At 41.7% G+C, this 71,560-nt stretch overlaps 5 protein-coding genes and 2 pseudogenes across 5 annotated transcripts in view; 3 read left to right on the forward strand and 4 right to left on the reverse strand.

Moving 5' to 3' along the window:
• Positions 1-2,067: 2,067 nt before the first annotated feature.
• LOC118094847 (olfactory receptor 2AP1-like) lies at positions 2,068-11,574 on the reverse strand. The gene is made up of 2 exons (XM_035135551.2): positions 11,307-11,574; positions 2,068-3,122 (listed from the first exon to the last, which is right to left on the reverse strand). The coding sequence occupies exons 1-2, from the start codon at positions 11,442-11,444 to the stop codon at positions 2,154-2,156; spliced, it is 1,107 nt and encodes a 368-aa protein (XP_034991442.2). The 5' UTR covers positions 11,445-11,574; the 3' UTR covers positions 2,068-2,153.
• On the reverse strand, positions 7,385-8,432 carry LOC132591122 (olfactory receptor 11L1-like). The gene has a single exon (XM_060282200.1). The coding sequence runs from the start codon at positions 8,243-8,245 to the stop codon at positions 7,424-7,426; it is 822 nt and encodes a 273-aa protein (XP_060138183.1). The 5' UTR covers positions 8,246-8,432; the 3' UTR covers positions 7,385-7,423.
• Positions 11,575-15,633: 4,059 nt separating the features above from the next.
• Positions 15,634-17,136, forward strand: LOC118095184 (olfactory receptor 1361-like; annotated as a pseudogene).
• A 7,393-nt stretch (positions 17,137-24,529) lies between these two features.
• On the forward strand, positions 24,530-25,468 carry LOC118094378 (olfactory receptor 10A7-like). The gene has a single exon (XM_035134712.2). The coding sequence runs from the start codon at positions 24,530-24,532 to the stop codon at positions 25,466-25,468; it is 939 nt and encodes a 312-aa protein (XP_034990603.2).
• An 18,105-nt stretch (positions 25,469-43,573) lies between these two features.
• On the reverse strand, positions 43,574-49,350 carry LOC118094645 (olfactory receptor 5AP2-like). Its single transcript, XM_035135199.2, has 2 exons — positions 49,297-49,350; positions 43,574-44,530 (listed from the first exon to the last, which is right to left on the reverse strand). Exons 1-2 carry the CDS (start codon positions 49,348-49,350, stop codon positions 43,574-43,576), a joined length of 1,011 nt encoding a protein of 336 aa, XP_034991090.2.
• Positions 49,351-53,753: 4,403 nt separating this feature from the next.
• LOC118094646 (epididymal sperm-binding protein 1-like) lies at positions 53,754-58,583 on the reverse strand (annotated as a pseudogene).
• Positions 58,584-60,648: 2,065 nt separating this feature from the next.
• The window catches only part of LOC118094149 (cytosolic phospholipase A2 gamma), a 15,082-nt gene continuing 4,170 nt past the window's right edge, over positions 60,649-71,560 (forward strand). Inside the window, exons 1-9 of the mRNA XM_035134200.2 lie at positions 60,649-60,844; positions 61,702-61,818; positions 62,913-63,055; positions 64,248-64,446; positions 65,010-65,118; positions 66,602-66,742; positions 68,377-68,430; positions 69,264-69,329; positions 71,556-71,560. The exon at positions 71,556-71,560 is cut by the window's right edge and continues 124 nt beyond it. Coding sequence (XP_034990091.2) covers positions 60,821-60,844; positions 61,702-61,818; positions 62,913-63,055; positions 64,248-64,446; positions 65,010-65,118; positions 66,602-66,742; positions 68,377-68,430; positions 69,264-69,329; positions 71,556-71,560 — 858 coding nt within the window. The 5' untranslated portion in view covers positions 60,649-60,820. The remainder of the gene's footprint in view (positions 60,845-61,701; positions 61,819-62,912; positions 63,056-64,247; positions 64,447-65,009; positions 65,119-66,601; positions 66,743-68,376; positions 68,431-69,263; positions 69,330-71,555) is intronic.

The following is a 71,560-nucleotide window of genomic DNA, read 5'->3' on the forward strand; positions in this document are numbered from 1 at the left end:
TAGTGGGACGCCAGTCAAAGCAGTTTGAGGGACTGCTACTTAAGCGCTGCACATGGCAGACTGCCCCAGAACTGCAGCACATGTTGCCTGCAATTAGAGGACAAACAAGCTTGCATTCATTAGACATTTCATCTTTGCCTTTCAGAGTCATACTTTTGTTGAAATGTTATGTTGTGAACCACCCTGAGATCTATGGGTATAGGGCAGTATACAAATTTAATTAATTAAAAGTGGGAAACCTATTAACATAATTTTCTCTAGGTGAGATGGAGCCCAGCAGTATTTCTTGTGCTGAGGACTATAAATTGGGACAAGCAACAGCTTTAAATGGAAGGGAGGAGGATTAGATCACTATGCCTATTACAGCATTCAATACATGGCAACATATTCCAAAGAGACAAGTTTCAGAGAAAGGTGTGAAGTGCAGATGGAGGACCACCTAGACCTACACAATCAAGTAACTTGGCTAGCCCAAATTGCAATTCAGCTTTCACCCTCCCTTTCAGATTAAATCCCATCCATTCAGTGTATAATGTATAGTGAATGTTCTTGAACCATGTGAAATTTATTGCTTCTACCTGAGAATACTCAGGAAATATTGGAGGAAATCCTGCAAAATCAAACTCTGCATGTCAAATCTCTCTGTCTTCTTGTAAAAAGCAAACACTACTCTGGCTTTCCATAGAAATGTGCCAATATGTGTTGATTAAAATACACACACACAAACAGACATGAGCACAGACGTGCCAGATATAATTTTAATCTTAGTAATGTTTTTTTTTTAAAAAAAATGTTCTCCCTCACCTATGTTTTTAGCTGTTATTATTTTATCTGTAAGCCACCTTGAGTCTTTGTCAGGGGAAAAGGCAGGATATAAATAAATATACTAAAAATATTATTAATATATTGATATAATCAAAATCCCCAATGACTTTAAGGGGACTTATTCCCAGGAAAGTGTGCACAGGATTGGATCCTTCCAGAACAATCCTATGCATGTGTATGCCAGGAGGTCTTACAAATGAGTAGAGAAGTTATTTCCATTGAATTCAGCGGAGATTACTCTGAGGTAAGTTGGCACAAGATTGCAGTCATGATAACAGAGAACATAACCACATAGTGGGGATGAATAAGGGTTGAATGAGAGATTGAAATGGCACACAGATATGGCCTTTTAGGCTGGCATTTGAAATTTTTCATATTGGTTTAGTTCAGTGGTAGGGTATGAATGACCCATTAGATGTTGTTGGACTAAAACCCTTCCAATTCGAGACCATATTGGTCAACAATATCTAGAGAGCCACTGTCCTTTAGCATTGATAGAGATGGAGGCCAATTCAGTAGGTAACTTAGCTGCCAAGTATCCCGTTTTTCATGGGAAACCCCCAGATTTTAATCCATTTCCCACTGTTCTCCCGAATAGAGAAAAATCCCGGAAATCCCCCGAATGTCCTACCTGCCAGGTAGCCTCCAATTTGGGTGCCGCTAGGGCACAGGAAATCGGGCAGAGCGGCACTGGAAGTCGCTTCTACGCATGCCCGGCAGCCATCTTGGTGACGGCTGCATGGCGGCGGCCGTCACCAAGATGGCCGCCGCCATGCGGCCACCACCAAGATGGCTGCTGGGCATGCGTAGAAGTGACTTCCGGTGCTGCTCTGCCCGATTTCCGGTGCCCACACATGGGTAGAGCGGCCCCGGAAGTTGCTTCTACGCAACTTCTGGTGCCGCGCCGCTGCTGATCCCGCATTTTTCAGCAGGCGACTTGGCAGGCATGGTAGGTTAATGCAAGTAATTTGGTGTTGTTCTATTAACAGCCATGGCAAATACACATTCTACAATTTAAAAAACCATGGTTGATTTCATATCTTCACGAGCTACCGTACAATTATTCCATAATAATTTTGATTATGGATCAACAGGTCCATGAAAATACCCATCAGATCCACCTGCTGAAAAGTGTGCCACAACAACTGCAGAAGTGGAAAAAAATATATGCTGAAGAACTGAATTGTAATATGCACATTAATGTGAGGAGCTCAGAGGTATTTGCAAATGTGAGATCCTCACATCCCCATTAATGGCAAATCCTTTCTCAACCCTTCAACTATGTGTATTTCTGCATACTTCACCAGCTCCGGCACAGCATTGCAAAGCTACAAAACTCTGCTGCTGAATTTTCTGACAGATCTGAACAGAGCTTGCTTCACCTCCCTATTTCTCAAGCTGTATACGAGGGGGTTCAGCATGGGAATCAGGATGGTGTAGAACAGAGAAAACATTTTGTGTAGTTTCTTCAGTGTTTCTGTTTCAGGGACTATATAGACAAGGAATATTGACCCATAGAAAAGTGACACAACAATCAGATGAGAAGAGCAGGTGGAGAAGGCCTTTTGCTGCGCTACCTTGGATTTCATTTGCAAGACAGTGGAAATAATGCAGCTGTAGGAAGCCAATGTTAGTAGAAAAGGGGGTAATGTCACAATCAGCCCTAGTATAAAAACTGCAGTTCTTACTATGTGGGTATTGCTACAAGACAGGTTTGCCACAGGATACACATCACAAAAGAAATCATCAATTTCATTGGGCCCACAGAATGTGAGCTCTACCATGAGAGATGTTATGATAGTGTTGGTTAACAGGCCACTTATCCAAGAAGTGAATGCTAACTGGAGGCAAAGTCTACCATTCATGATGGTTGAGTAGTGCAGAGGTTTGCATATTGCCAAATACCGGTCATAGGACATCATGGCCAGAAGATAACATTCCGTAGCTGCCAAGAAACCAAAGAAATAGTATTGTGTGATGCACCCTTTAATGGATATGGACCTATCCCCAGTAAGGAAACTGACCAGCATCCTGGGGAGGATGGTTGAAATGTAGCAGGTCTCCAAGAAGGACAGGTTCATGATGAAGAAGTACATGGGGGTTTGAAGGTGCTGGTCAACCACAACCAGAAAAACAATTAGGAGGTTTGCAACAAGAGACAAAGCATAGATGGCAAAAAACAATGCAAAGAGGAAGAATCGCAGTTCAAGGAGATTACCAAAACCCAGAAGGATGAATGTTGTAGTGCTTGACATATTTTTCTTTATTTCTTTTTGATGATCAATTTCAACATCATCCTGAAATAAAATTTGACAAGTTTTAGTGAGTTTGGACACCAACCCCTCCCGTTTCACCATCCACTGATGTTTGGATCTAAAGTTGGCAGGATACAGGCATCCAATATGGTTTACACAGGCTGTATTATTTAAAAATAATGGTCATGGAGTATCATATGTTTTAAAAGCTCTGTCATGACCCTACTTCTTTTACTTTGAAGTACTTCTCGCACAGAAATGGTTAGAGTTAGGGCCAGTAAGAAGGGCTGATTTGTAGAGGTGAGGCATTTGGAGAGAAGGATAGTGCTTAACAACAGTGGTGGAGCTTCATGCTCTGGCCCCAGGGGCAGGGACGGGGCTGGTGCCCATTTTGGGAGCGGGGCGCGCCTCCTGGAGGGATGGGGCATGCGTTCCAGGGGTGGGGCGCGCCTCCCGGAGGGACGGAGTGCACAATCCGGGGTGGAGCGTGCCTCCTGAAGGGGCAGGGCACGCGTTTCATGGCCGTGGCGCACGTTCCAGGGGGCGCGCCTCCCGGAGGGCTGTAGCGTACATTCCGGGGTGTGGCACGCCTCCCGGAGGGGCGTGACACGCGTTCTGGGGTGGGGGCGAACATTTTGGAGATGGGGCGGGCACCTGCGATGGCACCCCTTGGAGCCTGCCGCTCGGGGCGGCCCGCCCCTACTGCCCCTATCTTCCTACACTCCTGCTTAATCATTTCCTACCTGTGGCTTTCCCCTGTTTCCTCCCTGAAACTAGGCAATATTCCCAAAGCTGGGATTCCAGACCTATGTTGCTACCCTTCCCACTAGGGATAGTGGTGTAATGAGAAAGTAAGACTGTACAATCCTGATAAGGGGTTGTATCTCCTTCAAAAGTATGAGGGTGTGTGTGTACTGTTTTGGTGCTTCCAGATAATACAAAATATTTTCCCTGGAAGTAGACAATGGGAAATCACCAGCTTGTAAAGCAGGCATGGCCAAACTTGGCCCTCCAGATGTTCTGGGACTACAACTCCCATCACCCCTAGCTAACAGGACCAGTGGTCAGGGATGATGGGAGTTGTAGTCCCAAAACATCTGGAGGGCCAATTTTGGTCATGCCTGTTGCAAAGATTGCCTTGCGGATCACCTAGTCCACCACCACACCTTCAATCAGGGAAAGATCTGCAATGCAGATGTTACAAAGTGTGTGTCCGAACTCACATGTGTTCCCAGCACTCATATGTTTTCCAACATACACTCCAAAGAGGTTTAGGATCTTCTGTTGAAGTTAAAATATGCTTTTGCTGTGAATATGTGTTTCTACCCTTAACTGTATACCCCAAGATGTTCATGCACCAGAGGAATGAAGAAAGGTTGGTTTATTGCATGAAATGAAAGGGACAGTTTCATTAGTTTACCCTGGCCAGTTGGTAGTTGAAAGGACATGACCCTAGTGAGAAATGACTAACTTGCTACCTATGTTTCCTGAATCACAAGTTTACCTTAGAATAAGGGAGTGTTTTCTCTGTGGAACACCATACTTTCCTACAGGATGTTGTAATCAAACTTTGCTGGTAACAGTGTGCTGATATTCACAGTAAGTATTAGGACACACACTGTTACACAGGATGCAAGCACAGCATTGACAACAGATGTATGCCCAGTCTGTGCTTAAAAAATACAGGATAGAGCAGGATTTCCCATGGCAGTCTGTTTGTTTTTAAATTTTCCAATCAATCAATCAATCAATCAATAATAGGCTTTGCATACTGCTTGATTGTAAGACAACCTCTTAGCAGTTTACAAAAGCATGAAATAAAACATTAAGATTATCTGTAAAACAGCTAAAAGCAGGTATTTAAAAACAGTGTAAAGATGACTGAAATCATCAATAGCTAAAAAAGAAGACACCTTTTTTTGCTACATATCTGAGGAGGCTTGGCTAAACAAAGAAATTTTAGGCAGGCATTGAAAAGAGTATAGCACAGATACCTGTCAGATATAAGTAGGTTGTGCATTCCAAAGTATAGCCGCTGCTCTATATTTTTTTACAATATTGATTTCTTACAAGTATGGAACACATGTTCTTTAGCACCTTCAACAGTGCACATTCCACAAAGCTAAATATTGAAGTTGGTACATATGTTCCACTATGAAACAGCTCTTATTTCACAGTTTCTTCTCATGTTTAGCTGAAATCTTCTTCCCTGTAATTTCTATTACTTCTGGTCCTACATTTTGGAACAACGGAGAACAATTCTGCTCCCTTGTCTCTGTGTTATACCTTTAAACGTTTGAAGAGAGCTATCACATCTTCCCTGCTTTTCTTTTTCTTTTTCAGGCAGCGTTCAACCACATGTGCACTACAGGATTTCTAGTCAATCACTTGGAGTGAGTGTTAAACATACAGTAGCCAGGCAATAGCCAACCTCTTCTTTTTTGGCTGGAATTGGAGAATGAAAGAAAATGGGCCTGGTGTGATGCAGCCATTGGGGGGGGGGAAACTCTGGTAAACAGTGAAGTCCCACTGCTGTCATCTCTATTAATACTACTATTGCATTAATACAATCACTATTGTATTAACATTTACATTCTTTTCATTATTTTAACTCTGAGCACCTAGTCCTGGAGTTGTTTTCTGTGAAATTCAAAGTGTTGCCTCCAATATTCCAAAGAGTTTAAAATTAATTGCTTCAGTAAAATATCTCATTTCATATGCTTGCCAACTCTGTGGCTTTCTTAATAAACTTTAGGACTCAGCAACACTATTGTATAATATACATTATATTTTGTAAAATAATAAAGGGAGAAAGAAAGAAAGAAAGAAAGGGGAAGGTACATTGAGTAAATGTCAATCTGAACAAAAATGAGAACAAACAGATATATGGAGCACATTTTTCACTTCCCATCAGACAGCTCCACAGTTCCAAATACAGCACATAGGGATGAAAAGCTAATGCATAAACATTTACCTCAAAAATGATTATATTTCTAGGTGGAATTTCTGATGTGTTAGATTCAGGTTCCATTGCTAGAAGACAAGTCTCTGTTTTGCTGCTTCTCTAGCCTAACAATCTTTGCTTCAGGTGGATGTTATGGAGTCTTGCTTCCTTACAGTATCAGAATATCAGTGTGCTCTTCTACAAGCTCCTAATTTGCCTTGCTTCTATTTATTAGAAAAGTATCAGCAGATGTACTTATTCAAATATGGTTAAATAATCAAGCACATTTTTCTCTGCAGATGGATACTTGCAGTTACTGGGGGGATGGCACTGATCAATTTTTTTCTATGCTTGGCTCTATGTATCAGTAATTCTGGGAGTTATGCCAAACATCTAAAACTATTAGCATGGTAAGGCTCACATAATAGGATATCAACGCTAGTCCAACCAAATGAACTAGAAAAACGTTCTCAGATGGGGAAAGTTACAGGTTCACTTATGCCAGGGGGAATTCATTTTATTGATTACATGTTACTCTTGCAAAGCCTGGTCTTGATGTTACCAAACAGATTTGTTTTCTTTATTTTTATTTTATTTTTATTTTTTGCAAATATAACAACATGAATAGAAGTAAAAAATAAAGATAGCAGGATCTGACATTGACAATAAGCATATTAACCAATCCTAATATAAACATATAGATTAACATACACAATCCATGTGTCCAAAAAGGTATCTAAACAAGACTGACAGTTAGAAGCTTTGTGCTCAATCATAAAAGGGGCAATGAGGTCTTCAGATCACTGAAGATGGTGGATGTTTGTCCTTCCAACCTTGAAATATAGGTGTCTGATCCAGCATAAGAGTTTCCAGAATCTGCTTCTGCTGTCCATTTGCATCCTCTCCCCAGTGACGCAGGTGGCACTGTGGTCTAAACTACTGAGCCTCTTGGGCTTGCCAATCATAAAGCTGGCAGTTTGAATCTGTGCAATGGGTTAACTCCCATTGCTTTGTCCCAGTCATTTGTTGTCGATAGCAATCATGGTGCAATACAAAGTTCACATTTCTAAAAATTATGGGTCCATGTCACAACAGGCTACAATTGTTTCACAATTACAAAATCTTTCTGTATGCTTCACCAGATCCATGAAGACATCCATCAGATTCATCTACTTGGAATAATGCCACAACAACTGGAGAAGTGGGGGAAACTGGTAAACAGCTAAACCACAATTGACACATTAGACTTGAACGGTTTGAATCAGGAAATCTTAATGATGAATTTGGCACATATAGTTTCCTCAGGCATCATCAAACATCCTTGATAATGTCAAATTCTTTCTCAGGACTTCCCCCACGTTTCTGTATCCTTCAACTTCTTTATCAAGTCATTTTGGAGCTATGAAACTCTATTGCTGAATTTTCTGACAGATTTAAGCAGAGCTTCCTTCATCTCTCTGTTTCTCAAACCGTATATGAGGGGGTTTAGCATGGGAGTCAGGATGGTGTAGAACAGAGAGAGGGTTTTGCGTAGTCTTTTCAGTGTTTCTGTTTCAGGTACTATATAGGCAAGGAATAATGATCCATAGAAGAGTGTCACCACAATTAGATGAGAAGAGCAAGTGGTGAAGGTCTTCCACTGGGCAGCTTTACACTTAATTTGTAAGACAGTGAAAATAATAAAGGCATAGGATGCCAAAGTTAGTAGGAAAGGGGGACCTGTTCCTATCACTCCTAAAATAAATGTTGCAAGTTTTACGAGATAAGCATTGTTACAGGAGAGATTTGCCACTGGATATACATCACAAAAGAAATGATCAATTTCATTGGGCCCACAGAATGTGAGCTTTAGCATAAGTAAAGTGACAATAGTGTTGGTCAACAAGCCACACATCCAAGAAGTGATCACCAGTCGGATGCAGAAGCTACCATTCATGATGGATGTGTAGTGCAGAGGTTTGCATATTGACAAATACCGATCATAGGACATCATTGCCAGAAGATAGCATTCTGTGGCTGCCAAGAAACCAAAGAGATAGTATTGTGTGATACATCCCGTAATGGATATGGACCTATCCCCAGTAAGGAAACTGGCCAGCATCCTGGGGAGGATGGTTGAAATGTAGCAAGTCTCCAAGAAGGACAGGTTCATGATGAAGAAATACATGGGAGTTTGAAGATGCTGGTCAACCACAACCAGAAAAATAATCAGGAAGTTCATGACTAGAGATAAAGCATAGACTGCAAGCAACAATATGAACAGGAGAATTCGCAGTTCAAGTAGATTGCCAAATCCCAGAAGGATGAATGCTGAAGGACTTGATTGATTTCCTCCCACTGCTGTTTGCTGGTGATGACTGACAACATCATTCTAAAACACAATTTAAAAAAATTAGCAAACTAATGTTGCCACATTTGTATTTGTATTTAAAGAGATATCTGCATCTCCACAATGGCTTTGGGAAGGGAAGATCTGTGGTGGAGAAGCAGCTGGAAAGAAGGGTGCTGGACCTTTTCCTACCCGCTCCTTTCTCATGTTTCCTCCCCCAACCCAATCATGATCACAGCTTCTTGGATTTGAAACCCATGCTATTTCTCTTCCCAATAGTGACAGAAATGGAATCATGAGAATAAGATTGGGGAATCCCATACATATTATATGTATGGGATATTGCTTTGTATGTCCCCCCAATAAAGAAATCTAACACAACAGAGAATCTCAGAACTGTAGAGTTGGGAGTTACCTTAAAGTCCACACCCCTAACTAGTATGGAATAATGGATTTTGTTTATTTTTTGCAAAGGGTGTTTAAGGAGATAACAGAAATCACTGGGTTAAAGCTGACCAAAAGTCCAGAGGTAGCATTATTATCAATTTACGATGGGGTGGAACGTTCACAAGCTATGAAGGACTTCCTCACAAATTTATTGACAGCTGCATGAATTATTATAGTCAGAAAGTGGAAGGAGCAAACTGAATATAAAATGGAAGAATGGTATAAAGAAGTGTGGGATATACGGTAGGTATTAATGATGAATTAACATGTACCATTAAGGTAAGACAGGGAATATGCAGGAGAAATGGTTTTAAGGAGATATGGAGGGTGTTTGAATAATTTGTACTGTTAAAACGGAAAGGGGTCAAGCCATTGCAAGAGGTGTTGAAATTTTGGGAGGTTGGATAGTTACAATGGAATGGTCTCGGTGGTGGGGTGCACATTTTTATTCTTATTTATTTATCATTATTATTTTACTACTACTACTACTAATAATAATAATTCTACACCCCTAACAGTACAGAATACTGGACTAACTTCTGTGATATAACTATGCAGATGTTTGAAGACACCCATCACATCTCTATTTCCAAACATGGCCTTTGTGTGGTGTGCTGATTCTATTATTGGTGTTCAATGCAATTCTTCCTAATATGATTTCTACAGCTGCAGTCTGAAATGGAATTAAATGGGTTAGAGGACACACATTTGTAGCCCTAGTCCAGTGCAATGCTTCAGCTATATGGAAGCCCATATGCAGGGCACTGGTATAGGTTAAACACTCCAAGAACCTGATCACATGAAAGAAACTTGCTGACCATAGAAAGGGGGGCTGTTCTAAAGCACATCATAGCAATAAATCTGATGTAGACAATGTGTTGTCCACCAGAGGTTTGGGGCTACAATTCTTATCAGCCCCATTTAGATATGGAGGAGAAAATTGATTTTAACGAGAAACTACCTAATTCAATTTTTTAAAAACACACACACACACAACAAAAACACAACTGTCCTTCAAAGTTCACACTTCTCCATATTTTGCAATATGGTTCTCATGTTCTCATACCAAGTAATACAGTATATTAAAAGGAAAGTGTCATGGTAATGCAAAAATGAGCATCTTTGTTAAAACTGCATTCATTCCTCACCCCCCCCACCTCCGAAAGATATGTTTCTAGAAAAATATTAAAGAAATGTCATGATAAAAAATCACAAATTGCTATGGAAATGTTGAGAACTAAATTTAAGAGTATAAAAATGAAAAACCAAGAGAAACTGAAATGGAAAGACTCATGTATCCCTCACCCCTGTACATATGGCCAAGGGTCAGGGATAATGAGAGTTGTGGTCCACAATATCTGGAGAGCCCCACATGATCTATTCCTACGCTACAGGAAAATATGAAGGATGAAAGGACCTGAAAGTGAGATTGCTGGATACAGTTGAAGGAGATAGAGAGGGTGTGTGTGTGTGTTTAGTGGTGACTGGACATTTGCTTCCTCCCCTTCCTCACTACAGAGAGCAAAAATATTCCAATTTAAAAAATGATCCACACAATCTCATCCTTCTATGGAGTTTTATGGTTAATTATCCAGGATATTTCATGTGAAGTGATTAATAAATGAAATGGGAGGGGAGAGAGAAAAGTAGCTGAACCAATACCTTGATTGTTGTAAAAATTATCAATATTTTTATTACACTAGCTTAGGAAACATTCTCCAATCCCAAAGTAAACTACATCTAGATTTTGATTTTTCTTCCAGAACAGTCTCACGGAATCAAACAAGGTAGCTCCAGATCCTTATTACCTATATTAAGTGAACAGAATTCTGGGTAAAAATCAGCAGCTTGGAAACTTCATTGATTGTGAGATTCCAAATGAAGATGAAGAATGTAACTGTCAAAACTACAAACTCAGTTGAGCCAGAACTGCAGTACATTCAAAATATTCAAATGTCATGAAATATTATTTAAACTATGAGTACCTAGCATTGGATTGAGAAATCCAACATGTTATCCCCGGTCGTCTGAAGAGTCTAAAATTGATCTGTCCAGTAAAAGATGGCTTTTCATACATTGTATGCATGTTTTCCTAATAAACCTTGTGACTGACCTATAAAGAGGAAGGCAACTTAAATAAATGCAATTGATCTGAACCAGTGCGTTTTTCCAGGGGGTACTCAAAACTATGCTGTACTGGCACCTCTTTTTGTTGTTGATAAGTGTGACACTTACAGTAACAATTTCATGGTGAGTACCAGCACCTATTTTTCTAGAAAAAATAACATTCAATTTTTGAACAATCTAAACAGAAATCAGATCAGACTTACTAAACCCACCTTTCACAGTTCACCATGAAATTGATAAGAGTTGCCATGAGTTTGAAATGGTATCTGTACACACCTGATAGAAGTATGGTGCCTATATAAACCATATTAAATTCTCATGAAATAAAAAACCCTGTTCCAAGGATAGCACATGGGGATGAGAAACACTGCATATTTACCTCCAAAATTATTGTGTTTCTAGATGTGTTCAGCTCAGTTTCCATTCTTAGGATGCACAACTCTTCTGATTCCTTATTGTGCTCCCAAGTTTTGTTCCAGGTGGATGTTGTGGAGTCTTGTTCCAATCTTGCTCCCATCCACTAACAAAATATCAATGTGCACTTATTAAAGTTCAAATGTTCAAGAAGTCTGACTTTCATTTAGTAGCAAAATATCAGTAGGTACACTTATTAAAACACAGTTAAATAATCAAATACAAGTGCTTCAGTCACTAGATGTTTGCAATGAGTGGGAGAAATCACTAAGCAGTTTCTGCCTGTGTTTGGCTACCTATATTTGTTATTCTGGGAGTTATGCCAAGAGTCTTAAACCATTAGCATTAGCTGTTAAACTATTACCTCACATAATGGGATGTCAATATTGCAGACAAAGAGGGGGGAAGTTCTCAAACAGGGAAAGTTAGATGCTCACTCATGTCAAGAGGAATTTTCCGTCCTCTTTCAAGGCCATGTCTATTTAATTAATGGCACCAAACCGATATTAACATACACACACACTGTCTCAACAGGATGAAGTAGAATAGCCAAGCTACATTGAGACTTTAATTTTCAAGTGTAGGAGTATAAATGAATGAATGAAATAAAGTTGGATCATGGTGTCCTTGTGGATTTTCTGAAAAAATATATCATACTTGAGAGCTGGATCCACTGCCATATTTAGAGTAATCCCATTGGAATCAATGGAACTTATTTACTGATCTTATAATCTTTACACTAAGGATTGTGCCCAAACTGCTCTATTGAGAGCAAACTCTAACAGGCATAAGGCATGAGAAAAGACTGGATTTCTTAACATTATAACTCCCATTGGTTTTAATGGGTCTATTCTAATCATGACTATTGCAGTCTCTGCATTCTGAATTAAGTGAACTTTTAAGGACAGTTCCAATTGAAGCATGTTAAATTAATCTAAACTGGAAGGTACCAAATTAACGAACAACAGTAGTATAGAAGCTGTCAGGGTATGAGTAACCAGCTCCCTTTCCCCCAGCAGTATACACAGCAAGCAGATGAAGTAGCATTGATAAAAGTTACTCCAGGATAGAGCTATCATTGTGTAATCCTATGCCTTTTAAAGAGGAATTGTGATCTTATCAAGGGTACATACTGAGTAGCACAGGAACCAGCTCCTGAGTGCCGAGGTCCCTTCACCTCCCCCTAAAATATTTGATGGGGCCAGGCCCCCCAAAATAAATGGGCATTGCCATTCAAATAGTGTGTGTGTGTGCTGCATCATGTCATCGATTATGTGGGGCAGGGCTTACCTGGACCCCGCCCCCACATTTTATTCAAGTTGGCACCCCTGCTGAGTAGTCCCCCCACCAATCACCACCTGTCTCTTCTCTGGACTGAGCCTCAGTTTATTCACCTTTCCCCAGAGCAAATGAAAGCATCGGTATAATGTCATCGGTAGACAGTTGGAGCAGAACTGGATAAATAATAATATCCTGTACATATGTGATGACATTCTGAGCTGTCTCAGACAGGGCCGGCTCTAGGTAGCCCCCCCAGTGGTGCGGTGTGGCAGGGCGCCGGGCCGGTAAGCTGGGCGCCGCGCAGCAAAGCCGCACGGAAACCATGCTGCGCCCTGCGAGGGCGGGGGCGCCGGAGTGACCTCCGCCCCTCAGCACCAGGGCACATGACCTGCTCGAAACTGCCCTGGTCTCAGAGCACTCCTACGGTAGGTGAGCTTTCATCACCTTGAGAGTACTATGAGAAAGTTCATAAATACTTAGTTGATTTCAAATCAAGTCATGAGGGCGTTGTCCATCACTAAAACAAACAAACAAACAAACAAAATAACCGGATTCTCATTTTGTGAAATCATAAATGTGGCATTGCCAATATACTTTTTAAAAATAAACATCACAGCGAAAAGCCTGCTATTTTTCCATTATTGTTTATAAAATCAATCCGGGCATAAACTATGGGAAGCTGCTGCTGTCAAGCAGGATGTTTGAACACTAGAGGGCAGCTGAAGGCAATCTATTTATGTACAGTGGTCCCTCGACTTATGAACTTAATCCGTTTCGAATGCACACTGGTAGGTTGAAAAGTTCAGAAGTCGAAATGCGGCTTCCCATAGGGGAAAAAAAATATTTGGGAAAATCCGTAAGTCGAAAAAACCTGCATTTAAAGCCGCCAACGGTTTCCGTTCGGATGTAGAAAAATTCGTAAGCGTGCGGCCATTTGTCCCATTCGTAAGTCGAAACCTACGGATGTCGAGGAATTCGTAAGTCGAGGGACCACTGTATATAAATCAATTGTCTTAAAACAGGTATCTTGTTACGATTTCGTTTATAAAATCATACGCCCCACACCAGTGGTGGAGCATGTACCTGTGCCACCCAGGGTGGCCGTGCTCCCAAGGGGGGCAGAGTATGCTCCCAAGGGGCACGAGGCATGGAGGGTGCCCTCCCAGGCGCAAGATAGCCACTTGGGTGCACAGAGCGGTGCTCACGCCCTGCAGCCGGGGGTGGAGCAAGGCACCCACAGGGGCGGAGTGAGCTGCCGATGGCAGACATTTGGCGCACCGCCCGCCCGCCTGAGACTCCCAAGCCTCCCCCAAGCTGTCAAAACAAAGGGGGAAGGGGGGGAATGCTGCCAGCAAAACAGTGCAGCTCCCCCTTTACCCCAACGACTCAGGATAGGTTTGGGAGTCACAGAAGGGTGGCGCGCCAAATGTCACCCCCTCAGTGAAGACACCCGGGGCGGTCCATCCCCACCACACCCCCTTCATCCGTCCCTGCCCCACACAACTGAACTTGAAACCAGAAGGCTGTAAAATTCCAGTCCTATGTTTCATCCAGACAGGAAAGCAATCCCATAAAGCAATAATTAATACAAGAATCCCCTTAGGGTTTAGGAAGTCAGTTGCAAGATAAATGGTCCCCCCCCCCTCCCCAGGTAGCCAATCTGCAGCAAAGTCCCCCAGGATTACTTATTTTAAGGGAGAAGGATGTAAACCCATTAGGGTTATAAACATTATCACTAACAGTTCTGTGTAAATGTGGCAGTTCCAGCTTGCTCAGGGCCTATTGCGTTTCCTTAATGTTTTTTACTACAGGTTTTGAATCCTGGAATATCATTGCGCATCAAAGAAATTGGTTGAAGGGAAGTGCTAATCCCATATGATGCTATTCTTTTGTTGGTGAGGTACCATATTTCAAGAGCTTTTCTAAACGATAGTTTGTTTTTACCAGTGTTAGGATAGGTCAATAAATTTTTTTCTCCGTTTCTCTTCTTTCCAGTTGTATGTGAAGTTCTGTTAATTCAAATGCATGGTCCAAACTACCTTTGTGGATGTTTCTGGAAAGGCCATGTCAAGTTAAATAATTAATTTCCACATTTATTTTACTAATCCTTCAGCTGGACTAATCAACCCTGATATAACCCATTATATCAATGTAAGTTCAAGGACGAAATACATACAGAGGATCCTGCCACGAGACAGCTGCCTCTGGTGGCAGATGCTGTTGGGGGGGCCCTCCCCCCCCGAGTTCCCTTAGTTTAACGTTACCAGATTTTTTTCAATGAATCCGGGGACACTTTGCAACTTCAATGGATTTTGTATGGGGACTGATTTGTAAATCTGGGGACTCTCCCCGGGAAACGGGGACATCTGTTAACCTTACCTTAGTTAGCCTCCTGTCTTCTGGTACCGTGGAGGATGCCCCACCAGGAGTGCTGAAATAAGATTCTAGGGAATGGCTGTATTTCGGTTCACATATCATTCTGGAATGTGTAAGGTAGGTAGAATCACCTTTAAATGCTATCTGAATTGAATTGGTCTCCCATCTCTACACTTAGTCAGGAAGACAAATGGGGAGAAATGGCAACCGCCTTCCCAAATTCACCCAGTTCATCAAAACATTTCTATGTCAAACTCCCCTTTTCATTCACTACTCCAACTGGAAAAAGAAAGCTCAGCTCATTTTGGGACAAAGATACTCATGTTGTGTTTTCGCTTAGCATTGCAGCACTCACATTGCCTTAGGCTGAAATCCTGCACACACTTGCTTGGGAAAGTACTTTGTTCCAGTGATAACAGTGGAGTGAACGTCTGACTAAGCGTGCTTGGAATTTATTAACTGATTGGTTTTAGAAAAACTATACTCCACCCTTCCAAAGCATTTACATTGCCTGGGGTGGGTCGGGTGGGTGGGGGGTTTACACCACTTAAAAGCAACAGCAGTAAAAATAGAAGCAGACTCTGCACTGCAAATTTTAAAATGAGTGTTACTCAGATAAGAAACCATTAATAATAAAAATGCACGTGTTCATGCATGTTGCAAAGGGATAGCTTACAGTGGCCGGGTCTCATCTTCTCAGGACTATGCAGAGCTGGTGCATGAAGTTAGGACAGGAAAAGACCACAGTTGTTTTCTGAGCATCCAGATGCTTAATCACAAGGTGCCATAGTGATAGCAAGAAGCACCACCCTCATTCTGAATTGGCTTTGTGATGATGCTACGTAGTGGTACTGCGGGACCGGTTTTAATAGGTAGGACTGCAATATGAGGATTGTAATCATACTGGAAGCTGCAACAGAGATGGTAAGCAAAATCTGTCCCACATACTATAATCCACTAAACTTTGTTTGAGCTACTCCTATTGCAAAACAGCTTCCCAGTGCTGCTGATATTGGGGGGGGGGGGCTTTTAAAACTTGATGGATGTCTTTATATCAAAATGCATCTTCTTCTGGTTTTATTTTCTAGGGTTGATGTGACCTGCAGTTGATTAAATCAATGTGGAACACAGAGAAGGAAAACCAGACAGTTATCATCACAGAATTCATCCTCTCGGGATTTGGGAATCTCCCTGATCTCCAGCCCCATCTTTTTGTACTGTTCCTAGTGATTTACATTATGACAATAACTGGGAATCTCCTTATCCTTTTGCTAGTTGTTTCTGATCGACACCTCCACACCCCCATGTACTTCTTCCTGGCCAATTTGTCTTGCCTGGAGACCTGCTATAGCTCTATTATCTTGCCCAAAATGTTGGCCAATTTGATAAGTGGCAAGAAGTCCATTTCTTTTAGTGGATGTCTGTCCCAATTTTATTTGTTTGGTTCTTGTGTAGGTATAGAGACATATCTCCTGGCAGCGATGTCCTATGACCGCTACCTGGCGATATGTAAACCTTTACACTACACTTCTATCATGCATGTGTTCAGCTCAACGTTGGTGCATGGGTCGACTCCTTGCTGGCTAATTGTGTAATATTATATCTGATGGCCCAGTTATCCTTCTGTGGCCCAAATGTCATGGATCATTACTTTTGTGACTTCACCCCGCTTGAAAAACTCTCCTGCAGTGATACAAGCATGATTGAACTTGTCACCTTTCTTTCAACCTTCATTTTCACCATCACCCCATTTCTACTGACCCTCACATCCTATGTTTGCATCATCACCACCATCCTAAAGATACCATCCACCACTGGACGGCAAAAGGCCTTTTCGACTTGCTCCTCTCATCTGATTGTTGTCTGCATTTTTTATGGCACAATAATAATTGTCTACATGCTGCCAGATACACCTACTCTGAGAGACCTCAATAAAGTCTTCTCCGTCTTCTATACGGTCTTGACACCTCTCGTCAATCCTTTAATCTACAGTTTAAGAAATAAAGAAGTACATAGAGCCCTAAGAAGAGTTTGCAGTAAGGTGACGCATTTTGCAAGGATGCCGAAAAATGTACTGTCCTAACTGATTTCAATAAATGAATCCCTGTTTTGCCTAACAGTTTCTACAGTGTGTGATGCACTTTATTGTACACAATACATTTCCTTCAAGAAAATACAGTAGGGATGGGGCACCAATGGTCTTCCAGAAGTTGCTGAAGTCCATCACAAATCCAGTGGCGGATCTTGGGATCTAAATTTTCAGCAGCTCCCTGTGTGATGCCAAAATTCGGCGCCCCTTTTGCCGCTCACGCAGTGCCCCTGAGGCTCTACACCCAAATCCTTCTCTAGCACATCAGCTCCACCTGAATGGCATGGAGTTGGAGTCCAACAGCCTCTGGAAGGATACAATTTTCCCATGAAAGGAGTTGTGGAGCTTACAAGCAGTAGTACTTTCTGAATCAATATTGTGGAAGTATAAGGTATTGTACTAGAAGCAGTTGGAAAAGTTTGTTGATATGTTGAGATGTTTGTATCCCAGGTTTCTGTTCCACAACATGGGATCCACTGGCTAAAAAGCAAAGTTTTGAAAATGTAACTCTGGAATATAAATGATTTTAAACAGGCGGAGAATCTCAGGCCCTAGTGCCAAAATGTAGCTGTTCTTGTTTTCAGTCTGCAAACAATATGCAATTGATTACTTCCCTTCCAATTCACATTGTTGCTTTCGCATTGAAAATAAATATTTTGGAATAACATAATGATTATGTACTCCGCCGCAGCAAGAAAGATAACGTCTCAATGAACTCCTGAAATAAAGTAATTACTCAAATAAATAAATTGCTGAAATCTCAGTTGCAACCCTTTTCAGTTGTTTTCATTTACAATTGAACCCTGTGGATGTTTACGGAGATGTAAGTCATGTTTTGTTCAATGAGCCTTATTCATATGGGTGTTCGCCACAAATTGCAGCCATGAAGTGCAATCCTAAATACGTCTATTCAAAAATTAAATCCTATGAGGCTTTCTCTCTGGTAAAAGGGATTAGGAGTACAATGTTAGTCAGGATTAACTAGGCTAAACCAGGAGTCTTCTCTTTTATTTGCTGTGTTGTTTTAATGGAATTGTTTTTCTGCACTGTAATAAGGGATGTTCAGATTCTAATGCTTGGGTAAGTGGCTTTTATATTTTGTAAACTGCTTGGAAGTCTATTTTGACATTAAGCAGTATACAAATTAATTCATATTCAAGCACAACCCTGTGAATTGAGTATCTAAGAAGTTATCACCATAGAATTCACTCTATTTAGATACACAAAGAATGATGAAGTCCTTTGAGTATGATATTCTGGCACAAATAAGTTTACATTCTCATATTTTGCTGCTGAATAAACAGCAAGGCTACTTGATCATTTGTACATTAAATAAGTGAGTACAGTAATATTTTGCTACCAAATGAGCACCAGACACCAGAGTCACCACTGGAATGAAATGTTTGGACCTGAACAGGGATAGAGAAGAGAAGCTTCCATCCTACATATGGAAACTGAATGGAACGTACCTAGGAATATACAGTGGTGCCTCGGGTTAAGAACTGGAGGTCCATTCTTAACCTGAAACTGTTCTTAACCTGAGGTACCACTTTAGCTAATGGGGCCTCCTCCTCCTGCTGCTGCTGCTGCTGCTGCCACCGCCACACAATTTCTGTTCTCATCCTGAAGTTCTTAACCCAAGGTATTATTTCTGGGTTAGCGGAGTCTGTAACCTGAAGCATCTGTAAACTGAAGTGTCTGTAACCTGACGTACCACTGTAACAGTTTCAGAAGTAAATATTTATCAATCATGCTATTAATCTTTTGTCTCCATGTACTATATCTGTGACATGGTATTTCATTCTTACAAAGGTTTTAAATGGTTTATATGCACTGATAGTGGCTGATAAGAAGGGAGGGAAAGTTGGGTTTTGTAAATCTGACTAATCTGATCCCACGCTTCCTCTTTCTGTAGGCCAGTCTCATGTTTTGTGAGAGAAAAGGTAGGTTGTTAGCTTGCAGGCACAAAAGAAATTAAATGACATATTTTATCACTGGGCATTTTTTTAAAGGATCTTTGACATTGCAGGGTCAACCTTTTTTGGATTTCACAGAATATATTCAAGGAAAATAGGTGCTATTATTTATTTAAGTTAGTGCATTTACAGCCCATCTTAATTTCATTGTGGGCTCCTTGACATTCCATATCCAGGCACTCACCTAAGCTAGTAGTAGCTAGTAGTAGAAAACTAACTGCCAATCAAGGACCACATCTTCATAAAACACCTCTTTGCAAGCGGAAAACTAGGATAGTAAAGAGATAATTTATTTTCATATATAACCTGGGCGAAGTATACAGGGAGATAAAGATTGGTTTTGTCATTAACTGGGTTGCTTGAGGCATTAAGTTTTCACATAGTCATTAAAGTGCATCAATAAAAAACATATTTTGAAAAAAAAAATTAGTACATTTTCAAAACATATTTCAATACCTCTTTTGTGGTGATTTTTAAAAATAATAATAAAGAACTTTACTAATTAATTTGAAAATGGAACAGAAGTGTGGAAAAGCACACACACACACACACACACACAACGTGTAAAATGTGCCATAAACAGAAAGATTGGGTCATCCCTTGCCATTGAATAACATTCCTTTGGGCTGGGATTCAGTCTTTTCAAAATGATACTCAAACTGCCACTGCCACTGGTAATGTAACAAGGCAAAGAATAAAACAAGCAGAAACCTGCAGTGCAGTCATAAATTCATTTACTCAGAAATAAGTCCTATTGAATTCGGTGAGGCTTACTCCTCAGGTAAGAGGAATTAAGATTGCAGCCTTAGTCAGGATCAACTAGCCTAAACTGCTCTTTAATTGCTATGTTGTTTAAATGAAATTGTTCTATTGTGCATTATAATAAGCAATGCTTATATTTTAATGTTTGTGCAGTAAATGAATTAATTGATATGCAAGCACAACCTTGTGGAATGTATATTTAAACAGTGCCTCCTGTAGAGTTCAGTGAAACTTACAGCTAGGCAAGTACACTATGTGCAGGGTTCCAGACATTGTCTTGACCAAATTCCTCATGTGCATAAATAACTCTATTTGATGAGTCTAAGCATGATAAAGTCTGGATCTAGCCCTCTGAGACTGATATCTTGACACAAAATATTTTTCTGAAAATCATACCACACCTGGAATACTAGGCCCAGTTCTGGAAACAACAATTTAAGAAGGATATTGACAAGCTGGAACATGCGCAGAGGAGGGCAACCAAGATGATCAGGGGTCTGGAAACCAAGCCTTGTGAGGAATGGTTGAGGGAGCTGGGTATGTTTAGCACAGAGAAGAGGAGACTGAGAGCGGATATGCTAGTCATCTTCAACTTTCTAAAGGGCTATCACATGGAAGATGGAGCAAGCTTGTTTTCTCCTGCCCTGGAGGGTAGAACTTGAACCAATGCCTTCAAATTGCAAGAAAGAATAATTTGACTAAACATCAGGAAGAACTTTCCGACAGTAAGAGCCATTAGATAGTGGAAGAGACTCCCCCGGGAGGTTGTGGAGTCTTGTTCCTCAGAGGGTGGATGGTTATCTAGTTGAGATTCCTGCATTGCAGGGTGTTGTACTAGATGACCACTGGGGTCTAAGTCTACAATATGTCCAAACCCCATCTCCTTTATTTTAATATCTCTATACTTAATAAATAAAACTTCAGTAGAAGTAAGGCGGCATTTCTTGTTGAGGACAGGCTGTGAGTACCTTCATAGCACTGAAGAGATAGTATTAATTAAGAGCCTTGACTTTGGAAGAGTCTAACGACTTCCCCAAGGCATGAGTGAGCATATAGCTTTCAGGGTTTGGGAACTTTTCTCCAGCATGTTTGTCTGTAATGTTACTGATGCCCCATTATGTGAGCCTAACTATGGTAATAGTTTATGATGCTTCACATTACTCCTATAATTTGTAATATAGAAAGCCAAATCCTGCCAAACTGCTTATCACTTGCCCCTAGACATAGTGAAATATTAATTTGTAGAAATGGTATGTCCTTGATGATTTAGTCATGTTGAAGTAAGGTTACCTGCTGATATTTTGCTGCTGAATAAAAGCATGGCAACTTGATCATTTATACTTTAAATACAGTAAGTGAGCAGACTAACAGTTAGCTAACTGGAAACAAGTTTCCAGAGCCAACATTGGAATGACATGATTGGAACTGAACAGGGGTAGGGAATAGAAACTTGCATCCTATTTATGGAGCCCGAATGGAATACGTCAGATTTTCCACCTGTAAGTATTCTCATTTTAGAGGTAAATGTTTATTAATCCCTCCTATTAGTGTTTTGTCTCCATGTACTACATATAGACATGGTTTTCTGTTTTTATGAGGGTTTTAAATGGTTCGTACACCAATTAAGAATACCACTTTCTTGGTAAACTGGATGATAGGAATTGGAAATTGGGCTTTGTAAATCTAACCTATCTGATATTGGTCTTCCTCCTTCCATAGGTCACTCTCAAGCTTTATGAGGAAACTGGTAATTTTTTATGATATGCATACCAAAAAGAAAAAGAGAGGGAGAAATACCATATTTTTTTCACTGAGCCAAATTATTTTAGGATATTTGGGATCCTAGGATTAACTTTTTGGAGTTCACAGAATACATTCAGGAAGACGAAATTATATTATTCATTGAATGTACTATATCTTTATCCTATCCCCCCCAACACTGGTGTACAAGTGGTTCCCCGATGTCCCTCATTCAGACATCTAGCCTGATTTAACTTTAGCATGCCCTCATATCATGCCTTGAGTCAATAATAAAGCTCCTGCCAATTTATTAATATTTTGATTTCTTACAAGTACTATAGAACTGAGAAAACTGTCAGAGGTTTCAGAAAACAGTAATGTCAAGGAGCCAGCTTAAATCAAAACATTTTGGCTCAACTGGGTTTGTACCTCCCAATATTGAACTTTTTAAAAACAAGTTCCTCTGAGAACTCACATGCTATTAAGGTACCAAGCATTACTAAGTTCAGCTGCCTATTTTCATAAACAGCACCCTTCACATAATATGGTGGAAAGTTGCACTGTTTGTCTGAAGTTCTACTCTTTGATTTATTGAGATAATTCTGGAAGGGAAATAAATGTTTACATGAAGCTCTGTCCCCCATTGGAGAATGTGCCCATTAGCGTGTGTGGGAGAGAAAATTGAACAAAAAATCATTTTCACAGTTTCACAACTATCTGGGTGTGTATGTGTGCATGTACGCACATTTTATAATCAGGAACAAGTGCCTGGTGCCATTGAACACTTTTTACTAGGTATGGACTAGAAGCCCTGGTGTGTGAAGCTCAATAAGGTGGTCAAATGCTGAGGTGGTAGGTTCAAGGATGCTACTTAAGACTTCAGTTGGGGGAATTACATTTTTGAATACTTAAAAAAATATTGCAAACAAAAGAAGCAGTACAAGTATTGAAGGACTTGGCTATAATAGTCTTTGTTAATGCAGTAGAGTCGTAAGCATGTAGAAGAGAACTAAATGCTAGTCAGGGACCACTTCATTAAAAAAATGAATTGAAAGTAGAAAACTAGAATAGTATTGAGCTTTTTTTCATTGGTACAAGCTGCAATTTTTTTTACAAAACTAGGAACACCCGCTCTGCCAGCTCAGGATTCTAGCACCATATTCTAGCACCACAGGTCTGGGACCACATCTTGGAGGGTGGGGTAAGCAGCACTAGAAACCAAGAAATCAGAAAGGGTTAATCACTCTTCCTCTCTCCTTCTGCTTCTGTTCTGCAAATCACCCCTCTCCAATTCTCCTTTCAGGGGAGCAGTAGCACTCAATGTTTCTGAAAAAAAAAAGCAAACAAAATTGTTACTTCTGCCCTTAGTTAACTAGCCAGATCCTTGGCTGGAGTTTTTATAGGTGCTGTGTGCTGCCATGTGTAAGGAGCTTGTGTTTAAAAACAAACATGGAAGAGTTTTGAATTTGTGGTCTTCACTGTTCTCAAGGTTCCCCTTGATTTCGTATCTATGCATTATTTGCAAATTTCAATCTGTTTGTGAATTGCTCTGTGCCTCCTACACTTTGATCTGTGTTTAAGCTTTTAATCTGCTTTGTATAATAAGATGCTCTGCCTTCCCCATTCACTGCAATGGGGAATCTGAAAAACCAGCTCTAACTCTCTCTCCCCCCCCCCCGCCTTTCAGTCAACCTGAATGAATGTTAAAGGTGCAGAAGTCCCACCCAAATGAATTTAAATTTCCCAAACTGCAGGCAAATATGTCCAAGAGCTTCTTCCTGTGGAGTAAAAAGGAATAATCTTCCTCCGTATTTCCTTATTGGATGTGCATGTTGGGGGGTGGTTGTCCTATGTTCTTACTTTTCTTAAGTTGGTTAAGAGTGGCCAAGTGTTATGTATACTTGGTTCTTACATTTTTTAAATTCCACAGCTTCGTAATGGCCTCTTCAGTGCTTGTTTGTGCCCTTCAACAGAGTTTTCAAGCCTGAGATTATAACATGAGACTATCTAGAATTCTCCCTGTGGAGTTCTGAAGCGGACGTGGGTGTTTTTGTTAAATCAGAGCAGTGTAGGATACACACACACACACACACACACACACACAACTTAAATGAAGTTTTCAACTTATCAAACAAACCCTCAACTACTGTGAGGAAAGAAAAATATAATAAAATCCAGAGCTCCTTAGTGATTGAAAGACAACCGTTGGGATGGTCTCATTTGTTGCAGTGCCCAGGGGTCTAAAGAAACACAGAGAGCTAGGAAAAGCTAGAGCTCTGTAGAACTGAAAAGTACAGCAACAATAGAACAACCGGAGGATCTGATCCAACACAAGATTTATTAACAGCACAGTGCAGGAGCACCAGCTTTAGGGGGCTCTGGATGCCTGAGCATCCACAAAAAGCACCCACACCACAGGGCCCCATGCGACTTCTGAGGTCTCAAAGTCAGGTTCTGAGGTCGGGGTAGGGTGGAGTGTGTGCATGCATACTGGGAACACATAACCTGGGTCAGCTCCCCTGTCACACTGTGAACTGCATGGGGTTAAAGACCCCTGCATCACCCTGATCTGCCTCATTATTCAGACCCTACAGAAATCCAGGTCATAACCCTAATTTAAGTATATGAGCCTCTGCCTTATATGAGGTCAGCCACAGTCAGTCTATCTAGCTTAGTATCCTGTATACGGACTGCCTGTGGCTTTGCATGGATCCAGGCAAGGTTCTCTCCCAGTTCTATCTGGAGATGAAAACCAAAATGTTCTGCTACTGAGGTATGGCTCTTATTCCCAAAAATGTTCAATTATTAAGTAGTATAGAATGCAGAGGTCCAGGGTGGATGTCCCATGTGACTTCCAAAATCAATCAGAGGAAAATAATAATAATAATGAGATGGATTTCCAAGCTCAGTAATGTTTTTAAAATTGTATTTCAGAATGATGCTGAGATTCAACACCAAACAGAAATGAAGAAAAACCTGTCAAGCCCTGCAACATTCACCCTTCTGGGATTTGGCAATCTCCTTGCATTGCGAATACTCCTCTTTGTATTGTTTTTTGCCATCTATGCTTTGTCTCTTGTTGGGAACCTCCTAATTGTTTTACTGGTTGCAGTTGGCCAGCATCTTCATACTCCCATGTATTTCTTCCTCATGAACTTATCAGGGTTGGAGACCTGCTACATTTCAACCATCCTGCCCAGGATGCTGGTCAGTTTCCTTACTGGGGATAGGTCCATATCCATTAAAGGGTGCATCACACAATACTATTTCTTTGGTTTCTTTGTAGCCACAGAATGCTATCTTTTGGCCATGATGTCTTTTGATCGGTATTTGGCTATACGCAAACCTCTGCACTACACATCCATTATGAATGGTAAACTCTGCCTCCAGTTAGCATTCACTTCTTGGATGTGTGGCCTGATGACCAACACTATCATAACTTCTTTTTTAGTACAACTAACTTTCTGTGGACCCAATGAAATCGATGATTTCTTTTGTGATGTATATCCATTAGCAAACCTTTCATGCAGCAATACCTACCTAGTAAAACTTGCAACTTCTATTCTCGGGTATATGGGAATAGGTTTCCCTTTTCTACTGACTTTGGCTTCCTATGTTCGCATTATTTTCAACGTCTTGCGAATCAAATCCAAAGCTTCTCAGCAGAAGGCCTTCACCACTTGTTCTTCCCATCTGATTGTTGTGACACTTTTCTATGGTTCATTATTCTTAGTCTATGTAGTCCCTGAAACAGAAACCTCAAAGGAACTTCATAAAATGTTCTCTTTCTTCTACACCGTCTTGACTCCCATATTGAACCCCCTCATATACAGCTTGAGAAACAGAGAAGTGAAGGAAGCTCTCTTCAAATCTGTCAGAAAATTCAGAAATAGGGTTTCATAGTTTCATGGTTTCTTCATGGAGCTGGTAAAATATGCAAAAACATAAAGTGCTGTAATTAAGTTTTGAGAATGATTTTGTCATCAACTGCTTGTTGCATTCAATCTTCTTATATTCCTCAATGAAAAAAACTTTATCTAAACTTCTCAGGCTAATGTTCTTATTTGCATTAAGTATTCAATAGGTGTTGTACAGCTCTTGTTGTTGTGATGCAGTTCTCAGCTATTAGAAGTACATGAATGAAAGCAGATATTCAGGAAACAATACATTTCAAAGATATATTTAAATTCCTTTTGTGTGATGATTTTTTTTAAAAAAGAAATGTTTTTCAAAGCAATGTGAAAATGGAATGGAAGTATGGATGGAAAAACATGCAAAAGTGTAAAACTTCCCATTAACAGGCTTGCCTATCTCTCATCACTGAGAAATGATTAACACTCTTTTGGCCTGGGATTCATTTTCTATAGGATGATACTCAAAGAGCCAATGGCACTGATAACGTCAACGATAACGTTAACAAGAGGGTGAGCTTTCAAGAGGGGTGAGCTTTCAAGATGGCGACGGAGACAGCAGCCTGGTCAGACTCTCCTGCTTTCAATTAAGCTTTTAAGTAGTTTTTAGCCACTTCATTATTTTAAACTCACAGTTTTAACGTTTTACTGGCTGTTTTACTACCTCATCGCTTCTCCTTGGTTTTAGTTTATTGTTTTAGTTTATTGTTTTATTGTTTTACTGCTCAATCTGTCCTACTGCAACAACGGATGCCTGATGAAGCCTGTTGCTGTGAATGACTTGCTGTTTTCTCTACTGGCTAAAAACTTGGATTAATACATTGCTGTGGAGACTTGGTTCTGGCTTGGATAAGGTACGCTTAGTCCCCCCAAAGAACTAAATTGCCGGGCTGTGGGGGTGAAGGTGAAGACGCCGACTTTCATACGAACAGGCAGTGAAACATATCCTCACTGCAAGTGCTGGTAGCCTCGAAGGAAATATTTATTACCTGAGTTTATCCCCCCTCTTCTTGATAATCTGAATTATGGGATATGGGAAACGTCTTAGAGATTCCGAGGAGACAGTTCCCTCTTCCTTCCCAAGATCAAAGCAAACAAGGGTTGAATCATGTCACTTTAAAGAAGGGAGTAATCTACTGGAATGTTCCTACACGGTAGAAACTCAGAACCGCTTCAACCCCCTGATTGATCACACGCCAGTACTTAAAGACGAAGAGCAATTTATGCCACAAATAACAAGCGATGTGGCCAACAGCAAAAGTGTAGTCTCTCTTCAGAAGGAGGAATTGGTCGTTGACGCAGCCAATCATATGACATTTGAACAGTTACATTTAATAATTAAAACCTTGCACTGTATATTCAAAAGAATAGATGATCTTTCCTCCCAGCTGCACAGTCTTCAACAAAAGCTAGTTACTACTACACTATCGTCAGCCGGCGTTAAGTCCCTTGAAGAGAGAAAGGCGACGAGGAGTTTGTCCTTAAATAACAAATGTACTGACAAATCTAAATACAACCTTAACCTTCAATTAGGTCATCAATCCTTGATTCTAAAACCAAGGCAAGTGAGCCTAACTATACAAAATGGGGACCCAAGATGGAGAACTCTGGGCGGTGCTAAGGAACTCCTGAAGGTGCTTTTAAATATTGAGGCAGCACAAATTGACCTTTGTGCAGTCCTCCCCCTTGCCCATCACCACAAATCCCAGAGAGTCCTGCTTGCGTTTCAATCTACAAGAATTCCCTCTATCATATTACGAAGGAAAGCATTTTTGTCTCGCTGTGGGATAACACCAACGAGAGCCTTCATAGACCCTACGCCTAAACCCCTATTGTTGGAGGCAATAACCAAAGAGGTCTCAAAATCTGCTAATCCTGATCCACTAGTGGATGACAGAGTAGGTGTTCTACCTCAGGAGAAGAGTTATGTGGCCTCCACTCCTCTGAAAAAGAACAATGACCATCTGGTAAGTGGCCTGACACCTTCAGAAGAGATCGAACTCATTGCCTCCTTTGCAGATTTACCAGCGGTGGAACAAAAAGAAATTATTAATAGGCTGGAATCGCTTAAACTCCAACTTATTAGGAAGCTCAGCACAAGAACACCCACATATAGCGAACATGACATCCTAGAAGAATCAGATCATATGGAACTCGAAATATCAAATGCTAAATGTATGTCGGTAATGGAGGATAAGATACAACCCCAAGTAGTAACTACTGGCCCTTCCGTCCAAGCAGAACAACCCGCCGTGCTCTTAATAGATTTACAAGACTCACCCTCGAAAAATATTCCTGAAGAAAGCACTCATGACATATCACAACAGGTAAAATCCCCTTCTACACATTCATCGATGCCCGACCTGGAACCTTCTTATAGCACTGACCAAACAAGAGAAGAGGTGCCTTTGCTAACTTTCCCAAACAGCTCACTCTCCCAGCCTCATCCCTCATTGCGGAGTATTATGGATTCAACAGCAAGACCAGAGACGGAACTGATCGAAGACCCAACAGGCCACATAAATCAAGTAGTCCAAAAGACCAGTAGCAGGCCACAGAGAGACCAAACGTCTGACGAGATAGCTGGATCGCATTTGGTGGCCCACCAAACCTCTCTGGAAAAGGGGACCTCCCCTGCCCAAGGTCCTACTCCTAGAGGTATGAGTGGCCAAGTTCAACAGTCAGATAACTTTGCAAATCCTCCCATTCAGCTTTTGCAAGGGATTTTTCATCAGAGGAAAATAACTGATTTTTTTAGTGGCTCCCCTCTTCCAGTATTAAAGTTGAACCAACCTTCTGAATGACAGTTACTCAGAAGAGAGAGGAATCCCCAGCCTACAATATTAAGTTGGAACATTGCTGGATGGAAAAGTAAAATATTAGATCCAGAATTCCAAAAATATATTAATTCCTTTCTTATCATATTATTACAAGAAACCTGGGTGGAGGAGGAAATTGAGATAAATGGCTTTGAGTCTATATGTCTGCCTGCTAGCCCGTCAGCGAGTGGTGGCCGCCCTAAAGGTGGCCTTACAATTGGTATCTCTCTTAAACTTCGGGCTAAACTTTCACTAGTGCATGCATTACCGCCTTATGCTATTACCGGACTGATCTCTGGTGAAAACTTCTCCTTATTGGTTACAAATGTATATTTCCCCCCGGGAGGGTTAGCAGCTGATCTGACTTCTAGATGGGAATCCCTAGAGGATTTTTTACTTTCCTGCTATCTTAAGTTTCCAAATGTCCCTTCCCTTATTGGAGGCGATTTTAACGCTCGGATAGCTTCAAATCGGGAGGCTCTTATAAAGTCTAAATGGTGGGTCGACCCCGGCACTCAAACATACGATCCAGTATATATCCCCACTAGAATATCAAAGGATGTAAAAGTCAATAAGGCGGGAGTGATGCTTTATCAGATGACTTTACGCCTAAATTTAATTATATTAAATGGTAGATGTCCTCCAGATATTCCAGGAGAATTTACCCATCTAGGGTTAAAATCAAACAGTGTCCTTGACTATGTATTGGTCTCCCAGGATCTATTTTTGAATGTCACCTCTTTTAAAATTGACAATGCTCAATTTAGTGACCATCTTCCCCTGTCAACCAAGTTATGTGTTGACTGGCAGTTGCTCGACCGTTCCCACCCAATCCCGGTGATTGAGGAGTCGACTACTAAAATAAAGGGGATTAAATGGTCCCCTGCCCTTGCCCATAGATATAGGGATTTTATCCGAGAAAAGTTTCCTGGCGACCAGCCAGACGTAGGAATAGCCCCGCATGATCCAATTAAGTGTATGAGGTTTTTTTCTTGCCTGATAGTAGTTTTAACTCGCTTTTTTACTTCTCCAGCCTATGGAGTTAAAAACCATTATTTTAAATTTGGCGCCCCTTGGTTCAACTCCTCTTGCAAACAAGCCAGACTCCATCTACACACGATATATAATGACTATAAACTCTCCGGTGCTCCTGCCTTACCTCCATCTTATCCCCTGGCTAAAAAAGCATACAAACAGGCCCAGAAATCGGCCAAAAGGGAATGGCAACTAAATCGTTGGCAGACTATAATTACTGCCTCAAAATCTCATAACTCCCGGAAATTTTGGTCTTTAATAAAGGGAAGAACGAGGAATTATCCCCTAACGGTGATCCCGGCCCCTACGTGGGAGCAGTTCCTGAGAAAATATTTCTCAGTGGCAGAAGCTCCGACCACTCACTGGAGACCTTCCTCTAATCCCCTTCCTGTCTGGCCCAACACCGACCCTGCTGAAATCTTAGAATTGATAGCTGAGCTGAAAACTGGTAAGGCGCCCGGGTCGGATTTGGTCCCTGTTGAGGCTATAAAGCTACACTCTGCATGGTGGGCAGGGATTTTAGCTAAAACCTTCGACGCCATAAATGCCACGGGCTCAATACCAGAAACATGGAAGGAGGCCATTATAATTCCTATCTATAAAAAAGGCCCCCCCGGTGACCCAGGGAACTACCGGAATATTAGTCTGCTATCATCCATTGGGAAAATATATGCCCGTTTTTTGCTCGCAAGGTTGATGAAGTGGTCAGTTGAGGCTGACCTGATTAAGCACGAGCAAGCTGGATTTAGATTAAACCGTTCCACAACAGATCAGGCAATTATTCTTCATCACTTAGCCCGGAAATACTCGTCACCTCGACGGGGCCAACTTTGCGCAGCTTTCATAGATTTGAAAGCTGCGTTTGATAGTATCCCAAGGAAATTACTATGGGATAAACTTGCCCGTTGGGGTATAGATAGAAGACTTCTGTGGCTTATCTCCCAACTTCATGCCGGGTCTGTGGCCAGGGTGAGATTAACCCCTGCTGGCGACCTAACAAACCCAGTGCCAGTAAATAAGGGAGTACGCCAGGGCTGTATCTTAGCGCCACTTCTTTTTAACTTATTTATCAGTGATATGAGGAACCCATTAGCCGACTCACAAAAATTTATCCATGCCCCTCGAATAGCTGATTATCGTTGTCCATTACTTCTCTATGCAGATGATGCGGTGCTACTCTCTTACTCCAGAGTGGGTTTAAGGAGGGCACTAAAGATTTTTGCAACTTATTGCTCTCTTAATCATCTGTCTATCAACCACACCAAGTCCAAAGTACTGATATTTTCAAGGAGTCGTAAACTTTATTCATGGAAACTGGAGGGTACGAAAATCGAACAAGTACATAAATTTAAATATTTAGGAATTTATTTTCAGTATAATTTAGGGTGGAAAGCGCATGTTGAATACCTTCAAAACAAGACAAAAGCCCTATCGCACTCCCTCCTCCGTTTTTTCTTTTCTGAGGGGGCCCTATTCATCCCTGCGGCCTTGAAAGTGTATAGCATTAAAGTGTTGGCTACAATGGCCTATGCTGCCCTTTTATGGGCTGCTTTTGCAAATCTCTCACCTTTAGAGTCGCTTCAAAGCCAATTCTTACGTCGACTCTTAAAATTACCAACATGCGTAAGTAATGCTGCTATTCGTTTAGAAATGAAGATCCCTTCAGTTGAGTTAGTCTTATGGAGGCGAGTTTTGATTTACTGGATATCCCTATGGCATAAACTCCCGAACCACTATCTTATTCAATGCATGTGGCGGGATGACTTCACAAATTTGTGGACCGGAAAAATCCATGCCAAATTGTTGTCCTATGAGATCTCTCCCTCTGAATTGCTCAAACTGGATTTAAATGCAGCAAAAAGGTGTATAAACCAAAGGTTGGATGATGCGGAGCTATACCAAAATTGTCTAGCTGGCGGGGGAGTCTGCTCACCGTTAAATATCGGCATAACCCCTATTTACCGTACTCCATCCTACTTAACAACGCTTACGGCCGCGTCTCATCGATATGCCTTCCTTAAAGCTAGGTTCAATGTTTTTCCAACTAATGTGCTGAGACATAGATTTACTAAGGGCCAAGTCTCTTCAATGTGTGCTTGCGAAATGAAATCAACTGAATCTTTACACCATGTTATGTTTATCTGCCCTATGTACAGTTCGGCTCGTGCTAGTATATTAAACTCCATAATCCAGCCTATGGCTGATAATCCAGTTGACCTTCAGCTAGCCTGGGTTCTTCAAGATGTGGACCCTTATATCACTCTACAGGTTGCTAAATTCCTAACAGCCGTCCTCTCGTACAAGAGACGGAATGGAATGTTAGCTGATTATTGATAGTTATAAGAATTTTTTTTTTTAATGACATCAGATATTGATTTTAGTTAGGCGCCTAAATTTTTAATCTTAATCTTAAACCTTCAAGATATGTTTTTTGAATTGTTAATATTTGTCCTCGTGAGCTGTGAATTGTGTTATATTATCTGTGGTTTGTATGAGTCTGTGGTTTTTATTTGATTTGTTTTGTTGTGTTGTGTTTTATGATGGGCGTACAGCCGAATAAACATATTTGATTTGAACGTTAACAAGAAGAAGAACAAGCAAGCAGAAACCTGCAAGGATTTTTTTTTTAAAAAAATGATCTGTGTCACCTAACAAGAATGTTCTTTTCAGGGCTCCATTAAGTTTGGGAGTTGCATTAGCACTGGCTAAAGTGAGCTGAGGAAAAGAAAAAAGGACATTCCACAAGGACACAAAGTCCTGCCATGCCAGCCCCACCCTCAAACAATACTCTGCCTTCCCTTCCATACAGTGGGAACAGCAGCAGGAACTTTTTTTACACATAGACATATAAATCAAGTCTGCACCTTCCACCCTAGGAGCCCAAGTCGCCATTTCCAAAACGATTAAAAAAGAAACAAACACATTTTAACATATTTGTGTCCTTTTTATTATTATTATTATCAAGAACCATATTTGTATTGTCAGCTATGGAGACTAGTGAGACCAGGGAGATAATTTAGTTGGAATGTGCTATTTAGATCAGTCTGCTTTGAAATCCGTTGAGGGTCAATTTTGCAGGATTCCTTTGTAATCTTTGCCTTCCTCAATAGTGATATTGCAGTGGAAGGACAGTGTCTCACACACTGTGGCACAGCTGCCAACTCCTACGCCCCAAGGTCCCTTTGGCCCTCACAATAAAATATTTGAGGGGTCCCCTCCCCCACCCTAATGGCCTCGGTCCAGTATACCTGAAGGAGCGTCTCCACCCCCATCGTTCTGCCCGGACACTGAGGTCCAGTACCGAGGGCTTTCTGGTGGTTCCCTCATTGCGAGAAGCCAAGTTGCAGGGAACCAGGCAGAGGGCCTTCTCGGTGGTGGCGCCCGCCCTGTGGAACACCCTCCCATCAGATGTCAAAGAGAAAAACAGCTACCAGATTTTTAGAAGACATCTGAAGGCAGCCCTGTTTAGGGAGGCTTTTCATGTTTAATAGATTATTTTATTTCATTTTTCTGTTGGAAGCCACCCAGAGTGGCTGGGGAAACCCAGCCAGATATAAATAATAACAATAAATTATTATTATTATTATTATTATTATTATTATTATTATTATTATTATTTTGATAGGCATTAGGGATACGGGTGGAGCTGTGGTCTAAACCACTGAGCCTCTTGGGCTTGCCGATTAGAAGGTTGGCGGTTCGAATTCTCACGACGGGGTGAGCTCCTGTTGCTCTGTCCCAGCTCCTGCCTACCTAGCAGTTTGAAAAGCATGTCAGTGCAAGTAGATAAATAGGTACCGCTACGGCGGGAAGCTAAATGGTGTTTCGGTGTGCTCTGATTTCCTTCACGGTGTTCCGTTGCACCATAAGCAGTTTAGTCATGCTGGCCACATGACCTGGAAAGCTGTCTGTGGACAAACACCGGCTTCCTCGGCCTGAAAGCGAGATGAGCGCCACAACCCCAGAGTCGCCTTTGGCTGGACTTAACTGTCCAGGGGACCTTTGCCTTTTTTTACCTTTGCTAGGCAGTGCCATTCACACGGTGTGTGTGCCCTGCATATTGTGATCGATTATGGAGGGTGGGGCTTATCTGGGCCCACCTCAGTATTTTGTTCCAGTTGGCACCCCTGCACAGTGGCCAACCAGATGTACCTGGGAAACTACAAGCAGGACATGAGGGAAAGAGCCCTCTCCTGCAGTTCATCCCCAGAAATTAATCGTAATTGTGCTGCAATCTGATTGGGCCCAATCTGGGACTTTGAAGAGGCTCTGACCTGGGCTGATCTGGGAATGACCTGGCCAAGATCCAGGCTCTTAATTGATTTGGGGGCTAATCCTAATCTTTAATTAGGGTTTAAAACCTATTTAACATGTTCTATCAAGAGTGGGGTATGGGAAGGAGGAGACACAGCAACCCCCCTGCCCCAAATGCAGACCCTCCAAGTGTCCCTATTTTCCAGGGACAGTCCGTGATTTAGAGAAGGCATCCCAGTTTCTTATTTGATCCTGGAATGTCCTGTTTTTTCCTTAGGACGTCTCTATTTTCATCAGAGAAATGTTGGAGGGTATGGAGTTATGTAACCCCTGAGCCACCTGAAATGTTGAATGTTTTATTATGTCTTTATATATGTTGGAAGCCACCCAGAGTGGCTGGGGCAACCCAGTCAAATGAGTAGGGTATAAATATATAAACATCGCCATCATAATCATGATGGAATAGGACATCCCTATTTTCATCAGAGAAATATTGGAGGGTATGTGAATGGCATATTTAATCAGTGTTTCAAAACTGCTGCAAATACAGAACAAACATTATGTGGGACTTGTAAAAATACCAGATCTGCAGACCTACAGATTGTTGCTCAAGTGAGATCTTATGTGAAGATTCTGAAAGATAGGTGGGGCTGTCTTCATTCTTCCCATTGCCAGCTCATAATTTTGAATCCGATCCCAGTCCTGATGAATTCCTATTATCTCTTCTTTCCAAAGTTTGAAGTTACCTGAAGTTACCTTACGTTTATTATTTATTTATTTATTTATTTCTGTTTGAATGTAGAAGACACCTCAAAGTGGTTTCCAAAGGCGGTTTAAGTTAGTCCTAAATTAGATATTTCATCGTCTATTAACAAGGCTATAGGAGATGTCTTGAAGATCAGCACCTAGCTAATCTTCTACACTTTAAAGCAAACTCTTTTGAAAAGCCATGATAAAACACAATATTAAAAGCAGCTTAAAACATCCAACAATCACAGAAATAAGGTGGGTCCCAAAAATATTCAACTCAAGTATCAAAAGCCAGGCTACACAGGTGTATGCATATATCTATGTGGTTATATATTTTGCTTCTAGGCACCCACAATAAATTTTATATGTTCATATCAACATTAAGCTCCTCCATGGGGTATTTTATTTATCTGCAGCTGTTTGATCTTACTATTCGGCATCCCCCATCTGGTAGTAAAGACCTCGTGCGGTGCAGAATTATTTCATTTTTAATTCAGCTCCCCCCCCTTCATAATTACATCCGTGTGCATGGGGATATACTGGGCATGCAATAAAGGGGGATGATATACCTAGGAAGGATGTTACTTTTTTTTTGTATTCCACAACAGCAGCAAGAATTCTACTTGCAAAGAACTGGAAGAATGAAGAAATACCAACAGTGGACGAATAGCAGAAGTTGATAGAATATATGGAACTGTCTGAGCTGACCGGGAGACTCCGGGATCGAAGTGAAGCAGAAGTGGAAGAAGATTGGAAGAAATTTAAAATTTATTTAAAGAATAAGCATATAATAGACTAGAATTATTGGAAGTGAGGGAGATAAAATAGAGGTTGTAGATAATACAATGTTGTGAAATAAGTATTGTTAGACGTAAATGATAATTAAGAAGTAAGATTTGGATACAATATAAAAGGATAAGATGTAAGAGATAGAGAAATAAGATTATATTAAAGTAATAATTAGAAATTATATAAGATTTAGAGTTTACTACGGATGATATGTAAAAAATCGCAGAAGGAGGAGGAATGAGGAAGTCAATAGATTGATAATAAGGATCATAAATTAGAATTTTTGTTTCTTGCATTTTTTATATTTTTTCTTGCATTGTTGTGTTTTCTGTTTTTTTGTAATCTCATTTTGTGTTTTGTACTTTTGTATGTTTTGCTGTTTGAGAAAAGCCTTAATAAATATATTATAAAAAAGAATATATACTGGGCATACAGTCCATTGTGTTGTGGGGAGGGTTATGATCAGAGAGAAAAAATCCCTCTTCCCACTCTGGCTGGAACATCTAAGAAAAAGATTCCATTGTTGCTAGTGTCTAGCAACGTGGGAAAGTAATTTTTGTTTCCACTGTACCAGGAAGGGAACAGATACTTGAAGTGAGTGAATTTTCCTATTTGAGAACTTTGTTTCTATAATATCATTGATCTCTGATTGTGTTGACAATACTATAACGATACAAAATGTTTAAGATGTGTGTGATACCTTTCACAATTCTTAGCATTTTCCTTTCAGTTAATGCACTGGTCAAGCCTCACACTATGGCATTTGGGTACAAATAATGTGCTGGAAGGTTGGCTCATAACTGTGTGTGTGTGGGGGGGGGATCCATCCTTTGGGGAAATTATTCTCACTCACTAAAAATAAGAAACCTTCCTCGCCACCCTCACCCACATTATGTGTTTTTAATAATTCAAAATCAGTCACAATTGATTTGCTTGACAATAGAAAGCTAACCAAACAAACAGTTAAGCTAAAAACAACAACTGGCGAAGGGGGAGTGAGGCAGGGAGGGGTAGATACATTGAGTTCCAAACTACGGAGTCACACTTTACATCATTTTGAAAAGTTTGTTCTTATCAAGGGACTGAACCTGGAAGATTGCCATCAATATCACGGATCCAGCACTTCTTTAATATGTGATATTTTGAATCTTAAAAGAACAAGATAGGCATCGGATTTGGCGCGACTTTGCAGAGCCCTAGCTCCCCAGACCATAAGCACTAAAAGATTCCAAGTGGAACAGATTTCTGAAATAGAATGCCACCTAACCCACATAATTTTTGCTGTTGTTCTTGCTCTCTCTTTCTCAGACCTGGTCAGTATTATAAGTATCTCAAAACCCCAACAACTGCCAGCTGAGATTGCAACAGGGTCCTTGAGGTTAAAGGTTCCCTTCTTTCCCACTCCTCCTCTTCTACCAACAGTGAAAATGTGGGTTTCCTTAGTTCTGCATAGAAAGGCAAACACATGCAGGACTGCTTAGTTCCCCCCCCCCAAGTCATTGTGAATATCCATCTGTAGAAAGAGTTTCCACCAGAGCACTTATTGTTTAGCTAAATGTACATAGTGATATTTTGCTGCCGAATTGACGCTATCCTCCTTGATCAGTTTTAGTTTAAAGAAGTAGGCATGGTGATGTTTTGCTATTGAATGTAAGCAAAACCGTTTAATCAATCGTACTTTGGATCTTTTGCTACTGAATGGAAGCAAGATGAGACAAGATGCCATAATCTAAAACAGGTGGAGAATATAGAGAAGGCACTGAAGAAACTCTTATTTTACAGATGGAACCCAGATGGAACACATCAGAGATTCCACCTGGAAATATAATCATTTTAGAGGTAAATATTCATGTTATCTATCATAGTAGCTTTTCATCCCCATCAGCTATATTTGGGGCAGGGTATTTCATTTTTATTTCATGTGAGTTTTAAATGTTTCATAAGTACACAAACCAACTCTGCTGCTTTCTTGGTAAACCTTGTCACTGGCTGATTGGAAGTGAAAGGTCTGCCCTGCAAATATGATCTGATCTGTTTCCAGACAGATAAGACCTATGATGTTCACAGGATCTGTCCTGTCTTCATTTGAAACATCAGTTTAATGGTTTATGAGGAAGGTATAGATTTGGCAAGAATGCATACAATACACGTACTGACATGTTTTCCTGGGCCGATTAATTTTACAATGTTCAGAATTCTGGGAGCAAGTTTTTGGATTTTGCAAGCTGTTTAGAGAGAAAATGTATTATTTATTACATTTTACATCCCACCTTTCTTCCACCGTGTAACCCAAGGCAGAAGGGCTCCCATCCAGGCACTGATCAGACATAGATCTGCTTAGCTTCACCATCTACTCTCAGACCATGTCCTGGGACAAGAATAAATGTATCAGTCTTTTGGATTTCTCAGAAGTACAGCAGAACTGAGAAATCTCAGAGGGGTTTCAGAAATCAAGGAGCCACTTTAACTCCAAATATTCTGGATTATAATATTTATATATATATAACTAGGATTAAAACGCCAAACATTTAACTTGTTTGAGGCCATCTGAAAACTTGCAGTGTCTGCCAAACATTGATTAAGCACAGCTGCTTATATTAATCCATAGTTTAATTTATATAACAAGGAGGAAACAGTGTTCTGTAGAACTCAGGCAATACTCACGCCATGCATTTAAATCACTCTTATGCTCCTTAAATGGTCATGACTTCCCTATGAATCCTGGGAACTGTAGTTTGTTAAATGTGCTGAGTTTTTAGGAGATGCCACCCTCCTCACAGAGCTACAATTTCAGAGTGGTTTAAAAGTTAATCCCTCTTCCCACAGAATTCCTGGAATTGTAGTTCTGTGAGGGGAATATGGATCTCCTAGCAACTCACAGCACACATAACAAACTACAGTTCCCAGGATTCTTAGGGGGGGGTCCTCAGTATAATACTGCTTTAAATGAATTGTGTAGATGTGGCCTCAGTGATATCATTCTGGAGGAAAAGGCAACATTTGAAGCTTACTCCCTTAACTGGAAAATATGTCTATTAGCTGATGCAAAAGGACCAATTTACACAACAAACTGGATATGTCTCTGTTAAGTTCAGAGAATGTGAATGAATGTGTTGCATAGCCCACTATAATCTGGTATATTTTTTGTTTTTAATTAAAAAAATGCACGAATAGCCTCCCTCTCTAGAGTCAGCAGGCATGATTTATGTGCCCAAGGTATTTTTAGTTTACAAACATAGCAACTATAAAAGTGGGTTATAACCTCAAAACTGCATAGAGAAAAAGAAATTTCATTTGATAATTATCAAAGGATTGAGAATTTTATTGTAATTCTTATGGGTGGGATGCTTTTTTCTTTTTACCTGCTTATCTGTTTTTGAGGTAGCCAAGAGGTGTCTGAGAATGTCCTTTATTTCATTTTATAAATCACCTATTGTATCTCTTGGCCTGCATTTTGCAAACTTCCAGGGTGGCTGCAATTACAGGAAATCTTACCCACGAGTATCCTAGGGTTTTGAGGAAGTGCCATCTGGTAAGGCTGAAGACATGCAATAAGTGACTGTAGAATGGAAGGAGACATTCACTCGCACACAGTGGTGGCTGCTGCCAATTGAGACTGGTAGGGCAGAAAGCAGAGAGTAGGGGCAGACAGAGCCAGCAACAGAGAGAGCCAGCTAATTCTAGTTTTGTTCCCATTCACCTTCCTGCTGTTATAAAGACAACACTACACAGACTAAGTAGGATGTAAGTTAGGAGGAGTGTCGCTGAACACTGCCTAGGGCAGACTAAGGTTCTTCAGGCAATGACCCTTTAGCTCTAATAAACCAGCCTCCACTGATCATGCACCCAGCGCCTACCTTGTAAGTAAATGTGAACTGTTAAAATGAAATACAGAAGAATTTCTCAAGCACCTGGAGAAAAAAGCAGGAAATCAAACATACCACCTCTTTTGACTTGGCAAAGACTATCTAGGAATTTGGGGGCAGGATTCAGCACAGCACGATTTCTAAAATGAGAATGTTTCATCATCTATTGAAATGATGGGGAGGAGATTCAGGATAGGAAGAAAAAAGCACTTAGTCGTACAACATACATTTAATGTAAGGAGTTCAGCGTCTTGAGTTAATATGGTGATGGCCATTAGATGAAATGGCTTTAAAATGGAATTAGACAAATTCATGGAGAATTTTCTTTTTATCAGTGACTACTAGTCATGACAGTTAGGAGAATGTGTGAAGCAATGTATATCACGAATTTTAGTTGCTGCCTGGGAATCCTAAGTGGAAAAAGTGCTGTTGTGCTCATGTGCTACTTACGGAATTCTCCTAGGTATCTGGCTGGACCCTGTGAAAATAGGATGCTGAACTAGATGGGCCTTTGGCCTGATCCAGCAAGGCTCTTCATATGTTCTTGTCTTCATGGTTTCAAGAGGTAGTAGGTCACTGACAGTCAGCTGCTGGAGAGCAACAACAGGAGATGACTATTGCCCCTATGACTTGCTTAACAGCTTCCCAATGGTTGACAGCTGGTGAATCTTGGGTACTGGGCTAAGGATGCAGCCCTATGCTTACTTGCCTGGAAATAAGCCCAGTTGAATACAGTGAGACTGACCTCACAGCAGATATGTTTGGGTTGGGATTGTTCATCAACCTTAGGTCTTATGAAGCAGGGCTCTTATTATGTCCTTATGCTATATCATCATCATCAAAAACATCATCATCCTTTTCCTGATCCAAACGTATCCTGCATTATCTACTTCTTGTTGCTTCCATTCATCACTGTATTTTATTTGTTGCAAATTCTCAGACTGGGGAAAGGACTGAGACATTGGTGAAATGTATACAGCACTGCACATTACTAATGCTAAATAAAAGCGTAGTAGTAGCAGAAAAAATAAAAGTGATGATAGTGGGAGGCTTCTTGCCTCTCCCCATTACAAAATGCTTTGTACAGAGGGAACTAGCATATTTATGAGCAGGCTTCCTATCATGGTGTTATACAACCACGTGTAAAGCAGGGTTGAGTTTTAAAAACAAGAACAAACAAACAAATGTGGCAGAGCATTCAAAACATACAAAACTCAACTTGCATTACTAAGTGGAACAGTGCTGATAGGACCATATTGGGTGGCTGGCTTTGTGACTGTCAACGGGAGGGAAAGAAAAAGTCACTAGCATCCTAAGCTAACACTAATCAAATTGCATTTCAGAATGACGTTGATATTCATCTGCAAACAGCATTGGGAGGAAATCAGTCAAGCCCTACAACATTCGTCCTTCTGGGATTTGGCAATCTCCTTGGGTTGCGAATTCTCCTCTCCCTTTTATTCCTTGCAATCTATGCTTTGTCTCTTGTTGGAAATCTCCTAATTGTTTTACTCGTTGCAGTTGACCAGCATCTTCATACTCCCATGTATTTCTTCCTCATGAACTTGTCCTGCTTGGAGACTTGCTACATTTCAACCATTGTACCCAGGATGTTGGCTAGTTTCTTTAATGGGGATAGGTCCATATCCATTAAGGGGTGCATCACACAATACTATTTCTTTGGTTTCTGTGCAGCCACAGAATGCTATCTTTTGGCCATGATGTCTTATGATCGGTATTTGGCAATATGCAAACCTCTGCACTACTCAGCCATTATGAATGGTAGACTCTGCCTCCAGTTAGCATTCACGTCTTGGATGTGTGGCCTAGTGACCAATACTATAATTACTTCTTTTATGTTAGAGCTCACATTCTGTGGACCCAATGAAATTGATCATTTCTTTTGTGACATATATCCAGTGGCAAACCTCTCATGCAGCAATACCCACCAAGTAAAACTTGTAACATTTATTCTAGGGCTTATGGGAACAGGTCCCCCTTTTCTACTAACTATAGCCTCCTACATCTGCATACTTCTCACTGTCCTGCGAATTAAATCCAAAGCTGGTCAGCAGAAAGCCTTTACCACCTGCTCTTCCCATCTGATTGTTGTGACACTTTTCTATGGGTCAATATTCCTTGTCTATATAGTTCCTGAATCAGTAACACCGAGTGAACTACACAAAACCTTCTCCCTTTTCTACACCGTCCTGACACCCACCATTAACCCGCTGATATATAGTTTGAGAAACAGAGAAGTGAAAGAAGCACTGTTCAAAACTGTCAGAAGATTCAGCAACAGGGTTTCATAGGTTCACAAAGAATAACAGACCTTCCCAATGTCCCTATTTTCCAGGGACTGTCCCAATTTACAGAAGCCACTCTGGTTTCTGATTTGATCCTGGAATATCCTGCTTTCCTTTAGGGTGGCCCTGTTTTCATCAGAGAAATGTTGGAGGGTATGGAGTTATGCCAAGGAGATAAGTAAATATACAACATTTAGAAGACATCTGAAGGCAGCCCTTTATAGGAAAGTTATTAAATGTTTAATTGTGTGTGTGTGTGTGTGTGTGTGTGTGTGTGTGATTTTTGCAGCTGCTGTTAAAGTTGCAAAACAGTGAACCATGGGACAGAGCAATGGAGAATTTGTGGAACAACAATGGAATATTAGCTATACCCAAGGCATGATGGAAAACCGCAACAACCAGGAAAAGATAGACATAATATTTTACAAGGACAGGAAGAAACATCACGGACAGAAAGATTGTCACACACAGGAAGAACAAGGATACAGTTTGAGTGCCTCACTTGTAGATTTATATATTATTTAATGTGTCAATAAGAATGGAAGTTGTTAATATTGTAGTTGTTGTTATATAAGGAATCGTTATTTTGACTGCAGTGTAATTGAAATTAATAAGATTCTGGAATGCAGAAATAAAATAAATAATCAAACCATCAATTCTAGCATGTTGGGGGGAGGCACCTGAATGATATAATTTGGTATTTGAATGGTTGGTATTAGTAATTGCATTATAATTTGGCATTGTTATAATGAGGCTATAATTGGAATTTCATTGAAAACCAATAAACATTATTACCCCCCCCCCAATTTTTGTGTTTCTGCATTTTTCCAGTGTGGTGTAGTGGTTAAGAGCGGTGAACTCGTAATCAGGGGAACCGGATTCACGTCCCCACTCCTCCACATGCAGCTGCTGGGTGACCTTGCTGGGTGACCTCACTCACCTCACAGGGTGTTTGTTGTGGGGGATGAAGGGAAAGGAGATTGTTAGCTGCTTTGAGACTCCTTAAGGGGAGTGAAAGGCGAGATATCAAGTCCAAACTCCCCCTCCTCCTCCTCCTCCTCCTCCTCCTCCTCCTCCTCCTCCTCCTCCTCCTCCTCCTCCTCTTCTTCTTCTTCTTCTTCTTCTTCTTCTTCTTCTTCTTCTTCTTCTTCTTCTTCTTCTTCTTCTCTTACATACCCTCCAACATTCCTCCGATGAAAACAGTGGGATATCAAATCCAAACTCCTCCTCCTCCTCCTCTTCCCTTAAGTATGCTAATGCATCCCCCTTGTGTGTGAAAGTTGCCATTTTGACTAAGCAAAGTCCCACATTTTAAGAATGTGTTTGCTGTTAGAAGAAGAACCACTTACCTTCCAGGGAAGTGGTGAATGAGGCCTAGCCCCCCCCCCAACATTATTTCCTGTCATAAGAAGGGTGAGGGCCACACCACCAATACACCAATGGTACACAGCACATACACCCTCCACTGCCCTGAGAGAAATCCTTAATCACAAACCTATTTTATTCTTTTGTAGATTTACAACAAGGATAGCACACAACAATAAATAATTTTTTAGAAAAAGGCAATGGAATTCCATTGTAATTCTTCAACTTCTCTAGCTGTGGGACAAGCACTCACAAGAAGTATTTTTAAAAAAATTGTTTTAGTAAATTATACCATTACTTCCAACAGCTTCCATGGTGACGTATTGTACAAAGAGGGGTGTGTGGGAATGCAATGCATGCAGGTGGTCCCAGGTTCAACCCCAAGCATCTCCAGGTAAGCTTGGTAGTGTCTGAAACCCTGGAGAGTCATTGCCACTCAGTGTAGGAAATACTGAGTTAAACAGACCAGTAGTTTGACTCGGTATATGGCAGCTTCCTATGTAATACTGTCATGCTGTGCAAAAATTTTGCTGCGGCTCCTTACTTCCCTGTTAGAGGAAACAGATATAATTAGCCACCCAGTATAGGCTAAGGCAGGGGTCAGCAACCTTTTTCAGCCGGTCCACCGTCCCTCAGCCCATGTGGTGGCCACGACTATTTTTTTTTTGGGGGGGGGGAATAAACGAATTCCTATGCCCCACAAATAACCCAGAGATGCATTTTTAAATAAAAGCACACATTCTACTCATGTAAAAACACCAGGCAGGCCCCACAAAGAACCCAAAGATGCATTTTAAAGAAAAGGACACATTCTACTCAGGTAAAAACACAATTCCCGGACCGTCCGTGGGCCAGATTGAGAAGGCGATTGGGCCGCATCTGACCCACGGGCCTTATGTTGCCTACCCCTGGGTTAAGGTAACTGAGCCAAATTGATAGCTTTCCTGACAGTTCTGTATAGGGCCTCCTTGACATCTCTATTTCTCAGGCTGTATATGAGGGGATTGACCATGGGGGTTAAGACAGTATAAAAGAGAGAGAAGTATTGATGAAGTTCCTTCAGTATGTCAGTTGTGGGAGCCATGTAGACGCTGATGAGAGACCCAAAGAAAAGGGTCACTACAATGAGATGGGAGGAACAAGTGGAGAAGGCTTTTTGCCTCGTGACTTTGGATGGGATCTGGAGGATATTGATGATGATAAGCATGTATGAGATCAAGGTAAGTAAAAATGGGGGTATGGTATCCATGGATGCCAGGATGAGAGTTGCAAGTTCCACCACATGGGTGTCACTACAGGAAAGCTTCAGCACTGGGGCCAGATCACAAAAGAAATGGTCAATTTCATTTGGGCCACAGAATGACAGCTGCAACTCTAGAGAGGTTATGATGGTGTTACTTAGAAAACCACTTATCCAGGAGCCACAAATAAGCCATAGGCAGAACCTGCCATTCATGAGAGAGGTGTAGCGCAGTGGCTTGCAGATGGCTAAATATCGATCGTACGACATCACAGCCAGGAGATAGCATTCAGTAGATGCTAAGGAACCAAAGAAATAGTATTGTGCAATGCAGCCATTAGCAGAAATGGATCTCTCTCCTGTTAGAAGACTGAAAAGCATCCGGGGAAGAATGGTTGATGTGTAACAGATCTCCAAGCAAGACAGGTTCCCTAGGAAGAAGTACATGGGAGTGTGGAGGTGAAGATCAGCCAGAACTAGCACAACAAGGAGGAGATTCCCAGCCATGGTAATAAAGTAGATTGCTAGGAATGCCAGGAAGAGAAGAGGCTGCAGTTCTGGGTAATGATCAACCAATCCAAGAAGAATGAAGTTGGTAATGGTAGTTTGATTTGTTCTGTTTTGCAGTTGCTGCAGGGAAAGAAAGGAAGTTATGAAACAAAGAGCAGATTTATAACTATTCATTGATTCATATGATTCGTATATCCTGCTTTTCTGCTCAAAGCAGCTTACAAATAAAAAGTAAATATGACAGCACCAATAATCCAAGAATTAAAACACAAAATAATGAAATGGAAAACAGCAGCAAAAGTAAAAGAGCAGCACTAACAATAGAATAATAGAGGACCTACTTCATGTCAAGCTAGAAGTTGCAGGTGGCTCCACACCCTTTTCAACAGAAATCTGGCACTCATCATCCCTGACCACTGACAATTTTGGAAGGTGCCCAAGGACTTGTAGTCCCCTACATCTGAAGGGTAGGTATTATGTTAGCTATATTTTCAATATAATGTGTATTTACTGCTTCCATGGCCTTAATCTACTATGTCCATAGTGAATCTGTAAATACTATAATTTTCTCTGAAATGCAAGGATTTTTTTATTTTTTATTTGCTGAGAATTATCTGTATATACTGTAGATATATAAAAGCCCTGGTAACAGGATATTAGAGACATCACAAACAGGTGGTGGTCATCATCACATTCATTCCTTCTGAGAGCTTAAAGAAGCATCTGATTGTCCAATCTTGGAAATAAAGTGATGGTTGAGATGGTCTGCTCTAGCAAGGCAATTCTTATTCATATGAACTAAAGGTTCTGCTTCATATGGGAATTCCATTATGCCCCACCCCCTCAGGGTGTGTGTGTCAAACTATTAGCTATTGAATAATAGAATCATAGAGTTAGAAGAGACCACAAGGGCCATCCAGTCCAACCCGCTGCCAAGCAGGAAACATCATCAAAGCATTCTTGACTTATGGCTGTCAAGCCTCTGCTTAAAGACCTCCAAAGAAGGAGACTCCACCACACTTCTTGGCAGCAAATTCCACTGTCGAACAGCTCTTACTGTCAGGAAGTTCTTCCTAATGGTTAGGTGGAATCTTCTTTCTTGTAGTTTGAATCCATTGCTCTGTGTCCGCTTCTCTGGAGCAGCAGAAAACAATCTTTCTCCCTCCTCTATATGGCATCCTTTTATATATTTGAACATGGCTATCATATCACCCCTTAACCTTCTTTTTCCAGGCTAAATATACCCAGCTCCCTAAGCCGTTCCTCATAAGGCATTGTTTCCAAGCCTTTGACCATTTTGGTTGCCCTCTTCTGGACACGTTCCAGCTTGTCAGTATCCTTCTTGAACTGTGGTGCCCAGAACTGGACACAGTACTCCAGGTGAGGTCTGACCAGAGCAGAATACAGTGGTACTATTACTTCCCTTGATCTAGATGCTATACTCCTATTGATGCAGCCCAGAATCGCATTGGCTTTTTTAGCTGCTGCATGTCAAGTTTGTGGTCTACCAGGACTCCTAGATCCTTTTCACATGTACTGCTCTCAAGCCAGGTGTCTCCCATCCTGTATTTGTGCCTTTCAAATTTTTTTTTTTTGCCCAACTGTTGTACTTTACGTTTCTCCTTGTTAAAATTCATCTTGTTTGCTTTGGCCCAGTTGTCTAATCTTTTAAGGTCATTCTGAAGTGTGATTCTGTCCTCTGAGGTATTAGCCACCCCTCCCAATTTGGTGTCATCTGCAAACTTGATCAGGATGCCCTCAAGCCCATCATCCAAGTCATTGATGAAGATGTTGAATAAGACTGGGCCCAAGACAGAACCCTGTGGCACCCCACTAGTCACTTCTCTCCAGGATGAAGAGGAGCCATTGATGAGCATCCTTTGGGTTCGGTCAGTCAGCCAGTTACAAATCCACTGAATGGTAGCATTGTCTAGCCCTTGCTGAAATCAAGATAGGCTATATCCACAGCATTCCCTTCATCTACCAGGCTTGTAATTCTGTCAAAAAATTAGATCAGATTAGTCTGACATGACTTATTTTTCAGAAACCCATGCTGACTTTTAGTGATCACAGCGTTCCTTTCTAGGTGCTCACAGACCGTTTGCTTAATGATCTGCTCTAGAATATTTCCTGGTATTGATGTCAGGCTGACTGGGCGGTAATTGTTTGGGTCCTCCCTTTCCCCCTTTTTCAAAATAGGGACAACATTTGCCCTCCTCCAGTCTGCTGGGACTTCGCCTGTTCTCCAGGAATTCTCAAAGATTATTGCCAGCGGTTCTGAAATCACCTCTGCCAGTTCTTTTAATACTCTTGGATGTAGTTCATCTGGCCCTGGAGTCTTGAATACATCTAAATTAGCCAAGTATTCTTGTATTACCTCCTTACTTATTCTGGGCTATGTTTCCCCTGCTGAATCATCTGCTCCATATTCTTCAGGTTGGGCATTGTTTTCTTTTTTGGAGAAGACTAAGGCAAAGAAGGCATTGAGAAGTTCTGCCCTTTCTCTGTCCCCTGTTCGCATTTCACCATCTTCTCCCCTAAGTGACCCCACTGTTTCCTTTTTCTTCCTTTTGCTACGGACACACCCATAAAAGCCTTTTTTGTTGCTTTTAACCTCTCTAGCAAGCTTGAGTTCATTCTGTGCTTTAGCTTTTCTGACTTTGTCTCTACACGTGCTGGCTATTTGTTTGAATTCCTCTCTGGTGATTTCCCCCTTTCACCACTATTGGTATTCCTTGTGTTAAAAAAATGTAAAGGGACCCCTGACCGACTCTGGGGTTGCGCGCTCATCTCGCGTTATTGGCCGAGGCAGCCAGCGTACAGCTTTCCAGGTCATGTGGCCAGCATGACAAAGCCACTTCTGGCAAACCAGAGCAGCACACAGAAACGCCGTTTACCTTCCCACAGTAGTGGTCCCTATTTATCTACTTGCACTTTGACGTGCTTTTGAACTGCTAGGTTGGCAGGAGCTGGGACCGAGCAACGGGAGCTCACCCCGTCGCAGGGATTTGAAACGCCGACCTTCTGATCAGCAAGCCCTAGGCTCTGTGGTTTAACCCACAGCGCCACCTGGGTCCCATATTCCTTGTGTTAGTTCCACTTAATTTCTCACTGGAAATGAAAACTCTGTAGAATTTACTATGTTGGAGATTAACTATTGGATTTTTTGAGGCAACCATTAGCAATAAGGTCTATTTTGTTCCTATGGGCTCTTCTTGAGATCCACACTGCTAGAGAATGGGGATGCAGCCCTGTGCACACAGGTTGCTTAGAGTCCCATGAAATCAATGAGATTAAAGCAGATTACTGTCCAGAACTTTTGCTTGAGAATCAAGAGAGGTCAACATCAAAGGCAGAAGTGGTGCAACATCACATTCTTTGCAACTGAGCTAGTGTCCAGAGCTGACTGAGATTAGCATGCTTGCATTGCTATGTCAGGAACAACCATTACTGCAGACCTTCCAAGTTTAGAAATTACTACAGAGGATTTACAATGTAACACACTTGGAAGGGACATGAGGAAGTCACATCCACTAGAATTGATATAAATTGAAGTTTTGGAATTTTGTTTTTCTTTTTTTGTCTTTTTGTCTTTTGTATTTTTTGTATTTTGTACTTTGTCTATTCTTTTTGTCTTTGTTTGTTACAAAATAATAAATATATTTGAAAAAAAGACCTTCCAAGTGTCCCTATTTTCCAGGAACATCCCTGTTTAGAGAAGTTGTCCTGGTTTCTGATTTGATCCCGGAATGTCCCCTTTTCCTTAGGAGATCCCTATTTTCATTGGATAAATTTTGGAGGGTATGGAGTTATCCAACCCCCAAGCCATCTGAAGGTAATCCTGTATAGGGAAGCTTTTTTAATGTTTAATGTTTTATTACGGTTTTATATATGTTGTAATCTGCCCAGAGTGATGGGGAAAACCAATATGTTGTCTGGGGTATAAATAGTAAAATTATCATTATGGAACGGGATGTCCCTATTTCCATTGGATAAATATTGAAGGTTATGTTATTGCAAGTCATTACAAAGAACTGGGTAAGGATATCATGGCAACAATAACTTTAATTCCTATTGATATGAATGGGTGTACTCTTAACATGGATATATCTGGATACCATCAACCTATTTCAATTGCATGCAAGCAATTTGTATGCAGAATTCCATCCTCCTTCTCTAGCACAGTGGCTTGCAGGTACAGTACATATGAATAGGTTAAAAACCATATTGCAAATGATTACATAGCAGATTTTGAAGGCCACTATTGTTTTCTAGATAAATGGTTTGCAGGTTAGAAATGTGTTCTGAAATAAACCATGATCAGTCCCAGATTTGAACAAGCTCTTTCATGAAGTCCAACTATCTATCAACACAGTATTACATAGAATATCAAAGAGAGGGTGACTGCCCATACAAATGTGGCTTCTTTCTCCATTGCAGTATATACCGGTAACTTTGATAGCAAGTAGTGGGCATTTTCTTTCTTTTTAAGAAATTTTTGGTACAAATTATTTGTGGCAAGGGTAGCCCCTTATAGTGCCCTCCAGATGTTGTGGGCTACAAATCCCACCATCCTGACCCATGACCAAACTGGCTGGGGCTGATCGGCGTTATGGTCCATAATATATTGAGGGCATCACAATGGATGTTACTTGTTTATGGGCTGCCAATTAGACACCCAAAAGCACAGTTGCTGCTGTTTAAACAATTTGATTATATGCTTTGGTACAGGACTCAGATGGTCACTGTCAAAACAAAAGGTGCCATTAGGTACAAGTACAAGTCCTTTGGTGTGATGGTTGCACTCTCTCAAATATATAGAAAAGGGAATCTCACTCTCCACAGGTTGGGGGAGGAGGAAGAACTATTGCACAAAATTGCTTTACCTCAAAGTTGATTCCATCTGGGGGGTGATTGCTGTGTGTACTTTCTTCACCCATTTCTGGGTTTGGAGATCACCATGTACAATCCTTTATACACTCCAGCTAATCTTCAAAAGAGCAGTATGTTGACTATACTGGACCTTGGGAATCTTAGCTGAGTAATAGCGTATAACAACATCTCCCAAATATTTCGTTCTCTCTCTCTCCCTCCTATTCTCCTTCTCTGAAATCTTCACACCTGCATTTAAAAGCTAAGCAATGCCGTCAGCTACTTGAAAGCAGAAAGTATTGTGTAGGCAAGATTTTCTTTTAAGTGCAGCACTTTTGGGGTTAAGCCTCTTAAAGAAGTAATGAGAGAGAGAAATGGCATTCCTTCAAGGAGGAAAAAAACACACCATAGGGATGGTGTCCTTAGAGGGCAATTGCCTCTCACACAGGTGTGAAGGTTTAATGTGTTTGCAATTGTCTGTACAAATGGAAAAAAGCTAATCACCCACTCTTACAATCTTATCAGAATCCAGCTGTAACCTATGGTGGCTTTTCTATAAGATCTTTCATTTTTATTGAAAAAGAATTTTAGTTTACCTATTTTGGATAGTACTTTGCTTTATGACATGCTTTCTCTTCTCACCATGGAAAACCACCCAGCAGTCTTGCAGGTGAAAAGCAGTGCAGCTGGGTTGGGCTGGGGAGGGATCCTTCCAAGCTCATTGGTATTTAGTGCAGGCAGGTAAGGGACTTGGAGCATGGTCAGCAGTGCACCCTGAGGCAGACTGGGTGAAGGACACTTCACTAATCCCTTCCTATTGTTGGCCAGCTTGGGAGGCTGGTTGATTTGGTGCGCTAGGGACCTGGCATGCACCACCTGCAGAACAACAGGGGTGGCTGGCACTAGTCAGTTCACACACCCACAGCTCACTTTATGCCTACCCTTCAAGTCTTCCGAATTTCCAGGGACATCATGGAATCACAAAAGCCATCCCAGCTTCTAATTTGATCCTGGAATATCCCTATTTTCCCTTGGGAGGAAGATGAACCGGTGCTTGTCCTGAGTGATGGAGATGAAGGCAGTGCCAGCTACAGGAGAGCATCCCGTTGCTCCTCCATGGCCATGGCCGCTGGCTCCTCCCTCGGGCAGCTCATAGCAGCTGCTGGAGAGCAGGCAAGGAGGAGGAGAGGTTGCCGCTGATGAGGCCCAGACCCGTACAACGCTCGGGCTCTTAGGGGCAGGTAGAAGGTAGGGCTGCCCTGGGTATGAAGAAAGGGGGAGTGGAATCTTGATTTTTTAAAAAAAAAATGCTTTGTGGGTCAGCATCTAATCTTGCCTCTTTCTAAAATTTATTTATTATTGCTGTGTGTTTTCCTTGTTGTAAATCTACAAAAGAATAAAATAAAATTGGGATTGAGGAGTGTTCTCAGGACAGTAGAGGGTGTATGCGCTGTGTCCCATTGGTGTATTAGTGGTGGCGCTCGCCCTTCTTCTGATAGGAAATGATGTGGGGTGAAATAAATGGGTGGTTGAGGAGGGTCAGTTGGCAGGGAGAAATGTTTTCATTGGAGGAATGTTGGAGGGTATGTAAGAGAAGAAGAAGAAGAAGAAGAAGAAGGAGGAGGAGGAGAAGGAGAAGGAGAAGGAGAAGGAGAAGGAGTAGTAGTTTGGACTTGATATCTCGCCTTTCACTCCCCTTAAGGAGTCTCAAAGCGACTAACAATCTCCTTTCCCTTCCTCTCCCACAACAAACACTCTGTGAGGTGGGTGGGGCTGAGAGACTTCAGAGAAGTGTGACTAGCCCAAGGTCACCCAGCAGCTGCATGTGGAGGAGCGGAGACGCGAACCCAGTTCACCAGATTACGAGTCCACCACTCTTAACCACTACACCATGCTGCCTCCCTGGAATCACAAAAGCCATCCCAGCTTCTGATTTGATCCCGGAATATTCCTATTTTCCCTGGGGAGGAAGATGAACTGGTGCAAGCTTTACCTACTTGATCATAGAAATGATAATTACTGTCACTATAATCTCATACTTGTAGGCCCATGCGCAGTGAGCCCCCAGGAAGCCAGGAAGGGGTGGTGAAACATAAGAATAATCTGACACAACAAGGTTCTGGAATTGAAAATGACCACAACTATATTGATTACAGATGTTAGTATGCATTGGCTTAAGCACTGGGTATATATACTGGGTCAGTCTCCTGCTGGATGACTAACGCTGAACAGGGTCATGCCTGGGTTTAGGGTCACCTCAAGATGCAGCTTAACCCTCCATATGCAGAGCCCACTTACCTCAAAGGCAATGCCAATATGTAGGGTGGATGGGAGGGAGAGATGACCAGCTGCTGATCACGCTGCTGGCTCCCAGTGCAGCCGGCTTAAATACCCCAGTGGCAGACCAGAGTGAAGCCTGTGTTTCTCTGGTCTTCCACTGAAACCCTGTCCCACACCCAAACCACTATTGGCCAATTTAAATTTAAAACATGGCAAACTATCCTGTCACCCCACCCCCACTCCCTGTGGCCGGCTGAAGCCGAAACAAACAGGCATGTGTGACGTATGAAGGTGCCATGTTCCTACCTCGTATCTGTGGGGCCAGGTTAGGCCCCATTCACCACTTCCTTGGAAGGTATGTGGTTCTTCTTCGAACAGCAAACACATTCTTAAAAGTGTGTGACTTTGCTTAGTCGAAATGGCAACTTTCACACACAAGAGAGAGGTATAAGGAGACTTAAGGGAGATTGCAGAAACACAAAAATGTTGAGGAAAAACCAGTACAGGACGTAAGAAATCACCCAAACAGTCCAATGAGGAACGTCAAAATTTATTGAGCTGGATGAAAAAACTGAGGGTGGGAGGGAATGAATTCGGGTATTCTGATAGAAGTTGTGGGTGACTAGCTAAAATCATGAACAGGGGCACCCCACAGTGTTTGTTTTTTGCAGGTCTCACTTGTTCCTTGTAATACCCATGACATGTCCATTAGGATGCTTACATATATTCTTAAAAAGATCCAAGATGTGGACGTGAGGTCTTGAGTGTGTGGAAACTTTGAAATAATGAATCGCGTTTCCAATGGTGTTTTTGACTTACAAATTTTTCGACCTATGAAGGTACCTTCGGAACGGATTAAGTTCGTAAGTCGAGGCACCACTGTATGGAGAGGTTTCAAGAGAGAGACAAGGGAAAGGGAAAAATTTCCCCTCTCCCAAACAAACATAAAAACATAATAAAACATTAAACATTTAATAACTTCCCTATACAGGGCTGTGTTTAGATGTCTTCCAAATGCTGTATATTTACTTATATCCTTGGCACAGGGGCTGCATAACTCCATACCCTCCAACATTTCTCTGATGAAAACAGGGACATCCTAAAGGATAGCAGGATATTCCAGGATCAAATCAGAAACCAGAGTGGCTTCTGTAAATTGGGAGTGTCCCTAGAAAATAGGGACATTGGGAAGGTCTGCTATTCTTTGTGAACCTATGAAACCCTGTTGCTGAATCTTCTGACAGTTTTGAACAGTGCTTCCTTCACTTCTCTGTTTCCCAAACTGTGTATCAGCAGGTTAAGGGTGGGTGTCAGGACGGTGTAGAAAAGGGAGAAGGTTTTGTGTAGTTCACTCAGTGTTACTGATTCAGGAACTATATAGACAAGGAATATTGACCCATAGAAAAGTGTCACAACAATCAGATGGAAAGAGCAGGTGGCAAAGGCTTTCTGCTGAGCAGTTTTGGATTTAATTCGCAGGACAGTGAGAAGTATGCAGATGTAGGAGGTTATAGTTAGTAGAAAAGGGGGACCTGTTCCCATAAGCCCTAGAATAAATGTTACAAGTTTTACTTAGTGGGTATTGCTGCATGATAAGTTTGCCACTGGATATATGTCACAAAAGAAATGATCAATTTTATTGGGTCCACAGAATGTGAGCTCCAACATAAAAGAAGTAATTATAGTATTGGTCACTAGGTGTCAGGGGACCACCAGGGGTCAGCAGGGAGCCCAGCGGGTCAGTGGAAGGGCTCCGAGACGCTGCTGCTTCAGAGCATCACCCGGAAGGTGGTGCTGAGGCTCTCATAGTGGAAGAGAGCCCAGGGGATGCTGACAGATCACAGGAGCAGTGGGGAAGTTTGAAAGTGTCGGACCTGAGTGCTGTAGAGTGAGAAGTGTCAGAAACTAGAGGACCTGCCCAACATTTTAGCAGTTCGGGGGGGGGGGGGGAGGCAACGTCCCTGTCCCTTCACCCCAGGAGCACAGGGGGGACAAACGTTGGGAGCAAAAGCTGAAACTGAGGGCTCCCAGGTTCCTTTGTTGGCCCCAATCTAGACATGCACCACTTCCAGATTCTGATTCAGACTAGACAGTCATAGACTTTTTAGCTCTGTCATGTATATAATAAAACTCTGTAAAAACAAGCTATGGAGTTTGAAGCCTCTTACTTGTGAGAAGCCAACAAGCGCCCTTACACTAGGCCACACATCCAAGACGTGAATGCTAACTGGAGGCAGAGTCTACCATTCATAATGGTTGAGTAGTGCAGAGGTTTGCATATTGCCAAATACCGATCATAAGACATCATGGCCAAAAGATAGCATTCTGTGGCTGCACAGAAACCAAAGAAATAGTATTGTGTGATGTACCCCTTAATGGATATGGACCTATCCCCATTAAAGAAACTAGCCAACATCCTGGGTACAATGGTTGAAATGTAGCAAGTCTCCAAGCAGGACAAGTTTATGAGGAAGAAATACATGGGAGTATGAAGATGCTGGTCAACTGCAACGAGTAAAACAATTAGGAGGTTTCCAACAAGAGACAAAGCATAGTTTGCAAGGAATAAAAGGGAGAGGAGAATTCGCAACCCAGGGAGATTGCCAAATCCCAGAAGGATGAATGTTGTAGGGCTTGACTGATTTCCTCCCAATGCTGTTTGCAGATGAATATCAACGTCATTCTGAAATGCAATTTGATTAGTGTTAGCTTAGGATGCTAGTGACTTTTTCTTTCTCCTCCCGTTGACAGTCACAAAGCCAGCCACCCAATATGGTCCTATCAGCACTGTTCCACTTAGTAATACAAGTTGAATTTTGTATGTTTTGAATGCTTTGCCACATTTGTTTGTTTGATTTTATTTTTTAGAACACCCACCCCCCCACTTTACATGTAATGGTATAACCTTTCTCATAGATATGTTCGTTTCCTCTATACAAAGCATTTTTATTTATTTTTACATAGTGTTGGAAATTCACAACACATGAAGACACTTGAAAGCAACTCATTAGTTTAGAAATGTTCGTTAAATTTATAAATTGTATTTCTTTTATAAGAATTTTTAAAAGCAATTGCAGTTGAAATACTAAAAGACTATTGACCTTCTTGTATTTCTACTGCAATTTAAAGCCCTATTCAACAGAGGCACGTAGGTGTGCAGAATTGCAGCTGGAGCTTCCTACCCTAGTCCAGATTCTGCTTTTACATTTGAGAATCCCACGTTCCTCATACAGAAAGCTAAGATTTGGAAATATTATAGGATTTACTTCGTCTCCCAAGGTTCAGAGGAAAGGTAGATGCCATTGAAGACATTATAAAGATGTGATTTAGCAAATAGTAGCTATGGGGGAGAGGCAAGAAGCTTCCCACTCCCATCACTTTTATTATTGCTAATACTACACATTTATTTAGCATTAGTAATGTGCAGTGCTATATACATTTCACCCATGTCTCAGTCCTTCCCCCAGTCTGACAATCTGCGACAAATGTATTTCTATGAAACCATCTGGCATTCTGAACACTAGGGCCAGAAAATAAGAGATATTTTTCATCCATCATACTAAATCAGCCTGTCCCATCCTCTTGTTCTTCTGATCCATATGAGTTCCAAACACCAGGGAATAACCTACCGAAAAGTGTGGCTAACTTCCCCTCCTCTCTGTTTTTCCCATACCTGAAGGATCACAGTATGTCCATTTTGGGTCTTCATCATAGTTGCTGGTCAGAGAGCACCAGAGTTTTCCATCGGATTCCCCATCTGTTGTGCAAGATGTATAGGATTTTCCTTTGTAGATGAAAGGAAACACACATGGCCCTGTAGGTTTTGTACTCAGTCCTGGATGGAAAAGATGAAATCAGGGTAGGTCAGAAAAGATGGGAATCCTGTAATAATAATTCTCGTTCAGAGAAACTAAATACTCTGCTGTCTCCTCCCTTGTAATTCAAAGCGGGTCAGAACAGAGACCAAGATCTATCGATAAATTTGTAGGCTATTTGCAGTAGATCTGCAGATGTCTCAGATTTCAATTGCTTAATACCTGTAATACCAATTTCAATTTTTTTTAAAGAACTAAACCCCCATGGCTAAATTGAGGTTACAGCCTCACAGTATTCTCACCTGTAAAATAGTGGTCAGTTTTAGAGTTTTGTGTAATTGGAAGGTAGTGCAACTCCAAAGAAGTGATTCCTACTATTGGTTATGAGCATGAATGACGTTATTTAATGCACTATGTAGAGATGGAGCTGTCATATACAGAGATGGACCATTGATTCACTGAGCCCAACATTGCCTATTCCAGCATAGTTGTGGCTCTCCATGGATCTTTTCAAACCCTGCTCCCTAAAGGAAAAATTAGCTGCAAAAGAGACAGGCTGAAATTGGCACACGAGGCATTTAACCTATGTGCTCTACCACATGTGCTATGCTCTCTCTACCTTTCTGCACAATGTAAGGTTCCATTCCAGTTTCTGTTTACAACTTCTCAACAACCTACATGGTCATTCTGCTTGGTCTACTAACTACTTGCTTGGTGAACACAATAAAAATCTGTAAGAATTCCTACTTGTATCAGCGCAATAGCTCCACTTCTGGAGCTTATCATAGCTCCCCGTAGTGGCACACCAGAAGCTCCCACGTGGATCATCCTCATTGGTGCAGGGTTAAAATGTGCGGTCCTTGTAAGCAAAGGGGAATACACAGGGCTGGCCATTGGAGTTCCCTCCGTATTCTGGAGATGTGGAGAACACAAAAGTAAATGGATCGACATTAATAAATATTGGTAGATTCATAGACATATGGTTGGAAAATTCCGTTAAAAGCAGAAAATGAGGCATGATTGCCCCTGTTTGCATTTTCATCCTTGGTTCAGAACACAAATACAGCTAACATCATCGGTATCAATCTGGCAAATGAAATCGGTCATTGCTCAAAACCTTCTTTTTTGAAAAACCCACAAGTGATATCAAATTAAATTAATGGCTTTACATATTTAAATTCTTTTTAAAAAGTGCATCATGTAAGCATATGTAACAAAAGATATCGTAGGAAAAGACAATAAGAATATTTTTTCTATGTAGGCTTTTATTTAGACTGAGGAATTCATATATAAACTTGCAAATAAATGAATGAAGGAAGGAAGGAAGGAAGGAAGGAAGGAAGGGAGAGTAAACTTAATTGTTTCCCAATTACTGAAATATAACAATCGTATGCCCCCCTAAATGTACTTTCACAAAATCTCTAACAAACAGGAGGGACAGTGTTGGTATGGGCATCTTATTTGCAAATACAATAAAGTCATGCTAATTTGCAAACAATCAGTCTCTTGAAGTATGTCCTTTAGCTGCTTGCAAATTGTGGAGAATTATTTCGAAAAAGGAGTAACTTTCTCTTTATTATTACTTCAATGTTTCCTTTACATTGAAAGGAATATTGCGGAAAGCATTACACCCTCAAATTATATTCAATTTCTAACTCACCTTAATTACGTTAGATTCAAGACAGTGAGGAAAATGATGTAGCGTTTGATAGAAACTGAACTGCAGCAGAATGGAAACAGCTGTTAATTGTGGCAGACACAGGACAAAATGGAATTCATTGCCTTCTTGCACACCTGGCTGTTGCCCAGGAAGCAGTTCACAAGGAAATTCTTGCACCAGATAGGTAAAGGTAAAGGACCCCTGTACAGTTAAGTCTGGTCAAAGGCTACTATGGGGTTGCGGTGCTCATCTAGTTTTAAGGCTGAGGGAGCCATCATTTGTCCACAGAAAGCTTTCTGGGTCATGGGGCCTATATGACTAAATTGCTTCTGGCACAACGGAACACCGTGACATATTCTAGAGCGGGTGCAAATGCCATTTATCTTCCTGCCGGAGCGGTACCTATTTATCTACTTGCACTGGTGTGCTTTCAAACTGCTAGGTTGACAGGAGCTGGGACACAGCAATGGGAGCTCACCCATCGTGGGGATTCGAACCTCCGACCTTCCAATCACCAAGACCAAGAGATTCAGTGGTTTAGACCACAGCGCCACCCGTGTTCCCAGTTAACGTACCTTGAATGGCGCAGGCCTTCCATTTACTGTCCCTGTCATAGTTATCCGTCGTGCTACACCACAATGTGTTATCACCAGCTCCGTCCCTGGTACATGCAGAGTAGGATTTCTTGTTGTAAATGAAGGGGAATTTGCAAGGGAGGGGTTCTGTGGAGGGAACAAAAAATAGTGGTAGAAGCAATTCAGAGGCTGCATTAAGAGAGATGGGTGGAAATTCTGAAGTAGGAGAAACAGTATTGTAAGTGAACATCCTGGAATAAATGTATCTTGCTGTTTTTAAGAAACATGTTTAGAAGGTCACATTTTAAAGGTAAATGGCCGAACCACACAAAATGTAGAGTGCATATATCCACTGCACTTAGGGCCTATCCACACTTTCTCTTGTACTATTGCTTCCCCCAGAGAAAGCCTCTCTTTAACACTTATTCACAGCATACATCAATTTGGGTTTTCACCAGCTGGTTTTTTCTTTGATGTTTTTTCTCAGACCAACTTCATTCTGATTAGCAAACTGCATGCAGAGTCAATGTTAATGTCAATACACCCTAACAGCCATCATACAGGCACAGGTGGGGTTGCTGGGACAGGGGAACCGTAGATTCACAGAACTGTAGAATTGGAAGGGACTCAAAAGCTCATCCAGTTCAATCCTCTGAAATGCAGAAATCACAGCTAAAAATGGTGTGTGTCAGGTCCAGACATACCCATCCTCTCTCTGATGTGAAAAACTGCCACAATTGTGGTTCGAAATGCCACGGGGAGGAATTACCTCACTGAGTTTCCAGCCTAGAATGGGAACATAACTTATGCAAGCCAGGTCTATATAAAATCTGCTGAATTGGAGATCACCAATATAGTAATTCAGGTTGAACGAACCAAAAATTATACATGGAGCATTCCTTACCGTCACTTGCTGTGAGTGACTGTAGGAGAACCCAACTGTACAAGAGGCAGGTTATAATGGAAGCCATTAGCTCTTTATGGCAGCTTGACAGGCATAGGAATGCAGAGTAGCCTCATTTACCCTCTTTATAAGCCCCTCCTGGCCACTCCTTCCTCCCACAACTACAAACACCTGGTTTTTGCACATTGGACAGGGACTGAGTAAACGATATATGCATACCTACGGTAACTCCCCCATTGATATTCATGTACGTTCCAGACTACCAGTTCAGTGGGTCTTAAGCTAAATGATGAGGCAACACACACAGAGACACACACACACACACACACACTGCTTCACCACCCTGTCCACAACATGCAAAGATGCAAGAGGTTTTGAGCAATTTTGTGGGGGGTGGATGTAAGGAATGAAAATGTCACTTTTTCATAAAAGGCCCAAAGGTCGCAAGTTGCAATAGCTAAGGAAAAGGTTGTGACAGCTAAGTAACCACAACCTTGCTTAGAAGCTTACCTTTACTGGCATGGGGTTAGAATGCCTGGAAACAGGCAGTTTGTTGCTAGAATGTGGTTTATCTAGACATTTCAGCCTGATTCAGCAGGGCAGAACTCGTGTCCACCTAAGGGGCAGTCGGGAAGTGGCTTTATCACTTGGGTAATTGTGTAAGAGCATAGGAACACACTTCCTTATTTGCCCAAAAGTAATTAAGGGTGATGGTCTCTGAATTCAGAGGAATGGGGGATGTCAACAGAGGCAGGGAATTTAGTATTTTAATTAGGCAGTCGTGATAGGCTGTGAACCCTGTATGCCCCCAACCAACGGGGAGGCAGGAGAGGGACCTTGTGCTTGGTTGAAGGAAATATATGCTCGTGTTTTACTGAACTTGGGTGTGCCTGCTTTTGGATGCCCATCATTTCAAAAATGTGTAATCAATAAACTCTTTGTTGTGTGTTAGACCTTTAAACCTCCCCCTATACTGTAAATAAATTCAGACAAGACTCAAATTTTGGTTTGGTTTTTGGCAGAATTTAGGCCACAACTTTATTGAATACATCAGGTGAGTGGTTGCATAGGCTCTGGTTCGACTAGCTCCCTGCACCATTGCAGGTACCGCTGACCTGGGGCACCAGCATAGATCAGTCTAGGGTGAACACCTGGAATGGCAGAAAGCCAGGGACATGCTATGTCCACCACCCAGATGCCCCCCTAGACTCAGACACAGGCACAACCCCTCTCAGGGTTGACCAAACCACTGAGTCCCACTGATTCCTTCAACAGAATACCCTTCACATAGGGATGGGGAGAGCGTTCCCCCCCATTCCTATCACCTGAACCAGAGCCTATCCACCACGAGAGCACCCGCGCTCTCCACCAACCACTCACACCTGTAACCAATCTCTTAGCCCCACTGACACGGAAGTCAGCCATAAATCATTCCCAGCTACAGACAGATGAACCCCATCATGCCTGTACAGGGATGCATTGTGTGCAGTAATGCCTGGGTGACAGATGATTGTCCCGCCCAAGGACAGTCCCTGCCCCTGAAAGTAACTGATATTCCCTGCCACCATATTTAAGGGAGACTAATAGTTCCAAGAAAGTATGGAGGAGCTATTTTGCCCATGCTGCTTTTTAAGTCATTCCATGGATCAGAATGTGGCAGGCTAAAGATCTTAGAAAATGAGCCAACAAACTATAGCAGTCCTCTCAAACACACCCACACCAGCAAAATTGGGATCACTGCAACAGCTGAAGCTTTCAGATAGTTACATCTAGGGTTGCCAGACTCAATAGAGGACAGGACTTCTGTGCCTTTAATTGCCCTGCTCTCTTTTGAGTCTGGAAACCTTAAAGAGAAACCAGCAGACCCTTTGCTTGGAAATTAAACAAAGGGTCTGCTGGTTTCTCTTTAAGGTTTCCAGACTCAAAAGAGAGCAGGGCAATTAAAGGCACAGAAGTCCTGTCCTCTATTGAGTCTGGCAACCCTAGTAAGATCTGTCAGCCTTGCAAATAGAAAGCCTGGAGCAGCAGCTGTAAGGCAAAGATTGAAGGGATCGTATTACTTCTAAACACATTCCCTCCCACTCTCTTGAGTCATTCAGTACTGGCCAGTAGCAGAGTCCGGGCAGAACTGTGGAATGATGAATCTCGTGCAGGAAGTCAGCTTAATGTGAATAAAAGAGGAACGCCGCAGGCTCAGTGCCTGCCAGAAATTTAAAACTCTGACATTTAGAGGAAGCCCTTTGGCTACGCCGTCATTTGAGTGTAAAGGCACTGAACTGACCTTGAAGAAATAGGGAAGAGGAGATGGCAAGTAATGCAACTGGGAAGGTAAGCTATACCTCTGAGAATTAGCAGTGCACCTGTCTCTGTGACAGCCATTATGGTACCCTCAAAATGTTGTTGAACTCAGACTCCCATCAACCCCAACCAGCTTAGCCCATGAGCAGGGATCTGGGCAGTTGTTGTCTGTCAGTCCATTTTATTTGTTAATAGCTGTCACACATATATATTCTGTTAGGTCTTAGCATAAGTTGTTGCCAGAACAATGTTGTTTATTGATGTTTTGTCTTCATCAGTTGGACTGCTAAAGCAAACATAGAAAAAATGTAGCATAATTCCCATCAACTGCCAACAACGAAAATGTTTTCTCCCTACTATTAAAAAAAGGGAATTTTGGAAAGTCCCACATTTGTAACCCTAACTACCTGTTGCCACCTCTATACTTTCTACAGGAATACTTCTCTACAGCAATTCTGCTCAAATTGTGTGTGTGTGTGTGGGGGAGAGACCAATGTTATTGGTCTATATCTCCTGTTATCCTAGACTATTGACTATGCTGGCTAAGGCTGATGAGAGCTGGGCAAACAGCAAAACCGAACCGGTATATTATAGTAGACTCAAGCAAGGGTTGGTGTACACCTTCATTTGCTACTGTTCCCACATGGCAAAGCAGATATTTGAATGGAAGCATCTCACACCTCCCAAATAAGGAACAGTGTGGTGGGAAATACCCCGTGGATACCACTATGCAGAGCTGGGGAACACAGCCACAGATATCATTGCTTCAAATTAAGACATTGCATTCTTGGTTGAAGGCCAACACATGGTATCAAGTGCTCTGCTTTGTACATGTTGGCATGTGACTGTAAGTGTATTGTTGGATCTGTTTTGTATTTTTTTGGCAGGGAGAAGCTAAGGTCCGTATTTCTAAAACACTCTCAGAGGGTGAAAAAGCAGCTACAGCTGCCAGGAAGGAAGAGGTGAAGAAAGGCCTTGGCAAGCTTGGGATTCCATATAATGAGGTAGGAATTCGTTTTGCGCAGTCAGGCAGAGTCCCCCAAAACCCCGGGCAGCCCCTGAGCAGAATAATGACACAAGACCACGTTTTGATGGGATTAAAATTGGCCACAACTTTATTAATACTTCAGATGTAGGGAGACCTTGGCGCAGGCATTGGGCGTATATCCCTCCCAGTCCCCAGCCGGAGGTGGGGTAATTTCCAGGGTTGTCCAGCCCAAGGCCTGCATCTGCCAAGTTGCGACGAATTGCTACGGGAAAGGCGAAACCTGCCAATGCAGGGAAATTCCTTTCCGGCCCTTCAACAGCAGCCTTGTCGTAGCAGCGCCTGCGTGTGTGTACACCTGTGGAAGGAAATAACCTGTAATGCAAATATTAAATTAGGGAGTGGAGGGTGGGAGAGCTCTGAACGCGTCGGCTGCTTCCCACGAATGGCTCACCTTCCAGAGTGTGCAAGGTAATGTTGCCTGTTCCTACCTGGCCAATCCCCCCGGCACGCCTCCCTGAGCTGGATTGGACGGCTAACTGAGTGGGCGGAGAACACCAGTATCCAGCCCAGGTAGGCAGTGCCGGCTTCCAAACTTCCAGGGCTGCCTCAAGGATCTCAGGGGGCTGCGCGCGACTGCGCATAATACGCCTCCCCTTTATGTGGGGAAACGGTCATTGTGTGTCTGCCTCAAAGGAAAGGAGTTCAATGGGGCTTATTCTCAGACAAGTTTGTATATGGTTGCAGCTTCAGACTTTTTGCAATCTCTCTCTGGTATTAAACTGTAAATACGTTAGTATGTAAAGCATCTGATATTGGAAACACTAAATGCCATTGACTGTTACCTGCCAAATACAGTCGTACCTCCGCTTACGTATCCCTCTGGATATGTAAACTTCGGGATGCAAATGCGCCAAACCCGGAAGTATTTTTCCGGGTTTCGCTTGCGCATGCACAGAAGCATTAAAATGGTTACTGTTTTACAGCCTCTGGAAACTGTATACTTCATTATTAATCACCCCGTAGTTAATTCAAAGACATCAAAGTTGATGTCAAACAATATTTAGACCTACAGAGGTTACCTACTGAGTATATCTTCATTCCTTCCATTAGGACCAAATCCCAAACATTGCTGTCCTGGGATCAGGTGGAGCTGTGCGGGCCATGATTGCTCTCTATGGGACACTAGCGGAGCTGAAGAAATACAATCTCTTGGACTGTGTGATGTACTTGGGCGGGGTGTCAGGTTCCACCTGGTAAGTGCAGAGTGGTAGAGGGGAGAGCAAACACAGGACTTAAGAAGGTAGAATCATTTGCCTTGCTAGCTAGATCAAACCAAGTTAGAGGCCATCTTGGCAAGTTAGAAGCCATCTTGGCAAGTAACTGTTACATTTATAAATACATAAATATGTTTTGCCTCACCTTTCACAGCCCAGTGCCCTGCAGTTATTTTGAACTACAACTCCTGACAGCTCCAGCTACTCTAATAATAATAATAATAATAATAATAATAATAATAATAATAATAATAATACCCCAGCCACTCTGGGAGGTTCCCAACAGAATAAACAAAGTAATAAAATATCACACATTTAAAACTTCCCTAAACAGGGCTGCCTTCAGGTGTCTTCTAAAAGTCAGATAGTATTTCCTTGACATCTGATGGGAGGGCGTTCCACTACCAAGAAGACTCTCTGTCTTTTGGTAGCTTTTGGTAAATGATATGGTTGTTTAAGGTTTAAGAATTCATATAGATCTCTTTTTTTTTTGCATAATGCTAGAATCCAGGATCATTCAATGTGGGGAGATTCAGGACAGATAAAAGGAAGTACTTCTTAATACTGCACATACTATGGAATTCTCTATCAAAAGGTGCAGTCGCTACCACCACTTTGGGTGGCTTTTAAACAGATTCATGAAGGATAAGCTTATCAGTAGCTTCTATTCATGATGGCTAAACACTATTTCCAGTATCAGAGGTCCAAAGTCTCTGAATAACAGTTGCCGAGGACCCAGGGTGGAGTAGAGAGTTGCTATTGCAACATATCCTATATATGGTCTTCCCGTAGACATCTGGATGGCCAGTGTAAGAACAAGATGCTGTTCTGCTATGGCCTGGGGTGGTTTTGCAATTCCAGTGTTGCAGGAAGAAATCAACCTTACACAGTGACTGACAGAAGCTAATGTGCCAACAAGCTGGTTTTACCACATGACAACAGCGTTCTCATTGCCCGGTCATACAAATTCCTTCAAAATATATTCCTAATAAGGATCACCACATCTGAAATCCTTCCATTTTCCCCAACATAAAAGTTCTATTTCATTAAAAGGTGCATTTCAGCCATTTTACTTCTAAACCACCTCTAAATGGCACTGAATAGACTCCAAATGACTATCATAGAAATCCTTTGCATGTTTTGCAACATAAATGTTCTGCTTCATTAAAAGGTGTATTTCGGCTCTCTACAAACATGAAGACTGGACAGAAAAAATGGAGGCCTTAGAAAAAAGTCAGCGTGAAACCCTTGTCAAAGGCCAGTGGGAATTTCAGAAGGCAATGAAAGCTGTGATTGGGGCTGCAGAAGACGAATGTTACTCTTTGACTGATTTCTGGTCCTATTTCCTCGTGCATAAACTGCTAAACGAGGTGAGTGGAGAACAGTAACACAGACCCACACACACCACATGTTCTTCTACAGGGGTGGGAGAGATCACATTTCCATCGCTACATGCCAAGGATGGGCAGGACCAAAGCCAAAACTGGGTGAAGCAACAAATACGAGAGGCTCTATCACAGTTCAGGGTCACATCCCAGCATGGCAAAAGCACTTGGGGGCATAGCTGCCAAGTTTTCCCTTTTCTCGCGAGGAAGCCTATTCAGCATAAGGGAAAATCCCTTAAAAAAAGGGATAACTTGGCAGCTATGACTTGGGGGTGGGGGAGTGGCTGTTGAGGGGTGTGGCTTGTGGAAAGACCAGATCCCTAGGAAGGATTGAAGGGATATGTATATTATTATTATTATTATTATTATTAGTAGTAGTAGTAGTATATTATTTCACCCATGTGGGTAGAAGTGGTTTGAGGCTGTGTTATACATAGCATTCTTGGAAGACCAGGGTTGAAGCTCCCTTTAAAGAGGGCCAGGGGTAGTTTGGAAGCCATTTAGGTATTAAATTAATTAATTTAACCAAATTAATTTAACCATTTCAGCTTGATGAGTCTGAACTGTCTGTGCACAGGGGAGCTTGTGAGAATGGGAAAAACCCTTACCCGATCTATACTGCTGTGGACAAGCAAAGCTATGAGCAACAACATGCAGGTAATTATATCTATTCAGACATACATATGTGTCAAAGAAAATTGAAACAGGCAGGTGGCCATTTGTCAGAGATGATAGCAGTTGTGTCCTGCATTGAGCAGGGGCTTGAACAAGATTATCTCCAAACTCTCGTTCATCTATGTTTCTATAATTGTAGCTCTGTGAAGAGAATAGAGGTATCTTAACTCTCAGCACCCTTGACAAACTATGGTTCCCATGATTCTTGGGGGAAGCCATAACTTTTTAAAGTGGTATGATACTGCTTTAAATGTATAGTGCAGATGAGGCCATAACTACGTATCTACCCAACACCCAAATGTTTGTTCTGCAAATAGCCAAATGTGTCAGGACAGAAAACAATTTTACCTAATTGCTGAGTGTTAAAATGGCTGATTTGCATGTTGAGGTCCCCAAAACCACCCCTCAAAATAATTCACACCACAGACAGAATTTTGTTTTGGGTTTTTGGCATGAATTTGGCCACAACTTTATTAAAATACAAAATATGTGAGTGGTTGCGTAGGCATTGGTTCTCCAACTGTCCCCTAAGGACAGAACTAAACTAGCCTTGTCGACAAGGGGAAACCCTACAAGGAGAGACAGGGAGCCGGGTGCTTGGCCCTCCCCTCTCCCCTCAGGCTCCCAGGGCCTCCCTGGCCCCCGACCGGAGGTTACGGACACTGCATATCGAGCACCTGTATTCCTGACTGGAATTTTCCCAACACTCAGGCATTAACCTGAGGGGCCAACACAGTCGACAAGACCCCTCATACAACCAAAATAACCAATGCCTAACTGCCAGCCTTACAAGTTGTGACTATTTGCTATGCAGTAGGCAAAAACCAGATGGCACCAGCCAATCAGCCAAATGGAAAAATTGCTACCAGGCCCCTGCCAAGCAGACGACCCCATGATAGGCACAGCAAGGTCAACACAGAGGCCTAAACATAGGGAGGGAGGGAGGATGATCCGAAGAACGCTTGCCTTTTATACCCCTGGCTGTCCATCAGAAATTGAAACATGCTTTTCTCCCCAACAACAGCCTGGGTCCAATCAGAACCAGGCCAACTCATAGCCCCAACTCCAGCAACTCAGGGGTAGTTTGTTAGGCCCCCACCACAACACGTGCTCTCCATGAAGGAGAACCCACATTCCAGGAGCAAGGTCAACTGATTTCAACAGGACATGGTTAGAGTGGACATGGTTAGAATTGTGCTGTAAGCTGTCATTCTGCCTCTTCCTGATGTAAATGTTAAAGTAGCACATCTCTTCCTATTTCACCATTTAGATGTGAGAAGTCTTTACTCACCACCCTGAGGGAGGTTAGTAATCTTACTGAAATTTGTTTCAACTTCTTTCAAAATCCCAACAGATGTTTCTCTTGTTGTTGTAAGGGAGATGTTGGTGGCAGGTTTGATCATATGTCCCCTGGGCACCCAGCCCTTCTCATATATTTTCCTCCAATCTTTTGTTTGTTTTCCAGGCACCTGGTTTGAATTCACCCCACACGAAGCTGGGGTTCCTGGCCTTGGAGCATATGTAGATATGAAGCACTTTGGGAGCATATTTGAAAATGGGCAATTGACTGAAGAAAAGAAGAAAAGAAATATCTGTTATTTGCAAGGTACCTGACCTCCTCCAGCATCTTAAGAGCATGCCATTCCCAGAATGCCAAACTCCAAGCAGATTCTGTGTTCTCATGGCCAATGAATAGGAATGTAGAGGAGGCTCCTGAATGTCTAGATCAAACAAATAAGCTATGTACCAGCCACTCCTTCATCAGATGTGTGTGAGGACTACAGATGGAGGACAAATGTAATGTAGCCAAAACAAATTCCAAGTATGTTGGAAAATGTACTTGGCCAATACAGTCGTACCCCGGGTTGCGAACACCTCGGGTTACGAACAACTCGGGTTACGAACTGCGCAAACCCGGAAGTATTTTCGCCCCGCGCGCGTGTGCAGAAGCGCCACATGCATTTGCGCATGCGCAAAGCGCGAAAATAGCGCTTTGCACATGCGCAAAATGGCGTTTTCGGGTTACGAACTTTTCGGGTTACGAACTGCAACCTGGAACGGATCGCGTTCGTAACCCGAGGTACCACTGTAATAAATTATTCTATTCTATTATTCCAAATCTGTTCAGTTCTCATGCTAATGTGAACCTAACAAATTTGTACTTCATGAAACAAAACACATCTATCCTTTGGAATTGGCCCCTTTCCGATTTTTGTGACACAGTTCCCCAACTAAACAATGCATACAAAAGTACATGCACTAATGAAATGTGCACACAAACATACACATAATAGACAAAATTGTGTTTAAAAATTGGGTATGGTAGCATTAATGTGCATGAGAATGCATACAAATATTCTTGCAAATCCTTTATTTTTTTAAAAAAATAAACATTTATTAAGAGACCAGAAGCCGCCTTACTGGGCATTACGACGATAAACATCCCAAAGCAAAAGAGCATTTCTATATGCAACAATGGCTGCTAGAGTGTTAATTGCCAAATATTGGAAAGGGGATTCAATACCACTAAGGAAGAGTGGCAAATGAAATTGTGTAAATATGTAGATTTAGCCAAAATGACACAAGCAATAAGAAATCACTCGAATGTAAGGTTTTAAAAAAGAATGGGATTTTTTTTAAAAAAAAATCTGTTTAAACATGGTTCCCAAATAAAAACTTGGATGTGCCTAGATTAAATTTCACCAAATAAATATATAGCTGGATGAGATATCCTACATAAAGAGAAGGTTGAAAGAATACTAGAACACAGTACAAAGGAAAATGAAATAAAGAGAGTTGATGAAGCTGTAAAGAGGTAGGGGGAAGTCAAATAATTGTATTATGACAATGAACAAGTTTAGAAGAGTAAACAGATTATGTACGTAAATGAAGAAGAAATGATGATGTATATCTGTAAATTTAAAAATGCAGTAGCAGCAACAACAACAACAACAATGTATGCAAAAATGGGCAAACCGAGCTTAACATTGGAAAAAGGGAAATTGTGAGAAATCAAATTTAGCAGATTTGTCTATCCCTAGTGGGATGGGTTACAGCAGAAAGCCCTGGTGCTAACAATCTGCACAAAAATGGGCTTGGTCTGTGTGTGATTACATTCATAACCTTCCCTTTCTGTGTTGATACTATGTCATAGGAAAATAAAATATTAACTTTGTCGTTACTTTTACTGCCACCAGGTGCAACACATGATTGTTAATGCCACAGCTTTCTTACTTTTAGGTTTATGGGGAAGTGCCCTTGGAAGCGAACAGGAACTCTATAGGACTATAATAGGTATTGCTCTTTTATCTTCTTTTTTTTATATATGGGGTGTGCATTGGCTCTCTGTGTACTCTGAATTATAAAGTGAATCAGGGTTTGGGTTTTTTGGAAGGTTTCCTGCATGAAAACCTGTGGTGCATCTGCATACAATTTTGCAGGTTTAATTCACTCTGGAGGTGGGCTGGTGCCTGCATATTTCATTCACTTTGGCCAAAGAAGAAGGAAATCAGAGGACACTAGCCCTTTGCAGTGATTCAAAGCTTCACTTAGTATTAGAAGTGGTGAATGCAGTATCTTTAAACCTGTATCTTGTCTTTAGGACCTAGGCTCTAGGTCAGGCATCCCCAAACTGCGGCCCTCCAGATGTTTTGGCCTACAACTCCCATGATCCCTAGCTAAGAGGACTAGTGGTCAGGGATGATGGGAATTTTAGTCCAAAACATCTGGAGGGCCGAAGTTTGGGGATGCCTGCTCTAGGTGAACAAAGGCTGACTAGTGATTACGGTATTGTTGTAAGGAGGCGCCATATTTTGTCAAAATGGAAATGGAAAAATCAAACTCTGAACAATGTTATGGTTGTCCCCTCCCTTTTTGAAATCTGAATATTGCCAGCTATTTTGCTACTTGTTGCATTTGAGAAAGATGGCCTTTCATACCATTTAGAGGCAGTTTGACTCCGTGTACCAGTTGTTGAGAACCATGAGTAGGGAGAGTGCTATTGCAAGCAGATATCCCAAGCCAACACTTAGACATCAGGTTGGTTGGCCAATGTGAGAACAGGATGCTGGATCAGAAGACCCTTTGGCTCTTCTCATGTGTGTGAACATGCACATTTCTTTTTCAAGAGTCTTTGCTGAATTATCTAAAACAAAAGAGATCAGGAGAGTCTTCCTCAACTTCAACAACCTTAGGTAAGATGTTGCAACCGACATTAATATCCTGGTCTCCCTTGTACTTGCATTTGATTTCAAGTTCAACTGTGTGTGTTAATATCTATAACTCATAGTGTTGCAATCTTCCTGATTTATGTTTGTGCTTTTCTCATGCATAAGACTGTGTTGCTATCCACCCACATGTAGAGAGTGTTACAGGGTGCACAAGTACTAAGGTAAAGGTAAGGATGCTGGTGGCACTGTGCTCTAAACCACTGAGCCTCTTGGGCTTGCCGATCTGTAGGTCGGCGGTTCGAATTCTCATGATGGGGTGAGCTCCCGTTGCTCTGTCCTAGCTCCTGCCAACCTAGCTCAAACCTAGTTCAAAAGCATGCCAGTGCAGGTAGATAAATAAGTACTGCTGTGGCGGGAAGGTAAACAGCATTTCCGTGCGCTCTGGATTACATCACAGTGTTCTGTTGCGCCAGAAGCAGACTAGTCATGCTGGCCACATAACCCAGAAAGCTGTCTGTGGACAAATGGTGACTCCCTTGGCCTACAAGTGCTGCAACCCCATAATTGCCTTAGACTGGACCTAACCACCCAGGGGTCCTTTACATGTACTACATTAGTGTCTGCTCCATCAAGGATGAAACAAAAGAATGGCAATGCTTGTGGTGCCCCCAGGGCATTTTTTGGGAGGAAAAACAGAGGCAGAAGGGACAAGATCAGTTTTGCCCACCCGAAATAAATTGTTGGAATACCCTACCAAAGTGATGGGAAACCTGTGGCTGTTTTGATGTTATTAGGCCTTCAATTCCCATCACCCGCAGATAGCATGGCCAATGACAAGGGATGATGTGAGTTGTAGCCCAATAATATCTGGAGGGCACCACATTGATCACTTGAATATGTATCTAAGGGTTTCAACAGGTTGAGTTCAATAGTCCTCAGGTTGAATTCAGTTATTGCCACTATCAGCCTCCAAACTTGGTGAAGTATTGCTAGGACAACTGTAAAGCATTTCCCATGCCCCTCCTCCACCTAATCATGGGATCAGAAAAGGATTAATGTTTAATAAATATAGTAATATTCCTGAGCAGTGCTTTTTTCCTTTAAAAAATGTTTAGGGGTACTCTCATTTTCCTTCTCATTGAAATATTGCCCCTCGATGAGGTCAATCTTAGATTCACAAAATGCGTACCCCTGCGTCCCCCAGAAAAAAAGCAATGTTCCTGACTAAACATCAGGAATAACCTTTCTGACGGCAAGAGCTGTTCGATGTTCAAATGGACTCCCTCAGGAGGTGGTGAACTCTCCTTCATTGGAGGTATTAAGCAGAGGTTGGGTGGCCATCTGTCATGGATGCTTTATCTGCAATTCCTGCATGGACTATCATATATAGGTTGAACGAGATGGCCCTTGGGGTCCCTTCCAACTCTACAATTCTATGATTCTATAGAAGTATTTTGTATTATATGAGTATTCTTCTGCTTTACGGTACAATCCTATACATGTCTGCTCATAAGTAAATCACACTGAGTTTGATGGGCTCTACATACATACATACATCATTTTATTTGTATGCCACCTTTCCAAAGTATAAGCCATGTGCAAGGTGGTTTACGACATGAAAAAGGTGTGTGAGTAGCAGCCGTCCCACAATGCACAGCCACCCCATGTGCAAGCAATGGTATGTTTTCAACTAACAGCACTGAATCAAACGGTACACAAATAGATTTTAGTCTAGAAATGTCCCATTTCCTCCCAAGGTTCAGCTATACTATTTGTTGTTTGTGGCCTTAGGCCTTACTCAAAGTCTGTTTTGGGGTGCAATCAATGAGTGGGGTTCTTCTAGACCAGGCATCCCCAAACTTGGCCCTCCAGATGTTTTGGGACTACAACTCCCATCATACCTAGCTAACAGGACCAGTGGTCAGGGATGATGGGAATTGTAGTCCCAAAACATCTGGAGGGCCAAATTTGGGGGTGCCTGTTCTAGACACAGAAGTTGAGAGGAGGTGGTGGAGGAGTAACTTTATCAGCAGGTGGCAGCAGAGAGGCTTCAGTGGCTCTGCAGTTCTAAGCTAATGGGCATCGCTAAACCAGATCTAAAGCAGGTGCCAAAATAATTTGGTCAGTCTTAGAGAGTATGCACTAGACTTGGAGTAGAGTTGCATATGCTGTTCTGCCTCGAGCAGCAATATGCCTTGAGCCAGACCGGAGTATTTGTAACTCTCTTTTGTACGCTCTTTTATTGCCAAGATCAA

The sequence above is a fragment of the Zootoca vivipara genome, chromosome 13 (assembly GCF_963506605.1).
Source record: "Zootoca vivipara chromosome 13, rZooViv1.1, whole genome shotgun sequence".
Taxonomy (NCBI): Eukaryota; Metazoa; Chordata; class Lepidosauria; order Squamata; family Lacertidae; genus Zootoca; species Zootoca vivipara.

Bases quoted from the DNA above. Each gene is read 5' to 3' on its own strand.
- LOC118094645 (XM_035135199.2), bottom strand. From the start codon at position 49,350: ATGGGTGAAGAAAGTACACACAGCAATCACCCCCCAGATGGAATCAAC. The intron at 44,531-49,296 runs GTAAAGCAATTT...CTTTCCCTGCAG, and splicing joins CAGATGGAATCAACTTTGAG to CAACTGCAAAACAGAACAAA.
- LOC118094847 (XM_035135551.2), bottom strand. From the start codon at position 11,444: ATGGGAGCAAGATTGGAACAAGACTCCACAACATCCACCTGGAACAAA. The intron at 3,123-11,306 runs GTAAATATGCAG...ATTTTATTTCAG, and splicing joins GAAACACAATAATTTTGGAG to GATGATGTTGAAATTGATCA.
- LOC132591122 (XM_060282200.1), bottom strand. From the start codon at position 8,245: ATGAACTTCCTGATTATTTTTCTGGTTGTGGTTGACCAGCATCTTCAA.
- LOC118094378 (XM_035134712.2), top strand. From the start codon at position 24,530: ATGAAGAAAAACCTGTCAAGCCCTGCAACATTCACCCTTCTGGGATTT.